At 48.4% G+C, this 72,089-nt stretch overlaps 1 protein-coding gene and 1 pseudogene across 1 annotated transcript; both read right to left on the bottom strand.

The window, feature by feature from the left end:
• Window positions 1-28,885: 28,885 nt before the first annotated feature.
• Window positions 28,886-30,575, bottom strand: LOC123099610 (putative cyclin-dependent kinase F-2; annotated as a pseudogene).
• A 2,214-nt stretch (window positions 30,576-32,789) lies between these two features.
• On the bottom strand, window positions 32,790-36,827 carry LOC123096189 (probably inactive leucine-rich repeat receptor-like protein kinase At5g48380). Its single transcript, XM_044517836.1, has 3 exons — window positions 36,524-36,827; window positions 34,468-35,341; window positions 32,790-34,081 (listed from the first exon to the last, which is right to left on the bottom strand). Exons 2-3 carry the CDS (start codon window positions 35,284-35,286, stop codon window positions 33,080-33,082), a joined length of 1,821 nt encoding a protein of 606 aa, XP_044373771.1. The 5' UTR covers window positions 35,287-35,341; window positions 36,524-36,827; the 3' UTR covers window positions 32,790-33,079.
• Between the last annotated feature and the right edge of the window lie 35,262 nt (window positions 36,828-72,089).

Genomic DNA, 72,089 nt, shown 5'->3' with positions numbered 1-72,089 from the left:
TTTCCTTAAGAAGGCTAGCACAAACTGGGATACAGATCGAACGAGGCGCAGGCCTCCTGCCTGGGATCCTCCTAACTACTCCTGGTCGTCGTCAGCGGCCTGCACGTAGTAGTAGGCACCTCCAGTGTCGTAGGTGTCGTCGTCGACGGTGGCGTCTGGCTCCTGGACTCCAGCATCTGGTTGCGACAACCATGTAGAAAGGAAAGGGGGAAAAGACGGAGAGAAGCAACCGTGAGTACTCATCCAAAGTACTCGCAAGCAAGGAGCTACACTACATATGCATGGGTATATGTGTAAAGGGCCATATCAGTGGTCTGAACTGCAGAATGCCAGAATAAGAGGGGGATAGCTAATCCTGTCGAAGACTACGCTTCTGGCCATCTCCATCTTGCAGCATGTAGAAGAGAGTAGATTGAAGTCCTCCAAGTAGCATCGCATAGCATAATCCTACCCGGCGATCCCCTCCTCGTCGCCCTGTTAGAGAGCGATCACCGGGTTGTATCTGGCACTTGGAAGGGTGTATTTTATTCAGTATCCGGTTCTAGTTGTCATAAGGTCAAGGTACAACTCCGGGTCGTCCTTTTACCGAGGGACACGGCTATTCGAATAGATAAACTTCCCTGCAGGGGTGCACCACATAACCCAACACGCTCGATCCCATTTGGCCGGACACACTTTTCTGGGTCATGCCCGGCCTCGGAAGATCAACACGTCGCAGCCCCACCTAAGCACAACAGAGAGGTCAGCACGCCGGTCTAAATCCTATGCGCGCAGGGGTCTGGGCCCATCGCCCATTGCACACCTGCACGTTGCGTACGCGGCCGGAAGCAGACCTAGCCTAGTGGCGTTCCAGTCCAATCCGGCGCGCGCCACTCAGTCGCTGACGTCACGAAGGCTTCGGCTGATACCACGACGCCGGGATACCCATAACTACTCCCGCGTAGATGGTTAGTGCGTATAGACCAAATGGCCAGACTCAGATCAAATACCAAGAACTCGTTAAGCGTGTTATGTCGAAGTAACCGCGGACGCCGTCCAGGGCCAGGCCCACCTCTCACCTAGGCGGTCTCACCTGCCCTGTCGCTCCGCCACAAAGATCCACTTGCGGGTACTCCTACGAGCCGACCCGACTTTAGTCACCACATGTGTCATGTATAGAGTATATAAGTATATACCCGTGATCACCGCCCAGGTGATCACGGCCCGATAGTATAGCACAGCAGACGGACAAGAATGTAGGGCCACTGATGGAAAACTAGCATCCTATACTAAGCATGTAGGATTGCAGGTAAAGGTAACAACAGTAGAAGCAAGGACAGGCTATGCATCAGGATAGGATTAACGGAAAGCAGTAACATGCTACACTACTCTAATGCAAGCAGTATAGAGAAGAATAGGCGATATCTGGTGATCAAGGGGGGGGCTTGCCTGGTTGCTCTGGCAAGTAGGAGGGGTCGTCGACTCCGTAGTCGAACTGGGCAGCAGCAGCGTCGGTCTCGTAGTCTACCGGAGAGAAGAGGGGGGGAAGAAACAGTAAATACAATGCAAACAAAACATGACGATGCGTGACATGACAATGAGCGGTGCTAGGTGTGCCCTAACGCGGCAGTAGGTGGTACCGGCGAAGGGGGGAACATCCGGGAAAGTATTCCCGATGTTTCGCGTTTTCGGACAGACGGACCGGAGGGGAAAAGTTCCATGTTTGCTATGCTAGAAACGTGTGGCTGACAAACGGGCTACGTATTCGGATTCGTCTCGTCGTTCTGAGCAACTTTCATGTACAAAGTTTTTCCATCCGACCTACGGTTTATTTTATATGATTTTTTAAAGATTTAATCATTTCCTGGAATTACTTAATTTAACAGAAAAGGAATATGACGTCAGCATGACATGATGATGACCTCAGCAGTCAACAGAGCGGTTGACCAGGTCAAACTGACCAGTGGGTCCTACCTGTCATAGATAGTGGACTAACAGAAGTTTAAACTAACTAAATTTAGATTAGTTAACTACTAGACCCCACCTGTCATTGTCTAATCAACTAAACTAATTAGTTTTAATTATTAAAATGTTTTAATTATAGGATTAAGCGGTGGGGCCCGCACGTCAGTGGCTGGGGTCTGCCCAGTCAGCAGTTGGCTGGGTCAACCCAGTCAACTGGGACCCACGGGGCCCACTGGCAGTGGCTCTGGGGTGGCCCCAGGCCAGCCACGTCGGCGGCCGGCGCCGGAGTTGGCTCCGGCGAGCCAAAACGCGGCGGAGGGTGCGGCCGTGCGTCGGGATTCGCCGGTCGGCGGCCAAAATGGGCGCGGGCGGGCGTGTTCGAACGAGGAGAGCCCGTCGCGTCGCGTGGTGAGGCCAGCCGGAGCTGGAGCTGCTGGAAACGGCGCCGGCGAGGAGCTAAGGCGGCGACGAGCTACGGGCCTCATCAGGGACGGCGCTACGGAGGAAGGTAGGACACGTGGGGGGCGTTCGGTCGAGAGCGAGGAGCTGCATCGAACCGTGGCGATGGCCGGGCTGGGGGTGGCCGTAGACGGCGCCGGCGTTGAGGTTGGCGGACGCCGGAGTTGGACGCGATGGGGAACGACTATGCTGGCCACGGTAGGACCAACAGATGGTTGCTCCGGGTTCCTACGGCGATGCTGAGCACGATGATGTGCTCAAGCGTGGGCTGTGGTAGCTGTGTGCGCGGCAGTGACATGGACGGCGGTGACGAGATACGGCGACGACGGTGAGGCGAGCTAGAGTTCGAGATCGAGCTCAGAGGAGAGGGGAAGGAAGCGCAGGCTCACAGTGCTCCTGCAGATGTGCTCAAGCGTGCTCGAGGAGGGCTCGGTGCGGCGGAATCGGCGGCGAAGCTCGTCGGAGCAGAGGAGGAAGACGGTGACGACGTGGGCGCTGCGGTGGCTCCGGGCTCCCACGCGTTGCGCCAGTCGAAGTAGCGGAGGGCGGTGATCCTCAGGGACACAGTGGGACTGCGGGAGGGGCACGGTGGCCGTGGCTAGGTCGCAGTCATGGCGATGGTGGCGTTCGGGCGAGGTGGGGAAGGGGATCGGAGAGGGAGGAGAAGTGGAACTGGGAGGGGGGCGTCGAGGGGGAGTGGAGCCAGGGGGGCCAGGGGATGCAGGGCGTTGCCCTTATCCCTTCCCCGACGGGGACGGCGAGAGGGTTCGGCGGCGACCGGCGAGCGCGGTCTGTGGGTCGGGTGAACAGGGAGGAGGGAGGCGACCGGGGGAGGTGGGCTACTGGTTTGGGCCGCCCAGATGACTAAGGCCCAGGGAGGTCAGGGGGGGTTCCTTTTCTTCCTCTTTTTGCATTTCTATTTCTTTTATTTATTTATTTTCCTTTCTGTTTTAACTCAACTTAAGTATCTAGACATTTTCTAAAAATGTTTTTACTTCACCATAATTAACTATGCCTTATTTGGCACCCACCGAACATTTTTGTTTTGACTTTTGAAAACTTTGGGTGTTTGCCACTATTTAGAATTTAAATTTTGGAACGGTTTCGAATCATTGTGAGGTTAGCAACAGTAACAGAGGTGACGTGGCCTGATTAGCGTGGGATTACTGTAGCATGATTATCCGGGTGTTACAAATCTCCTCCACTACAAGAAATCTCGTCCCGAGATTTAGGAGGTAGTTGGAAACAGTGCGGGGTATTCATCACGCAGGCGATCCTCGCGTTCCCAAGTGGCCTCATCTTTAGAATGGTGCGACCACTGGACTTTGAGAAACTTGATCGCCTTCTGACGTGTGCGGCGTTCAGCTTGGTCGAGAATGCAGACCGGATGCTCCTTATAGGAGAGGTCCTGCTGCAATTCGGGCACTTCATGATCCACAGCTCGGATTGGGTCCTTGAAGCAACGGCGGAGCTGTGACACATGGAACACATCGTGAACCTGAGAAAGGTTCGGCGGTAGCTCCAGTTGGTATGCCACTTTTCCACGCCTTTCCAGAATAGTGAATGGTCCAATATATCGAGGAGCTAGTTTGCCCTTGATTCCAAAGCGGTGAGCACCCTTCATTGGTGTGACTCGAAGATAAGCCTTTTCGCCAGGTTGATAGACCATGTCTTTATGATGACGGTCATACTGACTCTTCTGACGTGATTGAGCAGTCTTGAGATTCTCACGAATAATGCGGACTTGTTCTTCGGCATGTTGGATAATATCCGGACCGAAGAGTGGACGTTCCCCCGTTTCTGACCAGTTCAGAGGGGTTCGGCACTTTCGTCCATATAACACTTCGAAGGGGGGCATCTTTAGACTAGCTTGATAGCTATTATTATAAGAGAACTCAGCATACGGGAGAGATTCCTCCCATTTCTTGCCGAAGGAAATAACACAAGCTCGAAGCATGTCTTCGAGAACTTGGTTGACGCGTTCAACTTGCCCTTGTGACTGAGGATGAAATGCAGTACTGAATGACAGATGAGTTCCCATAGCTTCTTGGAAACTTGCCCAGAATCTTGAAGTGAATAAGCTGCCACGGTCTGAGCTGATAACCAATGGAATACCGTGGAGTGAAACAATCCTGGACATATAGAGCGTTGCCAACTGACTAGCAGTGATCGTTTCTTTGACCGCCAGGAAATGTGCAACTTTGGAAAGCCGGTCAATGACGACAAGAATAGCATCATTACCTTTCTGTGATTTGGGAAATCCAGTGACGAAGTCCATCTCAACATGGTCCCATTTCCATTCAGGAATAGAGATAGGTTGCAGAGTTCCAGCAGGCCTTTGATGTTCTGCTTTGATACGACGGCAAACGTCACACTCAGCAACATAACGAGCAATGTCTTGCTTCATATTAGACCACCAGAATCTCTGACGGATGTCTTGGTACATCTTTGTACTACCAGGATGGATACATAGAGGCGTATCATGAGCTTCTTTCATAACTTCCTGTGTCATATCCAGGTTTTTCTCTGCACATGGCACCACTAGGCGGCCCTTGAAGTACAAAGTGCCATCTTCAGCAATAGTGAAGAATGAGGGCTTTCCTTCTGCGAGGTAGCGCTTAATCTTGTGGGCTTCAGAGTCATATCCTGTATTCTCTTGATGGAGTCCAAGAGATCTGGTTCGACGGCCAGGGTATTGAGGGAACCCTGGGAACAACACGGAGGTTCATCTTGCGAAACTCCTTAGGAGGGGGAGCGAGTGCACCCGGAGGAACAATATGGAGGTTCAGCTTCCTAAATTCTTCAACAAGCGAGGGCTGAACTTTGTGAACCTGGAGGTGGTTGCAGTAAGACTTGCGGCTCAAGGCATCAGCCATTACATTAGCCTTGCCTGGCGTATAGGAAATACCCAAGTCAAAGTCTGCAACAAGCTCCATCCATCTCTGCTGACGGAGGTTCAGGTCTGGCTGAGTAAACAGATACTTCAGACTTTGGTGGTCAGTGAAGATCTCGCAACGATTACCAAGAAGGTAATGTCGCCACTGTTTCAGCGCATGAATGACAGCAGCAAGTTCGAGGTCGTGAACTGGGTAGTTCTCTTCGTGAGGGCGCAATTGCCGAGAGGCATAAGCAATCACTTTGCGGTCTTGCATTAGGACACAGCCTAATCCTTGACGGGAAGCGTCGCAGTAAATGACGAAGTCCTTCTTAGTATCAGGTGGAGCTAGAACTGGGGCAGAAGTCAACTTGTCTTTGAGTGCCTGGAAACTTTCCTGACATTTGTCTGTCCATTGGAACTTGACGCCCTTATGCAACAGGTTAGTCAGAGGCCTGGCGATCTTGGAGAAGTTCTCGACGAATCGACGGCAATAGCTGGCGAGACCGAGAAAACTTCTGACTTGCTTAACGTTCTTGGGAGGAGTCCAATCAAGGATAGCCTGGACTCGTTCAGGGTTGACGGCAATACCATCCTTAGAGATGACATGCCCAAGATAGGTTACTTCCGGTAGCCAGAATTCACATTTGGAGAACTTGGCATATAGTTGATGCTCTCGTAGCTTTTCCAGCACAAGTCGAAGATGTTCAGCATGTTCTTCTTCGTTCTTGGAAAATACCAGGATATCATCCAGATAAACCACGACGAACTTGTCGAGGTAATCCATGAATATATAGTTCATCAGACGAGAGAAGGTGGCTGGAGCATTGGTTAAACCGAAAGACATGACGGTGTACTCGTATGAACCATATCGAGTCACGAAGGCGGTCTTTGGGATATCCTCTTCGCGAACACGGATCTGGTGGTAACCCAACCTCAAGTCGAGCTTAGAGAACACTGATGAACCCGCCAGTTGATCATACAGATCATTGATCCGAGGAAGAGGGTATTTATTCTGAATGGTAGCTTGGTTTATAGGACGGTAGTCTTGAACTAATCGGTTTGTCCCATCCTTCTTCTTGACAAAGAGAGAAGGTGCTCCCCAAGGAGAGCAACTTGGGCGAATGAATCCTTTGCGAAGAGATTTGTCGATTTCCTCCTTAAGCTCAAGGAGTTCATGCGGCGGCATCTTGTAGGGTCGCTTGGCTATAGGAGTGGTGCCTGGTTTCAAGTCGATGATGAATTCGACAGCTCTAGCAGGGGGAATCCCTGGAAGTTCTTCAGGGAAGACGTCGAGGAATTCACGCACGACGGGAATGTTTTCAATGCCCTCGAGTGGTGCGGCGTTCAAGGCATTCAATGCATAGAGCCTGGCCTCGGCATTTTGCACCAGATGAGCTTGGTAAGCAACTATTTCATCTGAAGGGTGAAGTAGATGGAACGGTCTTAGTGGCGCAAACTATAGAAGCAGTATGCGCTTTCAGCCAATCCATCCCCAAAATGAGGTCGATGTTAGACGACTTCAGGATAATGGGAGAGGCATAGAATTCCAGCCCTTCGATTTCCACGGGGACATCGATGCCAACCAGGGAGGTTTGACACTGTCCCACGGGGGTTTTGACCAATACCGAGGTGTTCATCTCCTCACATTTAACGTCGTGCTTGTATGCAAAATCTTCGGACATGAATGAATGCGATGCACCTGTATCAAATAAAACGGATGCTGGTACTGAATTTACGAGGAGTGTACCCATCACAGTAGTAGGCTGGTCTTGAGCTTCGTTGAGATCAACGTGGTTGGCATGAACACGACCATAAGACTTGGCCTTGTTGCTGCGAGGCTGGTTGCTTCCATGGCCAGTTGCTGGAAGGGCCAGTTGATTCTGGTTCTGGTTGCATTCTCTAGCACGGTGTCCTGGTTGACCACACCTGAAGCACAAGCCATTATTGGGAGTGGGAACAGGAGCTTGGGGCGGTGGAGCTAGAAGTCTTGACTGCCTAGATGGTGGTGGAGGCAGACGAGGTGCAGCATAGGTCTGCCTTGGGGCAGATGCATTTGGACGGTACATGCTGTTCGGGATCCATATCTTACGCTTCTATGAGGGCGGGCCCGAAGATGAGCCCGTGTCACGGTTGCGCCTGTGAGAGCTCTGGTATTCCTGCAGACCAGTTTCGACATTGATGGCCTTGTTCACCAAGGTGGCGAAATCAGCAAAGTCATGCACTAGAAGTGCGAGCTTGTTGTCAGCTTGAAGGCCATCACGGAACTTCTCCTGTCTGCGTGCATCAGTTGCAATGTCCTCTTCAGCATAGCGAGACAAGTCCAGAAACTCCCGCTGATAAGCTTCAACAGTTTTGTTGCCTTGGGTGAGGTTGCGGAACTCACGCTTCTTCCGGTCCATGACTCCCTGAGGAATGAAGCGGGCACGGAAAGCAGCTTGGAAGTCTGGCCAGGTGATGATTGTTCCAGCTGGCAGAGTACGCCTGTGGCTGTCCCACCATTGAGCTGCGGGTCCCTTCAGAAAGAAGGAAGCAAAGTTGACATAGCTGGCAGGGGCTACATTGGCAGACTCCATCTCATAGGTGATGTCACGGAGCCAGTCATCAGCATCCAGAGGCTGAGTTGAGCTGCGGTACACAGTTGGATTGAGGCGCATGAATTCCTGCAGAGTTACTGGGGTTGGTTGCTGGTCCATATTGGGGCGAGGAAACTGAGCCATCATATTTTCCATGAATTGGCGGTTCAGTTCAAACTGTTGGATCATACCAGCCATGTACTCAGGTGGTGGTGGGGCATTGCCACCACTACCACGACCACCTGGTCTAACCATCCTGCTAATATATAACAGGGGTAGTTCAGCATTGAGAAATTTGCAAAGACAAGAATCATTCATGATGAAACATGCATAATGAAAGGAGCACGATAGCTACTACATAGTAGTCGGCATAACTTACAAAAGGGGTCATGCATAGAGTTCAGTACACGGAGTTCAGTACATAGACTAAAACAACATAGGCGGCACACAGGCTCGCGGCGAATGCATCTAACACTAATAAGCAAGCCTACATCAGTCCCAAGAGGTACTGTGGAGGTAGGTGTAGCCTGAAAGCTGGTAGTGTCGCATCGGGAACTCCACATCAGCAACCTGGGGTCCGCGAATACTCTGGTGCAGAACCTGACGCTCAGGTGGCAGAAGAGGTCCAAGTGCGGGAGAGTGGCCTCCCACATCTGGCCAGCCGACACCCTGGGGCATCACAGTCCTGGCTGGGTAGATCGCAGAACGGGGCAGCTCCCTAGATCGGACAAAGGGGTGCAGCAGCGTCAGAGCACGGTAAAGGTGCTGACGGGTGGTGTACAACTCGTGGCGAAGAGCTCGGTTAGCTCGATCCAGCCCATCAGCATGCAGAACCAGGTTCTGATGGTAGAAGGGCTCTCGGGTGACAGTGGAGTAGGCAGCAGTATAGTATCCCTCCGCACCAACATCAGATGCGATAGCAATGTGCCTGAAAGGGGAGGTGTCCAACTCCCGATACTCTCCACGAAGACGTGTCAGAGCAGCATAGGCAGCATCGTGGACAACCATATCGATGGTCACTCCAACACCATGAGCGGTGTGCAGCACAGTAGTGGAGTCATACTCCCGCGAGTAGAGGTGGACGATGGCACGGTACTGCTCCTGGTTAAAGTCCTGGTACTCCTCGTAGACGGTGTACTCAGGGTGCCAGCGATAACCCAGATAGGTCATCATCTCAGCTAGCACAGCAGGTGATCCCGAGGCACCAATGGCCGTCGTGTGGCGCACGACCTGCCTCGTGGGTTCCATCTGAAAGCAAAGACGTTTCAAAGGAGTCAAATGACAGTGTGTGAATTGTTCAAAATACTATTCTAAGAAACAACTATGGCTTATCCAACTTTGGGGTGAATGCGGTCACGGGATCCTAGTGTTAGAGTTAGTAAATTCGTTTAACCCGAGTAGAAGAGAGTTCAGAGTCCCAGAGTAAAGGTCGAGGAGTAAAAGATCCTAGTACCACCCAATGGCGACGTGGGCCCGTAAGACACACAGCCATGTTAGTAAAAGTTTTGTAATGTCTAGACTCGACTTCGGCCAAGGAGTGTGGAAAGGGGGATTCCTACAGGCAGTCGGCTCTGATACCAACTTGTGACGCCCCCGATTTGACCGTACACTAATCATGCACGCAAATGTGTACGATCAAGATCAGGGACTCACGGGAAGATATCACAACACAACTCTAAAACATAAATAAGTCATACAAGCATCATAATACAAGCCAGGGGCCTCGAGGGCTCGAATACAAGTGCTCGATCACAGACGAGTCAGCGGAAGCAACAATATCTGAGTACAGACATAAGTTAAACAAGTTTGCCTTAAGAAGGCTAGCACAAACTGGGATACAGATCGAACGAGGCGCAGGCCTCCTGCCTGGGATCCTCCTAACTACTCCTGGTCGTCGTCAGCGGCCTGCACGTAGTAGTAGGCACCTCCAGTGTCGTAGGAGTCGTCGTCGACGGTGGCGTCTGGCTCCTGGACTCCAGCATCTGGTTGCGACAACCATGTAGAAAGGAAAGGGGGAAAAGACGGAGAGAAGCAACCGTGAGTACTCATCCAAAGTACTCGCAAGCAAGGAGCTACACTACATATGCATGGGTATATGTGTAAAGGGCCATATCAGTGGTCTGAACTGCAGAATGCCAGAATAAGAGGGGGATAGCTAATCCTGTCGAAGACTACGCTTCTGGCCATCTCCATCTTGCAGCATGTAGAAGAGAGTAGATTGAAGTCCTCCAAGTAGCATCGCATAGCATAATCCTACCCGGCAATCCCCTCCTCGTCGCCCTGTTAGAGAGCGATCACCGGGTTGTATCTGGCACTTGGAAGGGTGTATTTTATTCAGTATCCGGTTCTAGTTGTCATAAGGTCAAGGTACAACTCCGGGTCGTCCTTTTACCGAGGGACACGGCTATTCGAATAGATAAACTTCCCTGCAGGGGCGCACCACATAACCCAACACGCTCGATCCCATTTGGCCGGACACACTTTTCTGGGTCATGCCCGGCCTCGGAAGATCAACACGTCGCAGCCCCACCTAAGCACAACAGAGAGGTCAGCACGCCGGTCTAAATCCTATGCGCGCAGGGGTCTGGGCCCATCGCCCTATGCACACCTGCACGTTGCGTACGCGGCCGGAAGCAGACCTAGCCTAGTGGCATTCCAGTCCAATCCGGCGCGCGCCACTCAGTCGCTCGCTGACGTCACGAAGGCTTCGGCTGATACCACGACGCCGGGATACCCATAACTACTCCCGCGTAGATGGTTAGTGCGTATAGACCAAATGGCCAGACTCAGATCAAATACCAAGAACTCGTTAAGCGTGTTATGTCGAAGTAACCGCGGACGCCGTCCAGGGCCAGGCCCACCTCTCACCTAGGCGGTCTCCACCTGCCCTGTCGCTCCGCCACAAAGATCCAATTGCGGGTACTCCTACGAGCCGACCCGACTTTAGTCACCACCTGTGTCATGTATAGAGTATATAAGTATATACCCGTGATCACCGCCCAGGTGATCACGGCCCGATAGTATAGCACAGCAGACGGACAAGAATGTAGGGCCACTGATGGAAAACTAGCACCCTATACTAAGCATGTAGGATTGCAGGTAAAGGTAACAATAGTAGAAGCAAGGGCAGGCTATGCATCAGTATAGGATTAACGGAAAGCAGTAACATGCTACACTACTCTAATGCAAGCAGTATAGAGAAGAATAGGCGATATCTGGTGATCAAGGGGGGGCTTGCCTGGTTGCTCTGGCAAGTAGGAGGGGTCGTCAACTCCGTAGTCGAACTGGGCAGCAGCAGCGTCGGTCTCGTAGTCTACCGGAGAGAAGAAGGGGGAAGAAACAGTAAATACAATGCAAACATAAGCATGACGATGCGTGACATGACAATGAGCGGTGCTAGGTGTGCCCTAACGCGGCAGTAGGTGGTACCGACGAAGGGGGAACATCCGGGAAAGTATTCCCGATGTTTCGTGTTTTCAGACAGACGGACCGGAGGGGAAAAGTTCCATGTTCGCTATGCTAGGAACGTGTGGCTGACAAACGGGCTACGTATTCGGATTCGTCTCGTCGTTCTGAGCAACTTTCATGTACAAAGTTTTTCCATCCGAGCTACGGTTTATTTTATATGATTTTTTAAAGATTTAATCATTTCCTGGAATTACTTAATTTAACAGAAAAGGAATATGACGTCAGCATGACGTGATGATGACCTCAGCAGTCAACAGAGCGGTTGACCAGGTCAAACTGACCAGTGGGTCCTACCTGTCATAGATAGTGGACTAACAGAAGTTTAAACTAACTAAATTTAGATTAGTTAACTACTGGACCCCACCTGTCATTGTCTAATCAACTAAACTAATTAGTTTTAATTATTAAAATGTTTTAATTATAGGATTAAGCGGTAGGGCCCGCACGTCAGTGGCTGGGGTCTGCCCAGTCAGCAGTTGACTCAACCCAGTCAACTGGGACCCACGGGGCCCACTGGCAGTGGCTCTGGGGTGGCCCCAGGCCAGCCACGTCGGCGACCGGCGCCGGAGTTGGCTCCGGCGAGCCAAAACGCGGCGGAGGGTGCGTCGGGATTCGCCGTTCGGCGGCCAAAATGGGCGCGAGCGGGCGTGTTCGAACGAGGAGAGCCCGTCGCGTCGCGTGGTGAGGCCAGCCGGAGCTGGAGCTGCTGGAAACAGCGCCGGCGAGGAGCTAAGGCGGCGACGAGCTACGGGCCTCGTCGGGGACGGCGCTACGGAGCAAGGTAGGACACATGGGGGGGCGTTCGGTCGAGAGCGAGGAGCTGCATCGAACCGTGGCGATGGCCGGGCCGGGGTGGCCATAGACGGCGCCGGCGTCGAGGTTGGCGGACGCCGGAGTCGGACGCGATGGGGAACGACTATGCTGGCCACGGTAGGACCAACAGATGGTTGCTCCGGGTTCCTACGGCGATGCTGAGCACGATGATGTGCTCAAGCGTGGGCTGCGGTAGCTGTGTGCGCGGCGGTGACATGGACGGCGGTGACGAGATACGACGACGACGGTGAGGCGAGCTAGAGCTCGAGATCGAGCTCAGAGGAGAGGGGAAGGAAGCGCAGGCTCACAGTGCTCCTGCAGATGTGCTCAAGCGTGCTCGAGGAGGGCTCGGTGCGGCGGAATCGGCAGCGAAGCTCGTCGGAGCAGAGGAGGAAGACGGTGACGACGTGGGCGCTGCGGTGGCTCCGGGCTCCCACGCGTTGCGCCAGTCGAAGTAGCGGAGGGCGGTGATCCTCGGGGACACAGTGGGACTGCGGGAGGGGCACGGTGGCCGTGGCTAGGTCGCAGTCATGGCGATGGTGGCGTTCGGGCGAGGTGGGGAAGGGGATCGGAGAGGGAGGAGAAGTGGAACTGGGAGGGGGGCGTCGAGGGGGAGTGGAGCCAGGGGGGCCAGGGGATGCAGGGCGTCGCCCTTATCCCTTCCCCGACGGGGACGGCGAGAGGGTTCGGCAGCGATCGGCGAGCGCGGTCGCTGGGTCGGGTGAACAGGGAGGAGGGAGGCGACCGGGGGAGGTGGGCTACTGGTTTGGGCCGCCCAGATGACTAAGGCCCAGGGAGGTCGGGGGGTTCCTTTTCTTCCTCCTTTTGCATTTCTATTTCTTTATTATTTATTTTCCTTTCTGTTTTAACTCAACTTAAGTATCTAGACATTTTCTAAAAATGTTTTTACTTCACCATAATTAACTATGCCTTATTTGGCCCCCACCGTACATTTTTGTTTTGACTTTTAAAAACTTTGGGTGTTTGCCACTATTTAGAATTTAAATTTTGCAGCGGTTTCGAATCATTGTGAGGTTAGCAACAGTAACAGAGGTGACGTGGCCTGATTAGCGTGGGATTACTGTAGCATGATTATCCGGGCGTTACAAGCATACATGATTATTCGTCAAGATACGAGCTCACATTCAACAAACAACAATCAATCAACAAACAACAATCAATCGTGCCACAACAGTGTAAAACAGAAGTTATACAACCAATCATTCAACAAAGCATACAAGCCACACCATCAAGCAAATGCAATATTCACAGAGTCACACACACAGTCAAGCCAGACATATTCACCATCAAGCCACAGTCACACACACAGAGAATGGAGCACTTGCACACAAGAAACAGACATAGATAGGGGCACAACAGAGAAAGCTATACAGAAATTCCAGAACTTGAATGAGTAAACTGATGTCTCTAGAGCTGTGAGGGTGATTCAGATAAAGCTATAAAGAAATTCAAGCACTGTGAAGTAGCAGCAACACGAGAAATTATATGGTTTTGCACTCTAGTAAAACTTTCTGCCTAAGCCCCTGAATACACATAACAATATATGCGAACATAAGCAAAGCATGACAAGAATTAAGCAATTGAGAAGAACATAAGCAGTAACACCCTGAACATCCAACAAGTAGAATAAGAATCGACATAGGGCCAACAATCCAATTTCAATCAGAATAAGCGATCTGGACAACGCAGCGTTTGAGATCTGAACATCCATCAAGTAGTATCAAAGGGCGGATGCGTTTGAGATATGAAAGAAAGTAACCGACGAACAGCGCAGGTGATGAAACAGAGGAACCGATCTGAACGAGCGTGATAAACCGTAATCCAATTTCAAAAGCAAACGCGAACATCTGCCCGACGCGAACAAGAAACGCAGGAACGTGAGTGCCTCTCAGATAACAGAAGCGCACGCAGAAGTTTCTCAAACAAACTTGCTAGTTCGCAAACCAGACGACCCAAACCGACCGCTCGCTCGCTCGCTTCCTCCATGGATACCCCGACGAGACGTCACGAAGAACACGCGAGAGCATCGGTGTAACGAACCCAGCAGCAACACAGGGGATCGAGCAGAATCAAATCAGACACGATTGCAAACGGACTACAGCGAGAACGAGCTAGCAGAATCAGAGGCGATTCTATCTAAGCTGACGACGGCGAGGACAAGCAGAATCAAATGAACCGGACGCGATTTCTAATCTAAACGAACTACAGCGAGGACGAGCAGAATCGAATGAACCGGACGCGATTTCTAATCTAAACGAACTACAGCGAGGACGAGCAGAATCGAATGAACCGGACGCGATTTCTAAACGAACGAGAGCGAGGCCGAGCAGAATCGAAAGAACCAGACGCGATTTCTGAACGAACGACGGCGAGGACGAGCAGAATCGAAAGAACCAGACGCGATTTCTGAACGAACGACAGCGAGGACGAGCAGAACCAAATAAATCAAGAACCCCGCGGATGAGCAAAACCAAATCTGATTCTTCTAATCCGAACGGACGAATCGAGCGAGGATGAGCGAGATAGAACCAGGCGCGAGAGGAGGCGAGGCACCAGTCGAGGACGAATCGAGGCGAGAGGCATGGCGCGGACAAAGAGAGAGGGAGTGGCCCGGACGAAGAGAGGAGGAGCTGGCCGGCCAAAGGGCGCGCCTTTATAGCCGGGGCAGAGGCGGTTGTGGCAGCCGGCGCCTTGTTCTTGCCGGACACGGCTTCGGCGAGGTGGCGTGCGTGGCGTGGCGGCGGATATAGAAGGAAAGTGGAGCTGGTGGGTAGCCGTTGGGGCTGGATCCGGAGCGGGTGGGCAGGACGAGGTCGGCGGCGGCGCTTCCGTCTCCGTCCCAAATTGGGGACGGACAGGGAAATTGGTACTCGGGACAGGGAAACTTCCAAATTTGTTCTTTTTTACTGCTAAAAAAAATGTGTTCGGGTTAGAAAAATGCTACTACTACTGCCAAAAAAGAAAAGGAATAAAAACGCCACGTTCATAGGTGCTACAGGGAACGAAAACATTCACAATGTACTGCTCATTTCGTTAGCACCAACTTAAGTGTCAATTTTATTTTATTTTTGCCCGGCTAGAATAGCTAAGGCACGTATTCGAGTTGATCGAAAACCCGTCTCACCCGATAGTGTGCGCAGGGTGTGAACCCTAACTTCCACCGCTTCCCTCCCCCTCCTCGCCTCTCCTCCCCTTCGCCGCCGTCGGGCAAAGCCCAGTCGTTGTAGGCGGCAGCGGGGACGGAGGGCTAGGTCGTGGCAGCCTACACCGACTAGGCTTTGGTTGCTCCTCGAGGTCGTCCGTGGATCTGGCTGGCCTTGGTTGCTCCTTGCGGCTCCGGTGGGTGGAGGGCTAGGTCGTGGCAGGGGTCTCCCCTTGCCTCGGTCTGGTTCGCCCGTCGCAGGGTGGCTACATCGGTCGGCGGGTCAGCCGCTACGGCTTGCACGGCGGCGGTTGGCAGCAGGTTGCGGGTGCCGGTGGTGCCTTTCTTCTTCCGCCGGCGGTGTAGGATGCTCATGCGGCGGAGATGGCCAGGACTGGGAGCTCGTGCTAGGGCGGATCAGTTTTGGGTCCAGGACGGGTCGGATCTCTGCTCCAGATAGATGATGGTGGGCCCAATCCGGGTGGTGCCCGCGACCGAAGAGGTCCCTCTGCTCGTGGGTACGGTGGTTGATGGTGGTGGTCGGGACATCGCGAGTCCATCGGGCAGATCGGTGTTGAAGACCACAGACATGGCATCGTGCGAGCATGCTCGACGGCGACCATCGGCAGTGACGGAACTCCTCAGCTTCAAATAGTGCAAAGGAAATCCCAAATATTTCAAGGGAAAAGTCCCAATTTTAACACAGAAAAATTGTGAAAGCAACTTGGAAGAAGCATCATCAAGATTAACACTCAACAAATCACACTTATCGTAATTAATCTTCATACTAGTTATTTCGTCAAAACAAGAAAGCAACCACTTTAAATTTTTAGCGCATTCAGGATTAGGATCAAAGAAAAGCACCGTATCAGCAGCATATTGAAGACTGACTAAGCTATCAGGTACTATATAAGGAACAATCCCAGAAATAACATTAGTTCTGACAGCTTTCGCTAACATCCTAGAGAACTCATTAGCCACAAGGTTGAACAACATGGGGGAGAATGGGTCCCCTTGTTTCAAGCCTTTCCCACCAACACAATAAGGTCCATTGGTGTCATTAATACAGACACTAAAGGAGCTATTTTGGATGATGGACAAGACCCACCTAATCCACTTATTGCCAAACCCTCTAGAGGTCAGCATCTCCACCAAGAAATCCCAGTTAAACCTATTTTAAGCTTTCTCGTAATATAATTTGAGGATAACCCCAGGCTTGCCAGAGTTATGTAGTTCATAGATGGCCTTGGGCTGTGACCACACTTTTTAGAATGAATCTTCCTCGGACAAACGCAGACTGACACGGAGAAAGTAATCTTTGTCCCACAGGTGACACTCTATTAGCCATAGCTTTGCTAAAGATTTTTATAGAGCAATTACTAAGGTATATTGGCCTGAATTTCTTCATATCCTTAGCATCGGGTTCCTTAGGGATCAATGTGACAATAGCATAGTTGAGCCTCTGGATATCTAGAGAGCCATCCTCAAAATCCCGAACCAAGGCCATGAAATCCTTTTTGATTAAATCCTAGAAAGTTTGGTAAAACAGGAAAGAGAGGCCATCAGGGCCAGGGGCTCCATTAGCATACGGGCCCATAATGGCCTCTTTGATTTCCTCCTGAGAAAAGGGGTTTTCTAAACTAACATTTTCTTCTTGGAATACCATTTCATCCTCAAACCAAAAATGGTCACTTAAATGAATATTCGGCTTAGGTTCGTATCCAAATAAGTTTTTATAAAAATTAGTGGCAACCTCCAACATATCTTTAGTACAATTGACATGGCCATCTAGGTTGTTCAAAACCGAAAGGTGATTTTTTTTCTCCGACGTTGATTTGCCACAGCATGAAAATAAGCCGTATTCGTATCCCCTTCTAGAATTTTTTTAATCTCTAGACCTCTGCCACATCGCAGTTTTTTTTTTTTTCCAGATATCACTCAGCTCCTCTTTGTTCTCTTTCATTCTGAGGATATCCTCAGGAGAAGATCTGTTTTGCTCAGAGAAAACATCCAAAATATCAAGTTCTTGGATTAGTTCTCTTTTCTTCCTCTTCATAGCTTTCTCCATATTTATACTCCACCCTCACCTTTTGTCTGGACAACTTAGTTTTAAATTGCCATGTGTCAATAGCTGAATCAAAAGGATAGGGGGTATTCCAGATTTTATGCACCGGAGTAATAAACTCAGGGTGACTAAACCACAATTTTTCAAATCTAAACAATCTAGAAGTAGGAGTGTTGTTTTCTCCGGTATCGAAAAGAAGGGGAGAGTGGTCACTGCATACTCTAGGTAAAGCACATAGGGTGGTAAGAGGGAAATGGGCATCCCAATTAGTGGAAGAAAAAAATCCTATCAATGGTAGCAAAGAGAGTGTTGTCCTGATTATTACTCCAGATAAAAACCTTGTTAACCAGTTTTGTTTTCATAAGGCCCCATTTGTTGATCCAATCATTGAACATGGGTCCAGAGAAGAACTCCATCACATACAATGCTTTCTTGCTGTCTTATTGCATGTCCATGGTGTACATTTTGCACAAACCACCAAAGGCAAGTCACCAACTCTTTAAATTGTGTGCTTAACGTATGACTTGAATATCCCATACACTTGCTCTGATAACACTGATATGGCTTAACTGAATTTTATTATCAATAACAGAATTATAGATCTAAATGCTAGTATCTAGAAGTTAGAATGCTATGCGTTCTGAGTAGAACCTATGCCAGATTTTTTTAGTGTATCTCAGATGAATATGCCTAACCAACCATAACTTTGTACACTTTTGTACTAACTTCAGTTGTACTCCTACCTTTCAACACTAAGAAACAATATTTGTACTGGATAATATTGATGGGTCTCTCCCCTCCTATTATCCTATCTCCATCCAGCATTTTGACAAGTTCATCGAGGAGCACTTCACTTGCCGCGTCCGTGCATCCTGGAAGCCTGCGAAGTGTACCTCCGCGGTCATGCCCACGACAGCATGTACATATCAGAACCCTGACATACATGAAGAACGGCCAAGAGGGACCATTCTTCGTTTCACTTTATTAATCATGAACCCTAACATACATTTAGCTGAAACCAATCTTACCAGATTGGACGCACAAACTAGAGGCAAAGATACATGTCCATCAACACATTTATTTGTTTGAATATCACCGAGCTAACTTACAATAACGAACATGAACGCAATTATTCATGCACTCATGTGCATGCTTGTAATTCAATCGCCAAGCCAGGTGGGCAATTCGGAGTGCATGTTGGGCAATTTTCTTGGCATCCCTTAAGGTTGCGCCAACAAGGCGCTTAATTTGCCCGGACGTGAGACAGCAGTAGTAGCACCCTTTGGAATCGGTTTCTCTACTGGGATCGTCGCAGTTCCTTGGGATGCACATTTTCACGTTGATTTTGCCTTCATGTAACGGTGAATCATGATATTGGTAGCCTATCAAATAGACAATAGATGCAGTGTTCCTTAGTGCACAGTGTGGCAATTGTTTTCTTCAGACAATGAACAGAACAGTAAGAATGCAGTATATGTATTTTAGTTTTTTTTGGAAAAGGAGGCTTACCCCGGCCTCTGCATATGAGGGATGCACGCGGACATATTATTAAAAAATGAGGTTTGAAACAAACAAGGTCTTATCTCCATTACAGCTCGCAAGAGGAGCGAAAATAAAAAAGAGCACTCAAAGCCACAACCGGCATGGACAAAAGAATAGAACACTAAACACCTATTCTATTAAGAGACCGCCACCCAAACCGGTTGAATATATCCCGTGCTACCATCTCCCATTGGATGCACCCAGTAACCAAAGGCTCCCTGGACTCCATATGAGTGAGTAAGGACCACATACCGATCCAAGCAGTAGCTCTGAAGATGACCTGCAAGAATGTTAGAGAATGTTGTCTGTTAAAGATCATATCATTTCTGCAGTTCCATATAGCCCAAAGAAGCGCACATATTCCAATCCGAATACGAGACGCAGTAAGTAGATCGATTCCAGCTAGCCAGGTCCCAAATAAACCTTCAATGCTAGTTGGTGGATTAATGTTAAAGGCTATATGTATCGTTCGCCAAAGTAATCTCGCGAGGGGACATTTTATGAATAAGTGTTGTATTGTTTCATCATGAACACAAAAACACCGCGAACTACCAACCCACCGTCGCTTTATCAAATTATTCTTGGTGAGGATCACTTGCTTGTGGTCAAACCACATAAAAAATTTAATACGCAAGGGAACCTTCACTTTCCAAATATGTAGGGATCTTGGGATTGGGCCAGAATTAATGAGATCCATATACAAAGATTTTACCGTAAACACACCGTTTCTGGTTAGTTTCTAGTTGAAAGGAATCAGGTTGATCGGATAGTTTTTTTTTTGAGGAACTGACAGACTGTACTGCCGATATATTAAGGAGGAGTGAAAAAGTGCTACAAATGTAAGGTTACAGACCAGGTTTTTAGTGCCCTCCACCAGGTTCGGAAAAGAGAAAATCAATCAGGTTCGGGTTCTGGGCTGTTTTCCACATCTGATCGGATAGTTGAACTTCCATTAACCGCCTAATCATATGAGTTTATGTATGTTGATGTACCGAAGGAGTTCGGAGTCCCGGATGAGATCGGGGACATGACGAGGAGTCTCGAAATGGTCGAGACGTAAAGATCGATATATTGGACGACTATATTCGGACTTCGGAAAGGTTCCGAGTGATTCGGGTATTTTTCGGAGTACCGGAGAGTTACGGGAATACGTATTGGGCCTTATTGGGCCATACGGGAAAGAAGAAAAAGGGCCTCAAGGGTGGCCGCACCCCTCCCCTTGGTCTGGTCCGAATTGGACTAGGGAAGGGGGGCGCCCCCTTCCTTCCTTCTCTTTTTCCCTTCCTCTTTTCCTATTCCATATGGGAGGTGGAATCCTACTAGGACTAGGGAGTCCTAGTAGGACTCCACACTTGGTGCGCCCCCTCCTAGGGCCGGCCTCCTCCTCCCTTGCTCCTTTATATACGGGGGCAGGGGGGCACCCCAGAGACACAACAATTGATCCTTAAGATCTTTTAGCCGTGTGCGGTGCCCCCTCCACCAAATTACACCTCGATAATATCATTGCGGAGCTTAGGCGAAGCCCTGCGTCGGTAGAACATCATCACCGTCACCACGCCGTCGTGCTGACAAAACTCTCCCTCAACACTCGGCTGGATCGGAGTTCGAGGGACGTCATCGAGCTGAACGTGTGTAGAACTCGGAGGTGCCGTGCGTTCGGTACTTGATCGGTCGGATCGTGAAGACGTACGATTACATCAACCGCGTTGTGATAACGCTTCCGCTGTCGGTCTACGAGGGTACGTGGACAACACTCTCCCCTCTCGTTGCTATGCATCACCATGATTTTGCGTCTGCGTAGGAAATTTTTTGAAATTACTACGTTCCCCTACAGTGGTATCAGAGCCTGGTTTTATGCGTTGATGCTATGCACGAGTAGAACACAAGTGAGTTGTGGGCGATATAAGTCATACTGCTTACCAGCATGTCATACTTTGGTTCAGTGGTATTGTGAGATGAAGCGGCCCAGACCGACATTACGCGTACGCTTACGCGAGACTGGTTTCACCGTTCGGAGCACTCGTTGCTTAAAGGTGACTGGCGGGTGTCTGTCTCTCTCACTTTAGTTGAATCGAGTGTGGCTACGCCCGGTCCTTGCGAAGGTTAAAACAGCACCAACTTGAAAAACTATCGTTGTGGTTTTGATGCGTAGGTAAGAACGGTTCTTGCTAAGCCCGTAGCAGCCACGTAAAACTTGCAACAACAAAGTAGAGGACGTCTAACTTGTTTTTGCAGGGCATGTTGTGATGTGATATGGTCAAGACATGATGTGATATAATGTGTTGTATGAGATGATCATGTTTTGTAACCGAGTTATCGGCAACTGGCAGGAGCCATATGGTTGTCGCTTTATTGTATGAGATGCAATCGCCATGTAATAGTTTTACTTTATCACTAAGCGGTAGCAATAGTCGTAAAACCAATAAGTTGGCGAGACGACAACGATGCTACGATGGAGATCAAGGTGTCGCGCCGGTGACGATGGTGATCATGACGGTGCTTCGGAGATGGAGATCACAAGCACAAGATGATGATGGCCATATCATATCACTTATATTGATTGCATGTGATGTTAATCCTTTATGCATCTTATCTTGCTTTGATTGACGGTAGCATTATAAGATGATCTCTCACTAAAATTTCAAGATAAAAGTGTTCTCCCTGAGTATGCACCGTTGCAAAAGTTCTTCGTGCTGAGACACCACGTGTTAATCGGGTGTGATAGGCTCTACGTTCAAATACAACGGGTGCAAAACAGTTGCACACGCGGAATACTCAGGTTAAACTTGACGAGCCTAGCATATACAGATATGGCATCGGAACACAGAGACCGAAAGGTCGAGCGTGAATCATATAGTAGATATGATCAACATAGTGATGTTCACCATTGAAACTACTCCATCTCACGTGTTAATCGGACATGGTTTAGTTGCTTTGGATCACGTAATCACTTAGATGATTAGAGAGATGTCTATCTAAGTGGGAGTTCTTAAGTAATATGATTAATTGAACTTAAATTTATCATGAACTTAGTCCTGATAGTATTTTGCAAATTATGTTGTAGATCAATAGCTCGCGTTGTTGCTTCCCTATGTTTATTTTTTGTTCCTAGAGAAAAATTATGTTGAAAGATGTTAGTAGCAAAGATGCGGATTGGATCCGTGATCTGAGGATTATCCTCATTGCTGCACAGAAAAATTATGTCCTTGATGCACCGCTAGGTGACAGACCTATTGCAGGAGCAGATGCAGACGTTATGAACGTTTGGCTAGCTCAATATGTTGACTACTTGATAGTTTAGTGCACCATGCTTAACAGCTTAGAATCGGGACTTCAAAGACGTTTTGAACGTCATGGACCATATGAGATGTTCCAGGAGTTGAAGTTAATATTTCAAGCAAATACCCGAGTTGAGAGATATGAAATCTCCAACAAGTTCTATAGCAAAAAGATGGAGGAGAATCGCTCAACTAGTGAGCATGTGCTCAGATTGTCTGGGTACTACAATCGCTTGAATCAAGTGGGAGTTTATCTTCCAGATAAAATAGTGATTGACAGAATTCTCTAGTCTCCATCACCAAGTTAGTAGAACATCGTGATGAACTATGGTATGCAAGGGATGACGAAAGTAATTCCCGAGCTCTTCGTGATGCTGAAATCGACGAAGGTAGAAATCAAGAAAAACATCAAGTGTTGATGGTTGACGAGACCACTTCAAGTGTTGATGGTTGACGAGACCGCTAGTTTCAAGAAAAGGGCAAAGGGAAAAGGGGAACTTCAAAAGAACGGCAAGCAAGTTGCTGCTCAAGTGAAGAAGCCTAAGTCTGGTCCTAAGCCTGAGACTAAGTGCTTCTACTGCAAAGGGACTGGTCACTGGAAGCGGAACTACCCCAACTATTTGGTGGATAAGAAGGATGGCAAAGTGAACAAAGGTATATTTGATATACAGATTATTGATGTGTACTTTACTAGTGTTTATAGCAATCCCTCGGTAATTGATACTAGTTCAGTTGCTAAGAGTAGTAACTCGAAACGGGAGTTGCAGAATAAACAGAGACTAGTAAAAGTGAACAAAGGTATATTTGATACACAGATTATTGATGTGTACTTTACTAGTGTTTATAGCAACCCCTCGGTAATTGATACTGGTTCAGTTGCTAAAGAGTAGTAACTCGAAAACGGGAGTTGCAGAATAAACAGAGACTAGTAAAAGGCGAGGTGACGATGTGTGTTGGAAGTAGTTCCAAGATTGATATGATCATCATCGCACACTCCCTGTACTTTCGGGATTAGTGTTGAAACTAAATAAGTGTTATTTGGTGTTTGCGTTGAGCATGAATATGATCTGATCATGTTTATTGCAATACGGTTATTCATTTAAGTTAGAGAACAATTGTTATTCTGTTTACATGAATAGAACCTTTATGGTCATACACACCAACGAAAATGGTTCGTTGGATCTCGATTGTAGTGATACACATATTCATAATATTGAAGCCAAAAGATGCAAAGTTAATAATGATAGTGCAACTTATTTGTGGTACTGCCGTTTAGGTCATATTGGTGTAAAGCGCATGAAGAAACTCCATACTGATGGGATTTTGGAATCACTTGATGCTTGCGAACCGTGCCTCATGGGCAAGATGACTAAAACGCCGTTCTCCGAAACTATGGAGAGAGCAACAGATTTGTTGGAAATCATACATACAGATGTATGTGGTCCGATGAATATTGAGGCTCGTAGCAGGTATCATTATTTTCTGACCTTCACAGATGATTTGAGCAGATATGGGTATATCTACTTGATGAAACACAAAGTCTGAAACATTTGAAAAGTTCAAAGAATTTCAGAGTGAAGTGGAGAATCATCGTAACAAGAAAATAAAAGTTTCTACGATATGATCGCAGAGGTAAAATATTTGAGTTACGAGTTTGGCCTTCAGTTAAAACAATGTGAAATAGTTTCACTACTCACGCCACCTGGAACACCACAGTGTAATGGTGTGTCCGAACGTCATAACCGTACTTTATTGGATATAGTGCAATCTATGATGTCTCTTACCAATTTACCACTATCGTTTTGGGTTATGCATTAGAGACAGCTACATTCACGTTAAATAGGGCACCATCAAAATCCGTTGAGACGACGCCTTATGAACTGTGGTTTGGCAAGAAACCAAAGTTGTCGTTTCTTAAAATTTTGGGGTTGCGATGCTTATGTGAAAAAATTTCATCCTGATAAGCTCAAACCCAAATCGGAGAAATGTGTCTTCATAGGATACCCAAAGGAGACAGTTGGGTACACCTTCTATCACAGATCCGAAGGCAAGACATTCGTTGCTAAGTATGGATCCTTTCTAGAGAAGGAGTTTCTCTCGAAAGATGTGAGTGGGAGGAAAGTAGAACTTGATGAGGTAACTGTACCTGCTCCCTTATTGGATCACAGAAATCTGTTCCTGTGACTTCTACACCAATTAGTGAGGAAGTTAATGATGATGATCATGTAACTTCAGATCAAGTTACTACCAAACCTCGTAGGTAAACCAGAGTAAGATCCGCACCAGAGTGGTACGGTAATCCTGTTCTGGAGGTTATGTTACTAGACCATGACGAACCTACGAACTATGAAGAAGCGATGGTGAGCCCAGATTCCGCAAAATGGCTTGAGGCCATGAAATCTGAGATGAGATCCATGTATGAGAACAAAGTGTGGACTTTGGTTGACTTGCCCGATGATCGGCAAGCAATTGAGAATAAATGGATTGTCAAGAGGAAGACGGACGCTGATAGTAGTATCACTATCTACAAAGCTAGAATTGTCGCAAAAAGGTTTTCGACAAGTTCAAGATGTTGACTACGATGAGAGTTTCTCACTCGTATCTATGCTTAAGTCTGTCCGAATCATGTTAGCAATTGCCGCATTTTATGAAATCTGGCAAAGGGATAAACAAAACTGCATTCCTTGATGGATTTATTAAAGAAGAGTTGTATATGATACAACCAGAAGGTTTTGTCAATCCTAAAGGTGCTAACAAAATATGCAAGCTCCAGCGATCCATCAATGGACTGGTGCAAGCATCTCGGAGTTGGAATATACGCTTTGATAAGTTGATCAAAGCATATAGTTGTATACAGACTTGCGGTGAAGCCTGTATTTACAAGAAAGTGAGTGGGAGCACTACAGCATTTCTGATAAGTATATGTGAATGACATATTGTTGATCGGAAATAATGTAGAATTATTCTGCAAAGCATAAAGGAGTGTTTGAAAGGAGTTTTTCAAAGATAGACCTCGGTGAAGCTGCTTACATATTGAGCATCAAGATCTATAGAGATAGATGAAGACGCTTGATAAGTTTTTCAATGAGTACATACCTTAACAAGATTTTGAAGTAGTTCAAAATAGAACAGTCAAAGAAAAGAGTTCTTGCCTGTGTTACAAGGTGTGAAATTGAGTAAAGACTCAAAGCCCGACCACGGCAAAAGATAGAAAGAGAATGAAAGTCATTCCCTATGCCTTGGCCATAGGTTCTATAAAGTATGCCATGCTGTGTACCAGATCTATTGTATACCCTACACTGATTTTGGCAAGGGAGTACAATAGTGATCTAGGAGTAGATCACTGGACAGCGGTCAAAATTATCCTTACTGGAATAAGGATATGTTTCTCGATTATGGAAGTGACAAAAGGCTCGTCGTAAAAGGTTACGTCGATGCAAGTTTTGACACTAATCTAGATGACTCTAAGTCTCGGTCTAGATACATATTGAAAGTGGGAGCAATTAGCTAGAGTAGCTCCATGCAGAGCATTGTAGACATAGAAATTTGCAAAATACTTACGGATCTGAATGTGACAGACCCGTTGACTAAAATTATCTCACAAGCAAAACATGATCACACCTTAGTACTCTTTGGGTGTTAATCACATAGCGATGTGAACTAGATTACTGACTCTAGTAAACCCTTTGGGTGATGGTCACATGACGATGTGAACCATGGGTGTTAATCACATGGTGATGTGAACTATTCATGTTAAATCACATGGCGATGTGAACTAGATTATTGACTCTAGTGCAAGTGGGAGACTGAAGGAAATATGCCCTAGAGGCAATAATAAAGTTATTATTTATTTCCTTATATCATGATAAATGTTTATTATTCATGCTAGAATTGTATTAACCGGAAACATAATACATGTGTGAATACATAGACAAACAGAGTGTCACTAGTATGCCTCTACTTGACTAGCTCGTTAATCAAAGATGGTTATGTTTCCTAGCCATAGACATAAGTTGTCATTTGATTAACGAGATCACCTCATTAGGAGAATGACGTGATTGACTTGACCCATTCCGTTAGCTTAGCACCCGATCGTTTAGTATGTTGCTATTGCTTTCTTCATGACTTATACATGTTCCTCTGACTATGAGATTATGCAACTCCCGTTTACCGGAGGAACACTTTGTGTGCTACCAAACGTCACAACGTAAATGGGTGATTATAAAGGTGCTCTACAGGTGTCTCCAAAGGTACTTGTTGGGTTGGCGTATTTCGAGATTAGGATTTGTCACTCCGATTGTCGGAGAGGTATCTCTGGGCCCACTCGGTAATGCACATCACTATAAGCCTTGCAAGCATTGTGACTAATAAGTTAGTTGCGGGATGATGTGTTACGGAACGAGTAAAGAGACTTGCCGGTAACGAGATTGAACTAGGTATCGAGATACCGACGATCGAATCTCGGGCAAGTAACATACTGATGACAAAGGGAACAACGTATGTTGTTATGCGGTCTGACCGATAAAGATCTTCGTAGAATATGTGGGAGCCAATATGGGCATCCAGGTCCCGCTATTGGTTATTGACCGGAGACGTGTCTCGGTCATGTCTACATAGTTCTCGAACCCGTAGGGTCCGCACGCTTAAAGTTACGATGACAGTTTTATTATGAGTTTATGTATGTTGATGTACCGAAGGAGTTCGGAGTCCCGGATGAGATCGGGGACATGACGAGGAGTCTCGAAATGGTCGAGACGTAAAGATCGATATATTGGACGACTATATTCGGACTTCGGAAAGGTTCCGAGTGATTCGGGTATTTTTCGGAGTACCGGAGAGTTACGGGAATACGTATTGGGCCTTATTGGGCCATACGGGAAAGAAGAAAAAGGGCCTCAAGGGTGGCCGCACCCCTCCCCTTGGTCTGGTCCGAATTGGACTAGGGAAGGGGGGCGCCCCCTTCCTTCCTTCTCTTTTTCCCTTCCTCTTTTCCTATTCCATATGGGAGGTGGAATCCTACTAGGACTAGGGAGTCCTAGTAGGACTCCACACTTGGTGCGCCCCCTCCTAGGGCCGGCCTCCTCCTCCCTTGCTCCTTTATATACGGGGGCAGGGGGCACCCCAGAGACACAACAATTAATCCTTGAGATCTTTTAGCCGTGTGCGGTGCCCCCTTCACCAAATTACACCTCGATAATATCATTGCGGAGCTTAGGCGAAGCCCTGCGTCGGTAGAACATCATCACCGTCACCACGCCGTCGTGCTGAGGAAACTCTCCCTCAACATTCGGCTGGATCGGAGTTCGAGGGACGTCATCGAGCTGAACGTGTGTAGAACTCGGAGGTGCCGTGCGTTCGGTACTTGATCGGTCGGATCGTGAAGACGTACGATTACATCAACCGCGTTGTGATAACGCTTCCGCTGTCGGTCTACGAGGGTACGTGGACAACACTCTCCCCTCTCGTTGCTATGCATCACCATGATCTTGCGTGTGCGTAGGAATTTTTTTTGAAATTACTACGTTCCCCTACACCACACCCAAGCTGCCAGTTGCCATGCGTTTTGCAGTGTACATGGCAACTGCCCTAGTGTGCTTGTAAGTAGGTGGCAACTCTTTTTTTTACCCGAACATGTCAGTTGCCATATGTTTTGCAGGGTACACGGCAACTGCCCTAGTGTGCTTGTAAGCAGATGGCAACTCTCTTTTTATCCGAACATGTTGTTTTGCCATGTCTCTTTGTAGCGATACACGGCAACTGCCTAGTGTTAGTAGGTGGCAACTCCTAAGGTTTTCAAATCATGGCAACTGTAGTAAACCAGACCATACATGGCAACTGCTTAGTGTTACTAGGTGGCAACCTCTAAAGTCTTCAAATTATGGCAACTATAGTAAATCAGACCATACATGGCAATAGCTGCAGTTGTCCAAAATGGCATCTGGCACTTGACCTGAGATGGCAACTGCAGTTGAGCAACCATGGCAACTGTAGTTCAGCGACATGGCAACTGCAGGTAAACGGACGTTGAAGAGGGTCCGAACCATGGGAACTGCGGGGACGCGTGGTGACTGTCACGCTGGGAGCGCGGGACCGTGAGGTAGGTGGCTGAGAAAGGTCGTGTGGGCGTTATGCATTTTGCCCACACGTAGGCGTGTGAGAGGGACCGCAAGGGAAAAAAGAGACGTGTGGACGCTAGTTGTTTTGCCTAGATGTGGGCTGGTCCTCTTAGACACCACACAAAACATGTGGGCAGACTTCTTAACGCCCACACGTGTGGCCGTTATCGTTGTCCTTTTCAAAGGCCTATATTGGTCTTTATACGTTTTTTTTTGGAGGGGAGGGGGGGGGGGGGGGGGTGGTGGTACTGAATTGAGAAATGAACCATGGCTCAGAATTGTAACGGAAGTCCTCGTTTATTACAAGCTTGCGGCAAACGTCTATAGAGAAATGTCCTAGAACCATTGTGGCCTTGTGGGCCTATCAAGGAAGGATGCAAAATCATTGGTTCAAACATACACAAGTAACACCTTCCTAGTTATTTCCAAACGGAGGTAATATTTGACAGTAATGAAATTTGCATATGAAAAAGATGGTGGAAACACATAGTCACATACACTGAACTACACGAACAAGTCCAATTGCTGTACTAGACTACTAGTACCATTATCAAATCTATAAGTTCTCATGAAATCTGCACCAGCATGACATTTTTAACCATCAATTCATCCATCTCCCCAGATTTCTGTTGCTTAGAACATTGTACTCTACATACATTTATCATCGGTTCAGGATTTTGGAAAAACAACACAAATTATGCACTATAGCTCAATAACAACAGGGCATCTGTAAACAACATGTCATCAGCAGTCTAATGGATCTCTCAACACTACGTCACAATTACACATCTCTGATACTCTGAACGTGTGCACAATGACACATGGAATTCAGAGAAGCAGGCCAACACTAATGGGCGATCCGGCGATCATGGCGCCAAGGATCAACTACTGCTTGATGGTCATCGAAGCAATTTACATAGATGGCTCATCCATTCACACTTAATTACATCTGGAGAGTTCAATTACACTTGTTGTGCTGCGTTCCACACGGCGAGGGGAATTTTGAGTAGATTCTTCTGTGGCATGGCCGGCGGGATGAACCTGATCCTTGGTGCCTTCTTTACCGGAAACGACAAAGCGCTGACCTTTGCCGCCGCGGCGGCGGCGGCGGGACGAGGAGCAGCAAACCATCGGTGCTTGAGCGCGGCGGCCGCCGTCAGACGCTTGTCGGGGTTGCATGTGAGGAGGCCTTGCAACACCTGGAATCCTTCCTCTGACAGCTTCTCTCGAGGAAACAGATCCCGCAGCTGGTTCTGCTTGTGCCCCGACCGTAGGAGTTGTAGCGCCTTGGCGGTGTGCGGCGAAGATGTGAACTCCGGCCACGTCCTCTCGTCCGGCGTCCCGAGCAAGCGGAAGATGCTCCAGAGCTGGATGATCTCATTGTTCGCGTCGTCGTCATCGTCGTCATCATCATCATCATCGTCGCCGAGGAACAGTGTCTTGCCGGTGAGCCGCTCGGCCATGACGCAGCCGAGAGACCACGTGTCGACGAGCGCGTCGTAGTCTTCCTTCCCGAGGAGCATCTCGGGCGCCAAGTAGAACGCCGTGCCAGCCTGGGTGTACGGCGGCAGCTCGGACAAGGAGATGGCCAGCCCAAAGTCGGAGATTTTGACGAGTTCCCCGTCTTGGCCGATGAGGATGTTGGCCGGCTTGATGTCGCGGTGGACGACGTGGCGGTCGTGCATCTTCTTGGCACCGGCGAAGAGCTTCCACATGATGGCGCGCACCGTGGACTCCGGGAGCGGCGGGCCGCGGCGCCTGTCCCACAGGAACTTGTGGAGGGTCGGCGCGGCGACGTGCTCCATGACGAGGCCGTAGGCGCCGTTGTCAGGGTCGCGCACCAGGCCCTCGAAGCCGACGACGTACGGGCTCCCGCCGCAGGCCTCGAGGAATCCGGCCTCCCGCAGAAGCTCGGCGGGGTCGGGGGGCTCCGCGGACCCGTCCGCCCAGTTGAGGTACTTGATGGCGACGATCTTGCCGGTGGCGCGGTGGCGCGCCAGGAGGACGCAGCCGAAGCTGCCCTCGCCGAGGCATGTCTCCTCCTCGTACTCCGCGGTGCTCCTGATGTTGTTGGTGCGGCTCCTCTTGCAGCGCGTCGGCGATCCATGTGTCGCGGTGGCGTGGCCAGCGCCGGGGACGGCAGCAGCAGATCGCTTGCGCGCGGCCATCGCCGTCGCGCTAGCTCGACGGACGAACAGCTGCTGTTGCTGGAGAGCGGACGCGCGCGCGATGGAGGCGAGGAAGATGGAAGCGGTGGATCGACGGGGGAGGGGAGGTGGGTGATGAGCTGATGGATCCATCCACGCGATTCGTCGTGGAAATATGCGCAGGAGCGACCCGGATTGGAGTCGGATTCAAATTCAATTCGAAGCTACGCCCTAGGCCTAGGCCCGGATTGGTTGGCTTGCCGCCCGCGTTTTCAAAACGCCGACGGTGTTTGGGGTTTGACACGGCCTCTTTTCTTTCTTTCCTCGCGGTTGCGTTTTCGCTTGGAATCTTCACTTCCATCGGACGGGGAAAGTCCCCAACTGCTCACGAGTTCAAATGAACTTGCATGAACAATAAATTCGAAAAGGAAAAACGTTCAAAAAAATTTGAATTTTTTGTGTGGTAAACTTTAACAAATGTTTCAAGAGCCTGCAAATGTTCGCTTTGAAATGATATTCGTGGAAGTCGCAGCAAAAGAAAACAAAATCAGTACTCCAAAATGCTTTTGACAATAGCATTTTTGGACCATGGATTTTGGATTTTTTTTTGCCACCACTTCCACAACTGTAATTTCAAGATGAAATTTTGCATGCACATAGAACTTTTGTCAATGTTTCGCACAAAAAAATGTTCAGATTTTCTTTTGTTTTTCATTTACTTTTTACGATTTTACTGTTTATACGGGCTCATTTGAGCTCGAGTTGAGAATCGGCCTGACCTTGTTTGTTCAGGTGGACGGGAAGTCATCAAGAAAAACGCCCCTGAAGGACTAGCGCCTTGAGGAAGAAAATGTTGGATATGTCGAAGATGTCAAAGCCAAAGACGTTGAACCGGGGCCCCTTGCGCTATGCCGCAAAACCACCTCCTAAATAGGCAGCAGCCGCTCACGACACCAGATGCCGGTCCGCCGTTCTACCTGCCCCACGAGCTTCATGGCAAAGCCATAGCCAACCTCGATGCGACGAAGATGGAGCTAAGGAGCAAAATCTCCACATCGTAATTGTCGCCTCCGCCATGACGTCCATGCCTGGAGCACAAAAGCTTGTCGGATTCGTAGATCCACAAGCACCAACCACCAGAAGCTTATCGGGCGCGCCACAAGTGGCCTCGCCGAGGTGGGGGAGAAGCTTAAAGACATTTATTCCCCTATGTCGCCATCACTGCCACCATGACCGCGCCGCTGAGAACCCTAACCTACTATCCACACGCCTAGGGCGCAGATCCGAGGTCTCTCCACTCTCCCACCTTCGGAGAGGGAAGAGACTGCAGATTCTATCGTCGAGGGAGCGGGGGGACCGAGCTCTCTCCTTGTTCGCCGCTCTCGAACACAGTTCACGGGAGGGGAAAGGATAACTGCATATACTTCTACCCCCAATCGGATGAACGAACCTGTTGTCGTGTTTGTCTGGCCGGCACTGTTGGGGAACATAGTATTTTAAAAAAATTCCTACGATCACGCAAGATCTATCTAGGAGAAGCATAGCAACGAGCGGGGAGAGTGTGTCCACGTACCCTCGTAGACCGAAAGCGGAAGCGTTTAGTAACGCGGTTGATGTAGTCGAACGTCTTCGCGATCCAACCGATCAAGTACCGAACGCACGACACCTCCGCGATCTCCACACGTTCAGCTCGGTGACGTACCTCGAACTCTAGATCCAGCTGAGGCCGAGGGAGAGTTTCGTCAGCACGACGGCGTGGTGACATGATGATGTAGTTACCGACGCAGGGCTTCGCCTAAGCACTACGACAATATGACCGAGGCGGAAAACTATGGAGGGGGGCACCGCACACATGGTTGTTCTAATTTGCTACTTACTGCGTTCACCGATATAAGATGTTTTGGATATTACAATATAGACTACGTACGGACTGAAATGGCTGAACAAACACACTAGAAGATGTATATACACATCTGATTCAGAAAAAAAGAAGTTAGTGAACGGAGGGAGTAACTTTCAAGTCTATAGACCTAGGGAAGTTCAGCGATAGGCACCATCACCATTGTACTCCCTCTGTAAAAAGTAGTGATTTAAAAATCTTAGTATTAGTTTAGAGAGGTAGTTATTGTTTCAAGCTGCATGTGTCATCCTCAAAAATGAAATCACCATTGTACTCCCTCTGTAAAAAGTAGTGATCTAAAATTTTTTATAGAGGTAGTAATTGTTTCAAGCTGCATGTGTCTTCCTCAAAAATGAAGAAAATGTGTGTCTGATCATGCTATCCAAGGGCCTTTCGTAAGCAAAGCAACAATAAGGAAATAAATGCTAAAGAGCACATCAAACTGAGGACTGCAAACTACGTACTTCTACAAAAAAACGTGAGAGGTTTGTCCGTCTCACACACCAGTTACATAATCCCAAAGATGCACTACAGACTGAGCAAGTACAGAACGTGAACATCACAAGTCATACACATCTTACAACAACACGCTATTTCCAGGACCATGAGCATTGATCGAGCTTCCGACAGTTTCGCTAGCGACGGGTCCAGATAGTACATTACTACCATATATCAACCTGATCATTCACAAGATACAACAAACACCCAGCATCAATGTACCACACAGGCCCGTCTATTTCGCTACAATAAGCTCATCCAGCTTCTTAGAGTCGGCATCCTGCGGTCGGAGCGCCAGTTCATCATCAGCAGCGCTAAAATGGTATTTCTCCCCAACAGCTCTCAGAAGCTGGTACACTTCAAACATTGTAGGTCTTTCCTTTGGAGCAGAAAGCACGCAGGAACAGGCGACCTTCAGAACTTGAAGCAGCTCAGCGTCACTGTTCTTTCCGATCAGGGACTTGTCCACCGCATCTTGAAGTATAGAGTTGTTTGATAGGTATGTTATCCAATCTACCAAACTCCCTTTGAAATTTTCTGGGGCCTTTGATACGCGCGTGGGCTCTTCGCCGGTGACCAGTTCAAGCAAGACTACACCAAAACTATAGACATCCCCTTTTGGCGTGGCAACAAGGGTGTGCGTGTACTCAGGAGCTACATAACCCAAGTCGCCAAACTCGCCATTGACGAATGTGCTCAGGTGGGTGTCGATTGCATTCATAAGCCTTGCCAACCCAAAATCTGAAATCTTAGGCTCGTAGTCATCATCAAGTAGTATGCACTTGGAGCTAATATTGCGGTGAAGAATGCGGGGGTTGCAACTGTGATGAAGCCACGCCAACCCTCTACCAGCCCCAATGGCAATTTTTAGCCTCATTGGCCATTCCAGAGCCTCTCTATCACTGCCTTCATGGTGTAGTTGATCATAGAGTGAACCCTTGGGCATGTACTTGTACACCAAGAGCCTCTCTTTCTTAGCAATGCAGTAACCTAATAGTGGAACTAAGTTGCGTTGCCTAGCGCTTCCCAATGTTGACATCTCGGATGTGAATTGGCTCTCTGAATGCTGAGTATCTTGCAACCTCTTGATAGCAAGGAATGAACCGTCAGGAAGTGTAGCTTTGTACATAGTTCCGGAATGAACAGTTCCAATAATGTTTTCCTTGGTAAAATCACATGTTGCCTTCATCAGATCATTCAGTTTCATCTTTGAAACTGATTTCTCAAACATTGATACCTGTAATGAGAATTTACAGAAACACATGTGACAACGTAGCCAACCAAAAGTTTGTATGCCTAAGCTGATAAGTCATGTTTTCGATACGTCTGGTGCTTAAAATAAATGGCTGACAGCTATACTTCTAGTTAAATACTATGATACAGGTTATTCTTCAAGGCAAAAGATATATGTATAAGAATATTCTGCTTCTGTATTTTGCAAAAACGTTAATCTGATTAGAATAGATGAAACTTCACAAAGATGAAACATCTTTTTGTGGGGCAAAACGCGACAGATTTTGTCAGTTAGAAACAAAGGACGGCTAACATTTATTTTAAAATATATAAATACAAAACTAAAATACCATCTCAAGATCCTGGGGGAGGGGGGGGGGGGGGGCATACCTTCACTCCTTTTGCTCCCTTGATAGACTTCGCCCACTTATTTTCTTCCAGGTCCTTTTCCTTCTTTTTGGCAGGCATTTTCCGCAAGAAAATGAATAAAATCACACCAACAATGATTAAAGTGATGACCGCACCAGCAACAGCAGAACCAGCAATCACACCTGTACGACTGCTTGAAGAGGCAGTGCAATCACCGCTCAGAGGTTTCCCACAGAGGTCTTGATTTGCGAAATTGGATGATGAGAATTTGCTCAAAGATGGTGGGATCTGGCCTGATAATTTATTGTTAGCAACATTAAACTCGGTTAAGCGAGAAAGACCAGCAAACTGCCCTGGGATTGCACCAGTCAACTTGTTATTTTGTAAACTGACAACATTGAGATAAGTGCAGTTAGCTAGCGATTCTGGAATCTCCCCTGAGAAGCTATTATACGAGAGATCAAGGTTTGTGATGTATGGAAGCCGTTTTGAGATGTCAACCGGGATTGGCCCGGAAAGGCTGTTGCTCGATAGATCCAGCGATGTCATGCTACTACAATTCTCGAGCCCATCAGGGAATTGGCCCTTCAGATCCATGCTGCTAAGCCGAAGAGAAAGAATCCGGTTTTCATTAGGATGCCAACACTCCACGCCGTTAAAAGTGCATATGGATCCTTCTTTGTTGTCATCAAATGTCCAATGCAACTTGTTGTTTGGATCAACGGATGCCTTCAACCTCTTCAGACATTGGATGTCAGTTACTGTGCTATAGCATGGCTGACAGAGCATAAGGCAGAGAAGGATTTGGACCAGAGTAGCATAGAAACACCGAATGGCCATCCTAGCGTGTTCTCTACTTCAACTTCGAGAGTTTACCATGAAGCTTGCTCAGTGCCTAAAAGGAAACATGCGACAATGAAAATCTTGGCAGGACATATGTAAACGAAACATGTAAATGCCAACAGAGCATACTGACTTAAGCAATGCACAAGCATTAAACTATAACCAAAAAAGATAACCAATGAGCCCTAGCACTAAGGCTAGCCATAGTGGGGGTAACTTAGCTTAACACATCCCAAGACAATTTTGCTTATGTGGCAAGTATTTAATGAGGAAAGAGGTGCTTGTGGTAACATAATATGTTACTGTAACATAGCGCTTCCCGAGGCAAAATGAGTCTATGAGCTAATAAATGAAGCCATCTATGACACTACTACTATGTTACTTTGCACTACGGAGGTAGTAACTTAGACCAGCCTAAGTGGGAGGTAATAAATTTGAACTAAAACCACGACGAGTAATTTGGAACGGAGGGAGTAACATGCATGCCACATAGGCAAAAAATATGATGTGGCAAGTAATTAATGAGGAGAGATGCAAATGGAGTACTACCTCCGTCCTGGTTGTCTAGCCCCCCTCGTATTATGGGTCATATTTTGACCATGATTTTAACTAATCAAATGTAAGTTAAATGTAACAAAAATGATATTATTGAAACTATATTCATATACGAATCCAACAACATAAATTTAGGTTACATAGCGGTTCCCCATGTAAAATGAGTCTCAAAAGTAATAAATGAAGCTCTCTATGTTACCACATCTATGACACTACCCACTATGGAGGTAGTAACATAGACCAGTAACATATGCATGAATCCGAATGAGCACATCATAATTACTTGCCCTACTTAACTAAGATGCACACTGCATGGAGATTGAATTATTGCATGAAGCAAGTCAAACACGAAAATGCTGGAAGCAAAGTTCTTGAGGGCTAAAGGACTGTTTAGTTTCTGTCAGTGGCTGTAGCTAGGGAAGGCACGACTCGGTAAAAGGAATCTGGATCAGAGCAAAGCGTTGGCAAACCAAATTTGCCGCCCACGGATCCATCTAACGGACAGAAGCCGAGGGCTGCAGCGAGACTTGGATTTGGCTGCCCGCGGCACAGAACATGGAAACAAATCAGGGGAAAGTGAAATCGGTGCGGGGGCGTTTGGCCGGTGGCAGCAAAACGGAGGGTGGATGCTGAGTTGCTGGCAGTGGCCGGGAACGGTGAGAGCGCGGATGAAGGGTACCTCAGCGTGCCGCCGTCGTTAGCGTCGCGGCCGCCAACCGATCCCGTGTCGCGAGCTCGTCGTCGCGACCAGCCGAGCCGAGCCGATCGTCGATCTCGCTGCAGCCTCGCCCTCGTTGCCAGCCAGCCAGCCGGCCGTCACGCTGAGCGGTCAAGCAGGGGGCGGTGGAGCTCCCCGTGGATCCCGGCGCCTCCCGGTCGCGGTCGGCGAGCGTGTTTGGGGGTCGGAGTCGGAGTGGGGCGGTGGCGTGGTTCGAGGTTTCGGGGCTGGAGCCGGAGCGTGGACTGGACTATGGTGACGGGAGCGTTTTTTTTTTCTTGTTTTCTTGAGGGAGCGTGAGACTGGGGCCCACTGGTCGGTCGCTGGATTTGGACCACCTATGCTAGTCAACTAAACAGTGAGCGGAAGGAGAACGAGGAAATTTCACAGCTTACAACATCTTCAGCCGATATGTCAAATATGGCCCTCAAACGGTCGCGTCCTAGCCCGAACGCGTCCGCGGTAGTCACCGTGCACATCTTAAATTTCGTTTATTGCATCTGAACATCTTATACTAGATTTTTTAATTCATACAAAGATATCCAAACGAAATAAACTTGCGTACAACGTCGATCACCTAGCTACTCATCGTTGGAGATGTCGATGATCTCCGTGCCTGGCTCCAGCAGCATTGGCGACAGCTGCAGCTCTGGCTCCTCCGGCTGCTCCGCTCCGGCCTCCTCCGCCTCTATATCCGCGTCGAGTTCGGCGAATAGCGCGTCGGACGCTGCCTGCTCCTACCGGAGGAACGCTCGGTTGGCCTATACATAGGCCTCATCCTGGATGAACTCCAGTATGCCTGCTGCTCCGCCATCTCGTCGGACTGGCGACGGCGAACTCCGCCTCCGCCTGCTCCATGTTGAAGCCCGACAGCTGCTGCTCCGGTTGCTCCGCCTCCTCCGACTTCATCGGAGCCAGCTCCTCCTCCTCTTCCTCCTCTTCACCCGACTGTTCCTCCTCCTCCTCCGACTCCGGCGAGTTCGGAGGCAGCCCGGCAGGGATGCTGGCTGCGCGCGCGGCTTGTCTCGCCAGGATCTCCTGCTGGATCTTGATACGTCCATTTTGCATCATGCTTTTATGTTGATATTTATTGCATTATGGACTGTTATTTCACATTATGGTACAATACTTATGCCTTTTCTCTTTTATTTTACAAGATTTACATGAAGAGGGAGAATGCTGGCAGCTGGAATTCTGGACCGGAAGGAACAAATCTGAGATACCTATTTTGCACAAATCCAAATGTCCTAACACTTTACAAAGAATTGTTTTGGAATACATAAAAAATATTGGGCGAAGAAACAACAGAAGGGGACCCACCAGGTGGCCACAAGCCTGGGGGCGCGCCCTACCCCCAGGGCTTGTGGGCCCCTGGCCATCGTCTGGTGCCCATCTTCCGCTATATGGAGGGTTTTGACCCAGAGAAATTCAGAAGGAAGCTTTCGGGACGAAGCGCCGCTGTCTCAAGGCGGAACCTGGGCAGAAGCAATCTAGGGCTCCGGCTGAGCGATTCTGCCGGGGAAACTTCCCTCCGGGAGGGGGAAATCGAAGCCATCGTCATCACTAACGATCCTCTCACCGAGGGAGGGTCAATATCGATCAACATCTTCACCAGCACCATCTCCTCTCAAACCCTAATTCAGCTCTTGTATTCAATCTTTGTCTCAAAACCTCAGATTGGTACCTGTGGGTTGCTAGTAGTGTTGATTACTCCTTGTAGTTGGTGATAGTTGGTTTATTTGGTGAAAGATCATATGTTCAGATCCTTAATGATATTTATTACCCCTCTGATCTTGAACATGAACATACTTTGTGAGTAGTTACATTTGTTCCTGAGGACATGGGAGAAGTCTTGTTATAAGTAATCATGTGAATTTGGTATTCGGTCGATATTTTGATGAGATGTATGTTGTCTTTCCTCTAGTGGTGTTATATGAACATCGACTACATGACACTTGACCATGATTTGGGCATAGGGGAAGGCATTGGGAAGTAATACATAGATGATGGGTTGCTTGAGTGACAGAATTTTAAACCCTAGTTTATGCGTTGCTTCATAAGGGGTTGATTTGGATCCACATGTTTCATGCTATGGTTAGATTCATCTTAATTCTTCTTTCGTAGTTGTCGATGCTTGCGAGAGGGGTTAATCATAAGTGGGAGGCTTGTCAGAGTAAGGACAGCAGCCAAGCACTGGTCCACCCACATATCAAATTATCAAAGTAACGAACGTGAATCATATGAGCATGATGAAAACTAACTTGACGATAATTCCCATGTGTCCTCGGGAGCGCTTTGCTTTATACAAGATTTCATCTAGGCTTATCCTTTGCTATAAAAAGGATTGGGAGACCTTGATTCACCTTTGTTACACTTGTTACTTGTTACCTGTTATGAATTATCTTATCACCAACCTATCTGTTACCGATAATTTCAGTGCTTGCAGAAAATACCTTGCTGAAAACCTCTTGTCATTTCCTTCTGCTCCTCATTGGGTTCGACACTCTTACTTATCGAAAGGACTACGATTGATCCTCTATACTTGTGGGTCATCAAGACTCTTTTCTGACGCCGTTGCCGGGGAGTGAAGCGCCTTTGGTGAGTGGAGTTTGGTAAAGAAACATTTATATTACGTGTTGAAATTTACTGCCACTTATCACTATGGAAAATCATCCTTTGAGGGGTTTGTTGGGGTATCTTTGAAGGAAATATGACCTAGAGGCAATAATAAAGTTGTTATTTTATATTTCCTTATATCATGATAAATGTTTATTATTCATGCTAGAATTGTATTAACCGGAAACTTGATACATATGTGGATACATAGACAAAACACCGTGTCCCTAGTAAGCCTCTACTAGACTAGCTCGTTAATCAAAGATGGTTGAGTTTCCTAACCATGGACATGAGTTGTCATTTGATAACAGGATCACATCATTAGGAGAATGATGTGATGGACAAGACCCATCCGTTAGCTTAGCATATTGATCATTCAGTTTTATTGCTATGGCTTTCTTCATGTCATATACATATTCCTTTGACTATGAGATTATGCAACTCCCGGATACCAGAGGAATGCCTTGTGTGCTATCAAATGTCGCAATGTAACTGGGTGATTATAAAGATGCTCTACAGGTATCTCCGAAGGTGTTTGTTAGGTTGGCATAGATCGAGATTAGGATTTGTCACTCCGAGTATCAGAGAGGTATCTCTGGGCCCTCTCGGTAATGCACATCATAATAAGCCTTGCAAGCAATGTGACTAATGAGTTAGTTGCGGGATGATGTATTACGAAATGAGTAAAGAGACTTGCCGGTAACGAGATTGAACTAGGTATGTAGATACTGACGATCGAATCTCGGGCAAGTAACATACCGATGACAAAGGTAATACCGTATGTTGTCATTACGGTACGACCGATAAAGATCTTCGTAGAATATGTAGGAACCAATATGAGCATCCAGGTGCGCTATTGGTTATTGACCGGAGAGGTGTCTCGGTCATGTCTACATAGTTCTCGAACTCGTAGGGTCCGCACGCTTAACGTTCGATGACGATTTTGTATTATATGAGTTATGTGATTTGGTGACCGAATGTTGTTTGGTGTCCCGGATGAGATCACAGACATGACGAGGAGTCTCGAAATGGTCGAGAGGTAAAGATTCATATATAGGACGATGATATTCGGACACCGGAAGTGTTTCGGGGGTACCGGGTACATATCGGGTCACCCGAAGGGGTTCCGGGCATCCCCCCAGCAACTACATGGGCCTAATGGGCCAAGAAGGGGACAGACCAGCCCCTAGGGGGCTGGTGCGCCCCATGTAGGCCGAAATAGGCGGGGAAGTAAAGTGGAGAAGAGAGAAAGGAAGGGGAGGGATTCGGCCTCCCCCTTCCTTCTCTCCTCCCTCCTCCTTCCTTCCCCCTCCGGTGGATATGGTAAGGGGGAGGCCGAATTGGGAGGCGCCCAAGTAGGACTCCTCCTACTTGGGGCGCCCCTTTGGCTGCCTCTCCTCCCCTCCAACCTATATATATGTGGGGGGCACCGCTAGAACACACAACATCATCTGTTAGCCGTGTGCGGCGCCTCCCTCCACAGTTTACACCTCTGGTCATATTGTCGTAGTGCTTAGGCGAAGCCCTGCGCGGATCACTTCACCATCACCGTCACCACGCCGTCGTGCTGACGAAACTCTCCCTCGACACTTTGCTCGATCAAGAGTTCGAGGGACGTCATCGAGCTGAACGTGTGCGGAACTCGGAGGTGTCGTACGTTCGGTGCTTGATCGGTCGGAACGAGAAGAAGTTCGACTACATCAACCATGTTGTCAAATGCTTCCGCTTTTGGTCTATGAGGGTACGTGGACACACTCTTCCCCTCTCGTCGCTATGCATCTCCTAGATAGATCTTGCGTGAGCGTAGGAATATTTTTGAAATTGCATGCTACGTTCCCCAACAGTGGTATCAGAGCCATGTCTATGCGTAGATGATATCACTACAAAAAAAGACACATCCGTGACATTTTGGGCCGAACGAAATTTTTTTCTGTCATACATATGACACTTCTATGACGATAATTGTGACAAAACACGGTATCATCATAGATGTGGTGGGCTCCTACTTCTATGACAAAAAATCATGACAGAAAATGGGCTTTTCGTCCTGGGCGGGCCGGAGACGCAGCTGCATGACATTCTTTGGGCCGTCCATGACGGAAAAAACTGTGGTAGAAGCGAGGGGGAGGAAAATTTTGGGGAGTTCCCGGTTACGGTGGGAGGTCGGGGGCCGAGCGATGCGCGTTTCTCTCGTACATGTACGCGCATGTGTGCGAGGCGTTGGGTCTAACTGAACCCGAGCGAGGCGTTGGGCTCTAACTGAACCCGAGCGATTGCACTGCAGGCTACGCGTTACTGAACCCGAGCGATCGATCGATGGCTGATAACCGAACCCGATCGAGCAATTCCTTCGCTACTGCTGCTAACTAAAGCCGATCGATGCTGCCTCTGGGATGAACAGTGAGTGTTGCGGGGGGTTTGGATGAACAGTGAGCGGTGGCGTTGCCTCTGGATGAACAGGACCCCGTGGTGTGGTGGAGGGCTGGATGAACAGTAGACGATGGAGGGGTGCCCGTGGAGGGGTGGTTGAATAGGACCCCGTGGTGTGGAGGGCTGGACGAACAGTAGACGGTGGAGGGGTGCCCGTGGAGGGGTGGTTGAACAGGACCCCGTGGTGTGGAGGGCTGGATGAACAGTAGACGGTGGAGGGGTGCCCGTGGAGAGGTGGTTGAACAGTAGCCGGTGGAGTAGCGCGCGGTGGAGGCTGGATGAACAGGAGCCCGTGGAGGCTGGAGGAGGTCGACGGTAGCCCGTGGAGGCTGGAGGAGGTCGACGGTGGAGATGAACAGTATCCCGTGGAGTCCCGTTTTGCGGTACGCCACACCCCTCCCGATGAACAGGACCCCCGTTTCGACCGTAGGAGGTCCGTTTCGTCCGTTTTGCGGTACGCCACACCCCTCCCGATCAACAGGACCCCTGTTTCGACCGTAGGAGGTCCGTTTCCTCCGTTTTGCGGTACGCCACACCCCTCCCGATCAACAGGACCCCCGTTTCGACCATAGGAGGTCCGTTTCCTCCGTTTTGCGGTACGCCACACCCCTCCCGATCAACAGGACCCCCGTTTCGACCGTAGGAGGTCCGTTTCGTCCGTTTTGCGGTACGCCACACTCCTCCCAATCAACAGGACCCCTGTTTCGAGCGTAGGAGGTCCGTTTCCTCCGTTTTACGGTACGCCACACCCCTCCCCATGAACACGATGCATTCCGTTGCCTCCCCATGAACACGATGCATTCCGTTGCCTCCCCATGAACACGACGCATTCCGTTGCCTCCCCATGAACACGACGACGACGTTGTTTCTCCGTTCCGACCCAGCCATGTACACGAGCCCTGGCCGTACGTATGCACGAGTAGGCGTTCGAGACCCCGCCCGTATGTACACATACGTGGCCGTATTTTCTTTCTTGCACCCTGGCCGATGTACGTATGTGTACATGCTACGTGCGTGCCTCTACTACGACACGTACACGCCTCTACTATGACACGTGTGCGCCTCTACATCCACCAGTATATATGTACGTACACGTTCGCGACCAGAATGACAACGCTATGTACGCTTCGACCAGGTGGGTCCCGACTGTCAGGCACTTCCTTGCCTGCGAAGATGTAGCTGGTGGGTCCCAGCAGTCAGGGGGCGAATCTTTTTTTGCCCAGACGCACTTCCTTGCGTGCGAAGATGTAGCTGGTGGGTCCCAGCAGTCAGGGGGAAACGTTTTTTTCGCGAAATACAGTGGCTCGTCCGGTGGGTCCCAGCTGTCAGGTGGAGGAATAATTATTTTCCGCGTAATAAGGAGGCACTTCCTTGCTGCGGCCGTGGACCCAGCTGTCAGCCTCTCCACGTACAGTCCACGTCCGATGGAAGTCGTTCCTTGACTACGTTGACCACGCCGCGCCGAGAGCACCAGGGTGGTGGACGACGGCAAGGCCTAGGAAGGGGACGACGGGGAGCCGGGGAAGACGCGGCAGTGGAAGCCCGCGCGGAGAGGAGTACGAGGGTTCACTGGTTCGGCTGCGGTGTGAAGCTGCCGTCGCCGCAGGGCCTGGCCAGCGGTGGGAATAGTAGGGGGCAGTGAGGCCTCTGCGGCAGCATAGCCGGCCACGGGAGGCAGGAGCATGCGGCACGACCGGCTCTGCTTTGGGCGGCTGGAGCAAGAAGACCAGAGGTTGAAGAAGCACTACGGCCGTTGGATGGACATCGTACGGTCACTGGAGCTAGAATCGTGCATATTGACTAAGTTGACAAAGCCCTCCATCCCCGTCAACTTATTAGGCCCACAAGTCAGCCTGCCACTATACTGGGTCCCAGCAAACAGGGGGAGTATTCATTTTTTTTTGCGTAATAAGGAGGCACTTCCTTGCGTGCGAAGATATAGCTGGTGGGTCCGAGCTGTCAGCGGCGGTAACGTTTTTTCATGAAATACAGAGGCCCTTTCGGTGGGTCCCTGATGTCAGGTGGAGGAATCATTATTTTGCGCGTAATAAGGAGCAATTTCCTTGCGTGCGGCCGTGGACCCAGCTGTCGGCCTCTCCACGTACAGTCCACTTCAGATGCATGTCGGTCGTTGACCACGTTGACCAGGCCGCGTCGAGAGCACCAGGGCAGTGGACGACGGCGAGGCCTAGGAAGGGAACGACACGGAGGCAGGGAAGACTCGACAGTTGTTTCCCACGCGGAGGGGAGTACGACTGTACGAGGGTTTACTGGTTCGTCTGCCGTCGCCGGAGAATAACAACATGTGTGGGTGAGTAGAGGGATGGCTAGGCCAGCGATGGGAGTACGGTGGGGCGGTGAGGCCTGCGCGGCAGCAGAGCCGGCCGCGGGGAGGAGGGAGCAGGCAGTCCCGCCGGCGCTTATTTGAGCGGCTGGAGCAGGAAGAGAAGAGATTGAAGAAGCACGAGGGCCGTTGGATGGCCATCCAACAGCCACTGCTTGTGCGTCAACCTTTTTTTAGGAAAGCCTCAAATCTGTGGAAAACAGCATACATCCCATCTGCCATTATTTCTAATAATTTACAGCCCATTTGCTAATTATTAAGGTTTTTTTGGAGCCCATATTCTTTTTGTTAGCATTACAGCCCATATTGTGGCCACGGTTAAAAAATTATACGAAATTTTGCATATTTCGGTGCGGTCCGAACTGTTTTTAATCCCGAAATTTTGACTCACATTCAAACTGATTTTATAAATAAATGTATATCAATATAAAATCCAACAAATTCTCCACGCATAAAAAATAATGTAATTTAAAATCTCGAAATGAAAAAAAAGATATTTGAAACTAATTGCCGGTTTGATGTGTTTTTAAAATGTACAGCCCATTTCTCATTACTGATGGGCCATTTTCTCGGCCAGCCGAATGAAAGCTCTCCTCGTCTTGAAAAATTTGCAGCCCAACAGGCCTGACAAAGCGACTTACTTGGCAAATCACAAAAAAAACTGGGCTGTGGCCATGGACCCAGCTGTCAGCCTCTCCACATACAGTACTCTTCCGATGGAAGTCGTTCCTTGACCACGTTGACCACGCCGCGCGGAGAGCACCACGGCGGTGGACGACGGCGAGGCCTAGGAAGGGGACGACGCGGAGCCAGGGAAGACGCGGCAGTGGAAGCCCGCGCGGAGAGGAGTACGAGGGTTCACTGGTTCGGCTGTGGTGTGAGGCTGCCGTCGCCGCAGGGCCTGGCCAGCGGTGGGAATAGTAGGGGGCGGTGAGGCCTCCGCGGCAGCACAGCCGGCCACGGGAGGCAGGAGCATGCGGCACGACCGGCGCTGCTTTGGGCGGCTGGAGCAAGAAGACCAGAGGTTGAAGAAGCACTACGGCCGTTGGATGGATATCGTACGGTCACTGGAGCTAGAATCGTGCATATTGACTAAGTTGACAAAGCCCTCCGTCCCCGTCAACTTATTAGGCCCACAAGTCAGCCTGCCACTATACTGGGTCCCAGCTAACAGGGGGAGTATTCATTTTTTTTGTGCGTAATAAGGAGGCACTTCCTTCCGTGCGAAGATATAGCTGGTGGGTCCGAGCTGTCAGCGGCGGTAACGTTTTTTCACGAAATACAGAGGCCCTTTCGGTGGGTCCCTGATGTCAGGTGGAGGAATCATTATTTTGCGCGTAATAAGGAGCAATTTCCTTGCGTGCGGCCGTGGACCCAGCTGTCGGCCTCTCCACGTACAGTCCACTTCAGATGCATGTCGGTCGTTGACCACGTTGACCAGGCCGCGCCGAGAGCACCAGGGCGGTGGACGACGGCGAGGCCTAGGAAGGGAACGACACGGAGGCAGGGAAGACTCGGCAGTTGTTTCCCACACGGAGGGGAGTACGACTGTACGAGGGTTTACTGGTTCGTCTGCCGTCGCCGGAGAATAACAGCAGGTGTGGGTGAGTAGAGGGATGGCTAGGCCAGCGATGGGAGTACGGTGGGGCGGTGAGGCCTGCGCGGCAGCAGAGCCGGCTGCGGGGAGGAGGGAGCAGGCAGTCCCGCCGGCGCTTGTTTGAGCGGCTGGAGCAGGAAGAGCAGAGATTGAAGAAGCACGACGGCCGTTGGATGGCCATCCAACAGTCACTGCTTGTGCGTCAACCTTTTTTTAGGAAAGCCTCAAATCTGTGGAAAACAGCATACAACCCATCTGCCATTATTTCTAATAATTTACAGCCCATTTGCTAATTATTAAGGTTTTTTTGGAGCCCATATTCTTTTTGTTAGCATTACAGCCCATATTGTGGCCACGGTTAAAAAATTATACGAAATTTTGCATATTTCGGTGCGGTCCGAACTGTTTTTAATCCCGAAATTTCGACTCACATTCAAACTGATTTTAAAAATAAATGTATATCAATATAAAATCCAACAAATTCTCCACGCATAAAAATTAATGTAATTTAAAATCTCGAAATGAAAAAAAAGATATTTGAAACTAATTGCCGGTTTGATGTGTTTTAAAAATGTACAGCCCATTTCTCATTACTGATGGGCCATTTTCTCGGCCAGCCGAATGAAAGCTCTCCTCGTCTTGAAAGATTTGCAGCCCAACAGGCCTGACAAAGCGACTTACTTGGCAAATCACAAAAAAACTGGGCTGTGGCCGTGGACCCAGCTGTCAGCCTCTCCACGTACAGTACTCTTCCGATGGAAGTCGTTCCTTGACCACGTTGACCACGCCGCGCGGAGAGCACCACGGCGGTGGACGACGGCGAGGCCTAGGAAGGGGACGACGCGGAGCCGGGGAAGACGCGGCAGTGGAAGCCCGCGCGGAGAGGAGTACGAGGGTTCACTGGTTCGGCTGCGGTGTGAGGCTGCCGTCGCCGCAGGGCCTGGCCAGCGGTGGGAATAGTAGGGGGCGGTGAGGCCTCCGCGGCAGCACAGCCGGCCACGGGAGGCAGGAGCATGCGGCACGACCGGCGCTGCTTTGGGCGGCTGGAGCAAGAAGACCAGAGGTTGAAGAAGCACTACGGCCGTTGGATGGACATCGTACGGTCACTGGAGCTAGAATCGTTCATATTGACTAAGTTGACAAAGCCCTTCGTCCCCGTCAACTTAGTAGGCCCACAAGTCAGCCTCCCACCAAGGTGGGTCCCAGCTAGCCGGGGGAGTATTCATTTTTTGTGCGTAATAAGGAGGCACTTCCGGTGGGTCCGAGCTGACAGCGGGGGGAACGTTTTTTTCGCGAAATACGGTGGCCCGTCAGGTGGGTCCCAGCAGTCAGGGGGCAAACGTTTTTTTCGCAAAATACGGTGGCCCGTCCAGTGGGTCCCTGCTGTCAGTTGGAGGAATCATTATTTTCCGCGTAATAAGGAGGCACTTACTTGCTGCGGCCGTGGACCCAGCTGAGACTCTCCACGTACAGTATACTTCCGATGGAAGTCGTTCCTTGACCACGTTGACCTCGCCGCGTTCCGTTGCATGCATGCGTCCATGGGCGTGGTGCGTCCCCACTGTCAGCCTCTCACGTACAGTCATCTTCCGATGACTCTCGGTTGTTGACCACGTTGACCACACCGTGCCGAGCGCACCCAGACTGGAACGACCCGGAGATGGGGAAGACGGGGCAGTGGAGTCGCAGATGGAGAGGAGTGGGAAACTTCACTGGTTCGGGTGCGCGGCAGCACAGCCGCGGTGCCGCCCACGGGAGACAGGAGCAAGAACAGAGGTTGAAGAAGGAGCACGGCTGTTGGATTAACATCCAACGGTCCAGCTGCTAGAATCATTTGTTGATTAAGTTGACAAAGCCGTGCGTACACGTCCGCTTAGTAGGCCCACAAGTCAGTCACCAAATCTGACGGGTCCCAGCTGTCAACGGGATGAATAATTTTTTTCGCAAAACAAGGAGGCACTTCCTTCCGTGCGAAGATACAGCCGGTGGGTCCCAGCTGTCAGGTGGAGAAATAATTTTTTTCGCAAAACAAGGAGGTCCCTCCTGTAGCTGGTTCGAATCCAAACCTAGACTATGACTATATATGGTGCTATGCTACTCTGCAAGTAATGAAACTGACATATCCAACGTTCGCTTCTCCTCTTCTCTACTTACTCTGCCTAGCATCAGAAGCTCTGGCCGCAGCAACCATGTCCGCTGGCTGCTCGTCCACCTGCTCTTCAGCAGGCAACAACCAGATATGCGCCAAGTCGCCACCCGTACCATCGCCTGTGGGTCTCATCACACCCCCGCCGGCACGCGCACCGCAGCCGATTGCTCATCGCAACCCGCTGCCGTTGGTGTGGTGCCACTGCTGCAAATCACGCAGAGTCATCCGTCGCGTCTCAACCACAATCCGCAACCCTGGCCGAGTCTTCTACAAATGCCCGAATCATGGGGTAATAATATGTTTAAGTGTTGTTCTGCTGCTTTCAGTTGCTGATTTTTTTAATAGTTTGGTTGATGATCTTCCAATTTGATTCGTGCAGAAAAGGGAAGATTCGTGTGATTTGTATTTCTGGGAAGTTGCTGATGTGGGGGAATGCAACTACGCTGATTATTTGGTTAGCCGAGGAATCCCAATACCAGCAGGTTGGGGTGTTGGACAAGTAACTGAAGGAACGGCAGAAGAGGAAGATGCAGAGCAGAAGGTTAAAGATGCAGTTCCTCTGATCATGGCCAAGCAACAGCTGCTGAACGGCCTTGACAGCAATGAGGAGATGAAAGAGCTTGTGAAGATAATGGGCAAAATCGATGTGCTCTGTAGGATGATTGTCTCTTTATTTGCAGTGTATGTAGCACTCGTGATGTATTCAGTGGCTACGACATGAGCACTTTGCTGAAACTAGTAATGAATGAAACCTGTGTAGCAGGCTGGGCGTAGTGTTGTGAACATCTAATGATTTCTATTAACGGAAATCAGGGGGTATCCCCTTTTGCTCATATAAATAAATAAATAGCAGAGGCCCTGTCGGGTCAGCTTTGTTCTCATTCGAAGACGTCGAGCAAATTGCAGTCCAACAGCAAACTATGTCATCAAATTCAAGTTTCACAGCCAAATATGAGTACAACTAAACAACAATGTCATCATGTTTTAGTTGTCATACAATCACCAAACACAAATCAGCATACATAACAAGTGATGTTCTCACAGCAAAATACTAAACAACATGTTCATCAGGTTTCAGTTGTCATAGCAAACACAATTTCACATAGTAGATAAAAAACGTCTTCTGACAGGCAAATACGACAAAAGCAATGTAATCATCATCCGCAGCAGCAGCGTCAACATCTTCGCCATGTGTATCAGTCTGAATCGTAATTCCCCACGGTGTCATCTTCTTCTTCGTCCTCAACGTCCTCGAACGTTGGCTTCTTCTTGATCAACTCTTGTATGTCCACAGCACGACAGGCAATCTTTTCGCCGGCGTCATTGACGTGATGGTTCTCAAAGATATTAGGAACATCTGTGTTATCTTGTACATCAGGAGCAGTGTAAGCATCATCTTGTTGTGCAACTTCATTAAACGAATTCCTCTGCTCAAACCTTTGCAATACTCTCCAGTCATCGCTACGTGCAAATGTGTCTTCCAAGAAAAATATCTGTGTTGCTTGATTTGCCAAAATAAAAGGCTCGTTGGTCTGGTACGCCGCCTTGACATTGATGGATTTGAAATAATCATCAGCTCTGGGTTTTGCGATCCTGGAAAACAGGTTATACCAACGACAGCACAACAGAACCACACACCGATGATCCTCGAAACTGGAGATATACTGCAACTGAACAATGTCTGTTATGTTAGCATACATTTCAGTTGTCTCTTTGTCATACGTATCCGTGCTCATGATGGCACTGTTTTGTGTCTTCCTGCCTTCGTCTCGTGCAAGGGTGTTGTAGCGCACATCTCCAACAACGCAAGATTCATAATGTCTTACCCGAGTATCAGGACCCATTGCTAGTGAGTAAAGGGCATCATCAACTGCCTGCCCATCCTCCCGCATCTTCTTAACCTATGGTTAGAAAATAGACAAGCTGATCATCTTATGTACTCAATATATTAAAAAAACTGACAGTGCACTTCAAAAGCTTACATGGTTCTTGAACCATTTCGCAAATCCTGCCATAACCAGTTTGTCAATGTTTCTTGGATTTTGCGGCAGTAACTCCTCTTTGTAGATGCTGCACAACATAGTGATCGCGTCAAACATCTAAATATATAAGAATGTGCTGCAAGTTTAGTAGATTACGATGTATAAGCTGCAGTACTGCACTTACTTGATATAAGGTAGTATCTCAGGACAGTTATTCAACACATACCAAACCATTTTGTCCAAATCTTTAGGTTTGTCCTCTTGTCGACTCTTCCCTGTAACTCGAACAGAATAATCGAAAACATTGAGCCCGGGATTGTCTTCACCCACCTCTTTGCTAAGCTGATCAGCTGTTTCAATGTATTTTGAGCAGAATGTCAACGCTTCTGTAGCAATGTAGGCCTCTGCAATGGAACCCTCGGGTCTAGCTCTGTTCCTAACATAGCCCTTGAAAGTGCCTAGCCGCCTTTCAATAGGGTACATCCAGCCATACTGTACTGGACCTCTAAGTAGTGCCTCATCAGGTAGATGAACAGCCAAATGCACCATCACATCAAAGAAGGCTGGAGGATATATCTTCTCAAGGTCGCATAGGATAGTTGGTATCTTGTCTCTAAGACGCTCCAAAGCATCTATCCTGATATTCCTACTGCAGAGTTCCCTGAAGAATTGTCCCAACTCTGCAACTGCTCTGTATAAGTCAGGGCGGCCCAATCCTCTAAGGATAACAGGTAAAACCCTTTGAAGTAGGACGTGGCAGTCATGAGTTTTCAACCCTTGTACCTTGTTTCCATCTGCACTGACTCTCCTTTCAGGGTTGGAAGCAAATCCATGTGGGAATCTCACACGTGACAGGACCTCGCAGAATTCTTTTCTTTTTACCTTGTCCAAGACGTACACAGCTGGTGCCATATCCCGTGGTTTACCTTCATCTTGCACCTGCAAATCCTTTCTGATACCCAGGTGTGTCAAATCAATCCTAGATTTTAAGGTATCTTTCGTCTTGCCTTCAATATTAAGAAGTGTGCCGATAATGCTGTCACATATATTTTTCTCGATGTGCATCACATCAAGATTATGCCGCAGATCCAAATCTTTCCAATACTCCAAGTCCCACAAAGTGGACCTGCGGGTAAACAATAATCTCTCTTCTACCCTGCCACGCTTCCTTTTCCCGCTACCATTACCAGGATGGTTTCCTGGTGTAATATGCCTGACCTTCTCTAATTCCACTTGCAACTCATCGGCGGTGAGCCTCTTTGGCGCATCACGGTTTTCATGCTTTGCATTGAACACATGTCTTCGGTATTTTCTAGGATGCGGCTTGTCCTTGGCAAGGAAACGGCGGTGTCCAATGTAACAGATCTTGCTAAGTATTGCGTATGACAGCGGATTCCTGTCACAGCGAACACATGCATTGTAACCATGTGTCGTTCGCCCTGACATAGTGCCCAAAGCCGGATAATCATGGATGCACCAAATTATAACAGCACGCAGAAAGAAATCAGCTGGTGGGCTGCTATATAGGTCTCGAGTGAGAACACCCTTCCATAGCTGTTGAAGTTCCTCCACAAGAGGCTCCATGAACAAATCAAAATCCTTTCCAGGACTTTTTGGACCTGGGATGAGCAAGGCCATCATGTAGTTTGATTCTTTGGTGCAGACATTTGGAGGCATGTTGTAAGGGATAACAAGCACTGGCCACATGCTATATGTGGCGCTCTGGTGGCCAAATGGGTTAAATCCATCTGAAGCTAAGCCAAGTCTAATGTGTCTCGGGTCAGCAGCAAACTCTTTGTGTTTATCATTGAAGCTTTTCCACTCACTACCATGAGATGGATGGCTCATTACATTCTGATCTCTGTACTCCTGGTTCCTAGAATGCCACAGTACATCCTCTCTTGTTTCAGCATCATGAAACAACCTCTGCAATCTTGGTATAATTGGAAAATGTCTCAGAACATTATGAGGAATCCTCTTCACAGCATCGCCATCTTTCCATCTTGATGATTTGCATTTCGGGCATTCACTTAAGTTGGCATAATCCTTCCGGAACAGAACACAATTATTCTTACAAACATGGATCATATCATATCCAATTCCAACTGCACGAAGGAAATTCTTCATTTTACTGTAGGTGTGTGGCAGCTCAGACGCATCTGGGAAAGATTCGCGGAAAGCAGCCAACATCGCATCGAATGATTTGTTGGTCATCCGCTCAGATGTCTTCACCTGAAGAAAGGTGACCATAGCTGAGAATACTGACAGCTTATTTCCTGGGGTGACAGCAACGTTGCATTGTTCCAACATGCGGGCCCACCGTTTTTCTTCTGCAGGTGAAAGTTCACGGAATGCACGAGCATTTCGTAGCATTGTTTCAATGTTGGTCAAACTCACTGGCTCCGCCACCACCACCTCCTCCTCCTCTTCCACCTGAGCATCAGGCAGATCAAGATGGTGATCTGCTGCTTCCACGTAGTCAATAACATTGACGTTCACAGCTTCACCATGATGAACCCACCTAGTATATGTGACCGACATCCCATACAAGTGTAGATGATTTTGCACAGTTGACTGGGGTCTTGTAACTGAATTCATACAACTGCTACACGGGCAGAGCACATCTGATTTCGGACCACCGTACTCAGCTCTGATAAAGTTCATGAAGTTTTCAACCCCCTCGACATATGCAGCGGAGAATCTTCGAGCAGAAGTTATCCAAGTCCTGTCCATCTGTTAGACATACAAATTAGTTCTTCTACTAGATATTACAGGAAAAACATATATGCTTTTTTATGAAGTCCAGAAAAAAATACCTAGGTCGATGTCTAAAGCTATGGCAAGATATTTGGACGAGCAGATCTAAGTAACGAAATATATGTAAAGCTAATTCAGCAAACAGATTTGAGTGCCAAATTATGGCAGGCTGTTTCAGCAGTCAATGAGGCCGAGCACACAGCCATCGAACTATCGAAGGCCATCGCAGCAACAAAGATCGAGTATAAAACGGTGTAGAGCTATTTCACCTAACAGATTGGCTACTAGACCATGGCAATCTACGTCACAATAAATATATGGCAGGATATTTTAGCAACTAATCGGCCTTGGCATGCCATCTCAGCTAAGCAGATTGAGTGCAGAACAGGGCAAGGAAGCTTCTTAAGCAGAGCATATTGACAGTAAACTACTTCGGCAAACAGTGAGATTAACAGCGTCTATCAGCTAACATTCAGCGCTACACCGACATGAACGGGGCCTCAGTCTAGAATGCGCGTACCGTGGGAGAAGCTGACCGCCGTGCGTCTCCACACGAACGTCGCCAGCGGTGGCGGCGCTGACCGCCGTGCGCCTCCACAAGAACGTAGCCAGAGGTGGCGGCGCGGCTAGAGGACGGCAGTCTACGAGAGCGTACTGTGGGAGCGAGAGGATCGCCGAACCGCGGCGCCGACGTATCGGCGCGGCGGGGAGGGCGGCTTTGGCGGAGCGAATGGAGTGGAGGGGGACAGGGGGGAGGGGGTTTGGGGAATATTATTGGCTAGTTGGCCGAAGGGCGGTTGAATCGGATTTGGGGGGAATTTTTGGGTGTGGGGGGGGGGAGGATTTTCGCGCGGTGGGCGGGGGGAGTTTGGCGCATGGTCGGTTTCTCCAAGTGCAGTCCCACGTGTCAGTGAAGAGGCAAGCCGAAGCGCGTTCCGTTTGCGTGAGCCGTGTGCAGGACCGAACGTGTGTGGGGTGCAATGCGACCGCGACAGGAGTGCTGTGAGTGTACCGCCTTTTTTCCTTTTAAACTAGGTGCTTCGCCCCCTCAAAAAAAATTTGTTGCTTCGCGCGATCCATCGATACTACTACTAGTAATCCGGTAATCCCGACTAAAACGGCGCGGCCGGGTCTTTTCCCGCGCGATATGCTGGGAGGTTGGCTTAGTTGGGTTTTTTAGGACGAGTAATGCTACACCTACGTAATCCCAGTTACGTAATTAACGTAATGTGAAACGTGTGAGCTGTTGATTGTAGATTGGGGGGAGGGAGGGGCCCACCACCATGTATATTATTGTGAAAGTTCATATACACCGGCCGAGATTAATGCAAACACGGCAGATTTTCATTACATTTCGAACTTTTATAGGACAGAAAAATAAAAGAAACCCGACCCTAAACCTATTCTACGGCGGCGACCGACGTCCTCCATCTGCGATCTCTATGTACGGGGGCGGGGTTCAAGACCCGTGAAGTGAAGGTGCGGTCTCCGGCGAGGAAGAGTAGAACACGGGATACGGACCGGCCAGTTGGCACACCATGCCCTGCCGCCTCCCATGCCCTACTCATCCTCGGAGGAGTCCCCGACCTCGGCGGTGCCGGACGTTGGACGGCGGCAAGTAGGACGCGTGGCTGACGGTGCTCCCGTCGTCGGCCGCCAGCGTGGCCACCGCTTGTGCGGTCGCGTCCGCGTCCGGCTACGCCGCTATTGCGTCGCGAGAGGCGACTTGAGCGAGGGCGGCGACCTCGAGCTTCATCCCCGAAGACAAGCTCTCCCGCAGAGCGTTCGCACTTGCGGTCATGGCGGATGTGGTGCCAGGTAGGAGGACGATGCGCTATGGTGTGGAGGTTAGCTGGGCGTTGCCGCTTTAAGTAGCGCATTCCGGTGAGGCCAAGCGTCCGGGTGCGTCATTAAGAGCATGGTTAATAGTATAGCCAGCTGCTGGCTATAAGCCAGTGCCATGTCATCTACAACCCATCTTATAGCCAACATGTATAATAGTAGATCAAAAGAGTGTACTACTTTTTTATTATGTTTCCCACCTTTCATTCTCACAAAGTGCCTAGGAGCACGTGCTAGAGCTGGCTCTTCACGAAGAGCCCGCTTACCTTCTCTCTCCTCTTCTCTTTGCTCCAACTAAGCATAAATATACTAGTTTATTCCTTATAGCCCGCTGACTCAGCTCTACTATACTTGCTCTAAGTCGCCGGAGTTGGTTCCTCGGGCACCGAGCCTCTTAACGACGACATACGAACGGACGGCATGAATGCGGGCAGCTGGCGCCGGCTGGGAACGCACCGCGCGACGGCGCGAGGGACGAGGGTTTTGGTATGCCAGGGTAGTCAGCTGCGGTCGTGGCAACGTTGGAGATGCCCTTTGCTCACATGCGATCCCCGCATGTCATTGAAAAAGCAAGACGACCCGGCATGGTCTCAGGTCCAGAGGATGCAGTTGGCCGCGCTACACCACTCCGCGGACGCGTCGCGGCGCCCCGTGCATCCTCGACGAGCCGGGTGTTGGGGTGTGTTTGGATTGTGGCCAAAGTGCACCTTACCAAAATTTTGGTCATGACCCAAAGATTGGTCTTTGTTTGGATGGTTGCCATTTTTTTGGCATGCCAATGAACTCTAGCCAACTCTAGTTCATTTTTCTTGCCAATGTCGGCCAAATCATGGGCAACCAATACCTCAACCAAAATTTTGGTCATGACCCAAAGATTGGTCTTTGTTTGGATGGTTGCCATTTCTTTGGCATGCCAATGAACTCTAGCCAACTCTAGTTCATTTTTCTTGCCAATGTCGGCCAAATCATGGGCAACCAATACCTCAACCAAAATTTTGGCTACCCAATGCTTTGATGGGGCAACCTTGGGCACAAACCAAACATACCGTTGGTCGTGCCACAGCACTAACGCCACCCTCGGCACACTGAAACCGACCGTGTCTAGCGACGATATGAGCGTGTCGCTCACCGCGGTCGCCGTGTCCAGAGGCGGTGCTGGAGCTGCGCCCCGTTGTTGGCCCCAACGACCCACATGAACGGTTGTCGGTGGCGAGGAGGTCGTGGGCCAGCTCCTCCATTGGACTAGTCTGCGCTACGTCGTCCCGACGGGTGTGCCCCACATGTCGGTTTCCCTGTTTTCCCGGCCATATTCGAGCGTCAGTGCTCCGCGTTGCGCATTAGGCCTTTCACTATGTAGGCCAAGCGAGACAACTTATTGTTTATTTGAGCCGTTCAAGTATAATCATGTGGCGTTTGCTTATTTCTCATTCCTCTCCAACCCTCTTCTCCATCGATCATGTCGCCCTCCAGTCGAGTCCATCCTCCCGCATGCCTCATTTGAACATTCCGCCGAGTATCATTCGCATGTACCCACCCTAGTCCTCTTTCAATAGATCTCCGGACCCCGAGATGAAATCGAGAGGGAACGAGTGGGGGCACGTGATACCTAAGGCGGATTCAAAATTTTGAACCGGTGATCATAGCATCCGCAAATCATATATAAAGGGTATTCAATGTTCGTTTCGTTTTTGAACGTACAATATACTCCCCCTATCCTTTCTAGTTTACATATAAGTTTTATGTGTAGTCAAAGTATCTCTACTTTGATCAAAAAGGTATCAACATTCAACAACGCCCAATCAATATTGTTAGATTCGTACGTACTCCTAGATTTGTACTCGAGATGGTTTCCAATTTGACTATTGACAAGATTAATAGTACATGAGATGTATAATGTGAAAATTATATCATTGGAAACTCCTTTCACATACGAATTTGACCGTATGCTTTGTGTAAGTTGCATGTCATATATTATTACTCTAACATTTGGTCAAAGTTAGCCTCGAAAAACGCATTAGACCCTGTATGCTTTGTGTAAGTTGCATGTCATATATTATTACTCTAACATTTGTGTAAGTTGCATGTCATATATTATTACTCTAACATTTGGTCAAAGTAGTATAGTGGAAGTGGATCCTCTGACGTAGGTATCCCTGCCTTACCCTCCCTTTCGGTCACTTACTGGCGGACCCCATGCTTGCTAGGCCCCGCATGTCAGTTACTCAATGGGTTCGGCCACGTCAGGGGATCCTCATCCGTAGTATACTCCCTCTGTTTTTATTTACTCCGCATAAAACGGAGGGAGTGGTGGTATAATAAATGACGCGGGCGGGGGAGGGGGAGGGACGTCGGTTTGCTCTCAACTGCGGTCCCACAAGCGAGCGAAAACGCAAGACGAAGCGCGTTCCATTCGGTGAGCGACGTGGAGGGTCCAGCGTGCCGGGCTGCAACGCGAACGCGACAAGAGCGATGTACAGTCAAAACCGATTGACCGGTCGTCACCGGAACCACTATTCACACCAGAACCTTCGCTGCTCGGCCTACGCCAGCCACTGCCCTAAAACCACACCAAATCTCCAGCCCATTCCCCCACCTTTCGATCCCCTAGCCCGCATCAAGCGTCCCCTAGTTCGCCGGAAAGCCATGGTGCGCCGCAAGATCACTTACTACAAGATGCTGACGCCGGAGCGCCGCGCAGAAATCGCGGCGGCGGTCGGCGCCACAGACCTCCGTTCCCAAGCTCGCTTTGCGGCGGGCCAATCCCCGAGTTCTCTGGAGCCAAGCTACGAGGAGGAGGAAGCCGATCCAATGTTCATGGCGGAGGTCGCGGCGCAGAAGGCCCCCGATGGGTATGAGACGATGGACGTCGACTTCGTGCCGGCGTCCGAGTCCCCCATGGTGCAGGCGGACCAGCGGTTCAACATGGCGATACTAAAGGAGGACCGGGAGGCAGAGGCTCAACTCGACGCGGAGCGCGCGCATGCCGCTGCCATCGAGGCTCTCCTGCAGGCGGAACCGGATGTCGTGGATGTGAACCGGGCGGCGGAGGCTCAACTTGAGGCGGAGCGCGCGGATGCCGCTGCCATCGAGGCCCTCCTGCAGGCGGAACCGGACGTCCTGGACTTGAACCGGGCGGCAGAGGCTCGACTCGACGCAGAGCGCGCGGATGCCGCTCTCATCGACGCCCTCCTGCAGGCGGAACCGGACGTCCTGGACTTGAACCGGGCGGCGGAGGCTCGACTCGACGCGGAGCGCGCGGATGCCGCTGCCATCGAGGCCCTCCTGCAGGCGGAACCGGACGTCCTCGACTTGAACCGGGCTGTGCTCTCGTCCGTGCAGAGCGCCCGCACGCTCCGCTTGAACGAGTAGCTGGAGGCCGAGGACAACCACGGTGCGGAGACACACGTCGGCAGCGACGGCTGGTTCGCGCCGGCAGCCAAAGACGACGAGGCCGTCTCTTTCCGCGAGCAGTGATAGTTTTTCTTTATGTTGTTGTTTTTATGGATCTTTTGCTGTGTAAAAACATATATTTGTTATGCAAGTCGCCTGACTTGGGTCAGTCTACCATTTCAGGCGGTTGGATGAATATCCTACGTCTCCTAACCCTTCTTTCCTTCTTCCTCACCTCTTCTTCTTCCCCAACAGACCACCGCACGGGCCGTACGGATACTCCCCAACATGCGGTTGGATAAACATACTCTATGAACGAAAATTATGTGTCAGCGATAGGATGGCTGAGTTTGGTTTGTTCACATGCGACAGCACGTGTCAGTGAGGGTGCGTTCCCTTGGTTGGGTTTGCGGCGTGCAGGAGCGACTGTGTGAGGGTGCGGTGCGACCGCGGCGTGCAGGAGCGACCGTGTGAGGGTGCGGTGCGACCGCGACAGCCGTGCGCAAGTGTACCTCCTTCTCATTTTGAAAACTTTAGGCAAGCTTGGCAAAAATGTGTGGCGAAGTTTGGCAATGCAAGGCCTAGACCCAAACAGGATAAGTACGTACGTACTAGGAGTACTAGTGTTAAAAAAGAAAGGCGGGGTTTTCCTTCGCGGGATTTAATCGATACAAATCCTCGTTTCACGTGTCAATTAATGCGTATTTTTTCTCCAAAGACCAAAGAGCTAACCATCTCACTCCTCATCGCTTGATTAATGCAGCGCCATGCAAACCAACCTTCTCACTTCCCCATGCATGCAGGGGATATTAATGTCCTTGGTTGCTAACCCCATCAATTTTGCCTCGATTAGTGTTAGTGGCCCTTTGCAAATTGTAATTTTGATATACTGGCCTTGTGTACAAAAAAATGGAGGTAGTAACTATATTTGACTTCCTTCCCCATTGCGGTGACGTCGACGATATCTTTTTTTGGTGGTTTGGCGAAGTGCGTTCGACGGAGAACACCATTGAGGGAGACCACGGTAAGTCGTTCGCAAGTGCCGCCTGCAAGCCGAGACAACCGCCTTATTTGCATCCAGGAAGTCCTTTACTAGTACTACTAGGAGTACTAGTGCGGTGAGATGGTTTCTCGAAGAAGACGATGGAGAAGCGGAGTCAGCGAAGAGTGAAATGATGGTTGCTTCGTCCGTGCTTTTGTGATTTGACGCCTCACTGCTTTGTGATTTGTGATAGAAGGGACAGGGGAGTAGACTCTGTGCTCTATACTGTACTACATGCGTCCAAGCATGGGAGAAAGAGGAGAGACGTTGCATTTTTCTATTCCTTCAATCAATCAATCAGGGAGCTTCGGTTCCATCTTTTTGGCTTTGGCAACACCGTCCACAATGGTTCCCACGATGCCAAAAGCTATTTTCACATTTGGCTACACATTGTGGATGCCCTTAACCGTACCACTTGGTTTTGCTCCTGTGTGCTATCTATACAAATCTCAATTATATTGATCTAAAAAATTATAGAATCAAGATTAGTAAAAAGGAGGTGATTTTGCCGCGCGGATGGCGGGGGAGGTTTCTTATTTGAGCAATGCTACATCCACGTAATGGTTTACGTAAAGTTACGAACTGATGTGATGTGGGACTATTTGATTGGATTAAAGGAGAGGATTAGGCCCACCCCACCTGAAAATCAGGGGGGCATATATAGATTAGATGGAAAGTATACGTAGCAGCTACGTAGCCCTTTGTAAGTCTAGGATTAGGCTTCTTATTTTCGGAGGACGTTGTCCTGGCGGTTTGCTAACATGCGGTCCCACGTGTCAGTGCTTTACCAAGCCGATCCGCGTCCCACATGAGGCAGAACAACGGCAGAAGCAACACGTGGTTAAGTTGAAGAAGATGAGGCAGAAGCGGATTCAGCAACGAGTGAAATGATGGTTGCTTCGTCCCTCCAACTTAACTGCGGGAAAGGTGCAGCTTGTGATTTGACGCCTCATTGCTCATTACTACGCCGGCGCCATGACTGGGGTGCTTCACCCCGGCTGCTCTGCACTGTATTCCGGTATGGCACGTGGACCCGGTAGCTTGATGTCCCACATGTCGGCGAAAGGGACTAGAAGATTTATGAAAGCGAGCGCTCCACTCTTACGACGGAGGAGTAGACGACACGACGGCCCAGTGAACTGTCACTTGTAGTACTGTATAGTACTATAGTTTTGCTGTTTCGCACGATCCATCGATACAAACCCGATTAAACAGGAAAGGGCGGGATTTTTCCCGCGCGGTAGATGATACTGGCCATACATTTCAAAGGCAATTTTAATGTATGCAAACTGAATAATTATAAGTAACAATATGATATCTAGTAAAACTAAAAACACATATGATTTATTGTGTTAGAGTGTAGTAGTAGTGCTGTATTGCATAGTTGTTAGATGTAACATGCGAGAACGTGTAGAGATGTAGTTTTGGAGGGCCTACAGAGAGAAAAGCGTAATACGGTCACCGAACTTCAGAATAAGCTGATTACGGTCACTATATACGTTTTGCGGTGATTATACGGTCACTTGCTCACAGTTCAGCATCGGATTGCACTCTGTTGACCGGCCAAATAGTCTGCGTGGCGCCATGTTGACTAGTTAAATTGACCACGTTCCTTGTGGGTCCCACCTGTCAGTTCGCATAGGCAAAAGGTCAGATAAACACAAATTTACGCAGGCGCGACAAGGCTCCAACCCGTGCGCGGGAATCACCTGGTTGTGTATGTGTCTGTCAGGGCCTGATGTGTGCGCATGCACGTGTAGGTTGAGCACTTGAGCGTGAGAGTGTGTGTTGGTCGTGTGGTGTACTGGTGTGTGCATGCATGCGTGCGTGTGTGCGTGTGAGTGTTGCGTGCGTGCGTGTGAGTGTTGCGTGCGTGCGTGGCTGCGTGTGTACGTGTGAGTGTTGCGTGCGTGCGTGGGTGCATGTGTTTGTGTGAGTGTTGCGTGGATGCAGTTCGTGTGCATGCGTGCGTGTGTGTATAATCACCACACCAGCTCCTGTGTGTTAAAACAGACGGCTCAGCATACCAATACAAGGCCACCTTGTCCGCTGTGCCCGCGGTCATGACTTCGAACCACCGTCCAAATATTTTTTTGTCGTTTGTTTTCATTCTTACTAGCAAGATGCCCGTGCGTTGCACGTAACATCAAGATGCATTTGTATGACTTGTTTATCTTGTGAGAGAAAAGGATGAACGAGGGAAGGCCTTATTTGCAAATGTGGAGAGGTGTGTGGGTACCTTTTTGCAAAATTGCCATAGTTTCTTTCCTATCCGTCAGATATAAATCGGACGGCCTATATTGCAGGATGGCAGGCACACCATCATCACCAACTCTGTTTTTTATAAGAGTGTATTTATGTATTTATAAGAGTGTAGATGTAGAGTAGATACAAGTCGACAGGTGGGCACGATGGTAGTGAGATAATGTGATGCAACACTAGAGGTGCCACGTGGAGCGTTTAACTGGTCAACTAGTCATGTCATGAGCAAATACAGAGTTGTACGGTGAGCCCGTGACTGTATAATAACCACTAAACGTAAATGGTGACCGTAATGAGTGGATTCTGAAGTCCAATGTATGTATCGTGCTTTCGCTTCAAATACAATGATCGTCATTGCATATATCGCGAGAGAAAGATGAAACATGCGTGAATTTTCTGGGGGCTTACTTTTAGAGGACCTGGAGATAGTTTTGTGTGCATACGTGAAAGGGGCGTACAGGGGGGTATGCGATGGAGAGAGAGATGCTCTTCGTTTCTCTTTATTATGACTAACTTTGTATATAGTATAAAAATATACAAATTCACAGTGCGGAATAAATATCATTGTGGGCACCATGCAATGCAAATTAGCGTTCGTACTCCTCCATATAACTTTGTAATGTTGTATATATGTAGAAACTCTAAAATAATTTTTTGGCCACACTTTATTCAAAAGGAATGTTGTATGCGAAATAAACGTGAAGAGAGGGCTTTTTAGATCAATGGGGTACGTGATGTAACATGTGTGAATGTGTAGTTGATGCATTTGGCGGGGCCTAGAGAGGTATGTGTGTGTATTACGTATTCGAGAGAGGCATGGATAGAGGGGCCGACGGGGGGGGGCGTGGGAGAGATAGCACGAGAAATGAGAGTGGTCTAGAGAGAGAGAGACGAATATGACGTCACGACAAGAGATTCCATTCCCTTGAGTGTGTATATGCAAGGGGGGAGGGAATAGAGGCACCAGGAGAAATTTTCTGTGTGTGTGGTGTTTGTGTTGGTATGTGTGGGTGTGAGAAGATAATGAGACGTGGGGGCAGAGGGTGTGTCACCGCGTGAGGTCCGGTGGGTCGAGGTGAGGCCCTTCGTTCGGTTCCGACCTGCGCCACATTGGTCGGCCCGTGACGCATTTAGGAAGACCCATGGATGACTAGTCGTACAAGACAAAGATAGCAGAATTGTGAAGGACTCTATGTCCACTGACAAAGCCGGCTAGGATTTGTAACCCTAGGTTCTCGGACTAAGGTAACCCCTTTATCTCTGATATTACTATTCATCCAACCTAACTTTAAGGGGCATCCTACAGAATGCTCTGCTAGAATCATACTCGTCGATTAGGAAGAGAGGTGTGAGACAATGCGTGAGAGACAGGCGTAAAGATAATGTGCGTACATGAGACACGTAGGCAGGTCCATGTATATAGAAAGGGTCGATGAGGATTGTGCGTGTGTATGTTTGCGAGAGGAAGAGTGCTTGTGATAAAGGTTAGTGAAAACAGTTGTAAATGGTTACGAGAGGGAGGGAGGGTTATATCTAGAGCATGTGTGCGAGAAAGACACCTCGGGAGAGAGTGTGTGAGCATGTGTGAGAGACCACCGATGGAGAGTGAAACTACACGTAAAAGACTGCTCTACACATTGATTAAAGATATAAATTGTATCCAAATATTAGGATGGGATCATGATATTTGCAATTCGCGTAAGGAGCGGTCATTGATCCATCAGACATCTAGATTCTATCGAATTTGAGCATGTCTATGTTATTATTCGACACAATTGATCCACATAGTTAGTATTTTGAACTCCAGACAATGCATCGCTTTAGCAATCGAATATAAACGTGAGTATAGTTCATGTTGTGTGTGTAAAGCACATTATACATACGAAAGTTACACAATGGACATTATAAATAGCTACCTATGAACTAGCATACATTTGAATTCAACTTAAGGTGGTTTAAAAAAATCGAATTCAACATGAAGTCCATTCAATTATTTGAATTTGATATCATGGCATTTGTAAACCATACCTAAATTATGGGGGCACCAATCTTTGCTCTGATTTTGTACATAATAGCATATGTAGTCGTGTACAAAATAGATTCAAATTTAGCTCCTCCATTCCAAAATAATCGTAGTTATAGGATTTTCAAGTGTCAAAATTTCAAAAAGAAGCGGATAATTTAATGAGGTTTTCAAACATACAAGGTCAAATATAACGTTGTCTATTTAGGTCAATCCTCATAGTTCAAGAGTACTCTAAACGTGAATGCTTGTGTTTCAAAATTTCGAACGAAGCGCCAAAAGAGCCTCTACTCGCCCGAAACCGCGTGAGACCAATGTTTGGTAGTACAAGGAAATTACTTTTCTAATAACTCCGACCCGTGAAACCTACCGGCCCGACGTCCAAAGGTCTAAACCGGGGTAGGTTTGTAGCTTCATCTAGACGCCACGCAACCGCATCCGAAAAACATTCATACACAATGGCCGCCTAAGCACACATGCGCGCGGCCGAAATCGCTCCCGCCCACTATTTGGGACACCTGGGATTACCATCCTACCCCCGACCCGCAGTAGGTCCGAAATTTAAGAGGGGGGCAAAGTTTGTACTTTCCCCAAATTTCAAACAAGCGCGTCCCATCTTCTGTTCAAAAAAGCCAAAAACAAGCGCGTCCCAGACCGAAACATGGTTCCCCCCACCCGTCCGATTCCCCATTCGTACTCCGTGGGCGCCAAAACTACCTCTCCACCAGCCGCGAAACCCCGGCGTCCTCCGTCCGCCACCCCATCCCACCCATCAACCGCCGCCCTCCTCCATCACGCCGGAGCCGATACCCCGACGTCGTCGTCCACCGCAACCTCAACCGCAACGCCCTCCACGGCTAGTAGTTGAAGCCGAGGCCGAGCCGTCCGTACCCGAGCCAGTTCAACCACGCCGTCCTGCGCCTCACCGCTGCCGCTCCAACTTCGCCACCCTCCACCGCACCGGAGCTGTTCCTGCTACGCCGTCCTTCGCCGCCTCGGATCTGCTTCCCCTCCGCCGACATACGGCCACGGCAACACAGTCAACAATTTGGCCATGGGTTCGTCCAAGCCTGCACCCTCCAGAACATCGGTTTCCCCGGTAAAAAGAAGAAGATCGGCGCGACATGTGGAGGTGACCACACCGGCAACCGAAAAAGGTACTCCTCTTCCCTTATTCGTGCAAATCTTACGTCTCTGCTTGCACGGTATTCATCCCACAGAAGACACTAGTTGACCGCTTCTTCTTGATACTAGATGTTCCTAGTAACTCGCGATGCACAAGGTTTCTCCTCATATACTATTTCACCTTAGCTAGAGGTCCGTCGCCCCCCTGAATTTCAATTTCTGGCCAGTTGATTCCCAATTAACGGAAGCATTCCCCGGCGTAACAGGCGCTAGTATGCCTATTACGCCGGGGAAGCAGCGCCTTGGTGTTTATCTTAGGGGCGTGTGCGGCCTAGAGCTACTGGCGCCCGATCTGGAGGTCGGCCGGGATTAAAGGGATGGCCTGGGGGCGCTGCCAAGCACGGCGGTGGTGTGAGGTCGATGGGAGGGCGGGGCGGCGGAGGCAGGGGTCTGGGCCGGTGGTCGCTGGCGGTTCGAGAAAGATCGTCAACAGTGACTGGCGGGAGGTAGACGAAGGCCATCTGCCCGTTCCTTATAGATCGGACGGTTCATTAAAAAATCGACTGACCTATTTATTTTCAGTCGACTGTTATCTTAGATATGACCACATGTGGTGGTGTGCTGGAGGAGTACCTGCATTTCCTGTGCTCATATATTACAAAATCATACGGAGTAGAATCTAATTTTGTTTGCCATGCAATGTTGTAGAGCTATCATATGTCTCCTGTCATTTATTTTTCAGCCACCTGCTATCTGCTACTTTTACAGTGCACTAGTTCTGCACACACTTCACCCTTACTCTCACTATTGTGTTTTTATGCAAGGGTATTTCAGACTCTGCTGCCAGGAGAGAAGCCAAAAAGAAAAGAGAGAAGTCGCTCCAGCTTCGTGTGCGGGTAGGCAAGACACGTTACAGCGCTATAAAGGGTGCAGTGTCAGCAGATGGAGACGGTAAACGTAGCTCTGGAGTTGATGACCTCGCTCGCAATGAACCACCATCCCAGGTGCTTGCTTTAACTTCGCGGTGTCATATGTGGTTGCATGTTCCATATGGTGTCTAGCTTGTATTCGAAAGGCCGAAGTCGGTAAGATAAGGAAAGATATTTTTTTACATGAACCACCATCCCGTGAGCACCAGAAGACAAATAGCTAGTCAGGGCACTGGCCGAGCCAGTGACAAGCCCAGCAAAGATAGGCATCACCTGGAAGCCAACTAAAAAGCTGCGATGGTGGCGAAGCAGCCCGCCTCCCACCAGGCTCTCAGGTCCTAGATGATCATGCTCACCACTCCAGCCGGATGTCTAGCTTGTATTGCTTCCAATTTGGTTAAATTGCATCTGCTTAGCTTACACATTATACCTTTGAATATGACATGCCTTTCTGTTTTTGGTACATACTAGTACATCTGTGTATTAACCATGTTCTTACATCAAACTAATGTTCTTGTGTATCGCTCATCAATCACTTATGACGAGGCAGGCAGGCAAGGGGACTACTCCTCATTTAAAGAATGCAGCATCAGCCTCCCGACATGATTCTCAAGAAACAGAAATGCTAGATGAAGATAGTGAACGTAGCTCTATAGTTGATTACAGCATTTCCCCTACACTAGCATCGCAGGTGCTTGCTCTAACTTGGCAGCGTGATATGTGGTTGCATGTTGCATATGGTGTCTAGATTGTAATTCTTCCAATCTGGTTAAACTGCATGTGCTAGTCTGCTTAGCTTATATATTATACCTGTTAATGTGACATGCCTTCCTGTATTTAGTACATAGTGCATCTGTCTATTAAGCATGTCCTTACATAAAACTATTGTTTTTTTGTATCCCGCATCAATCAACATGACGAGACACCTTTAGTATATGCAGTGCGATATTAGTTGCATCTTTCATATGATTTATAGCATGCGCTGCTTCTAATTTGTTGAAATTCCATTTATGATGGGACGCTTTTAACTTGGCAGAGTCATATTGGTTGCATCTTTCATGTGGTGTCTAGCTTGCATTGCTTCTTATTTGCTGGAATGGTTTCTGCTTAGTTTACACAAATAGTTGTGAACATGCCATGCCGTCCTATTTTTCGTACATATTCCATCCTGGTATCATGTGTTTGCCTTACATCAAAGTAGTGATTGTCAGTATCATGCATGAATGAGTTCTGAAGAGAGAATTTTATTGCTTTTTCTTGTCGGTTTTACTTGTCAGTAATGGTTGCATGTTATGTGTGATGTCTAGCTTGTATTGCTTCTAATTTTGTTGAATTCCATCTGCTTACTTTACACATTATACTTGAATAAGACACGTGTTCCTGTTTCTAGAACATACAATATCTGTCTATCACACCATGTTCTTACATCAAATTACTACTGTTGTGTAACCTGCAACAATCACTTATCATAAGACACGTTTGACTTCGGAGTGTGATATAGGTTACATCTCACATTCTTTTCTAGCTTGTACTACTAATTTGTTGAAATGGCACTTATGACGAGACAATTTTAACTTGGTAGAGTGATATTCGTTGCATCTTTCATATGGTGTCTAGCTTTCATTGCTTCTAATTTGTTGAAATGCCTTCTCCTTAGTTTACACATCATAAGTTGTGAATATGCAATGCTGTGAATATGCAATGGCACTAATGACGAGAGACCTCTAACATGGTAGTGTGATGTTGTTTGCATCTTGCATATGATTTATTTCTTGTACTGCTTCACATTTGTTTAAATGCCATTTATGATGAGACACTGTTAACTTGGCAGAGCGATATTTGTAGCATCTTTCATATGGTGTCTACCTTCCATTGCATTGCTTCTAATTTGGTGAAATGTCTTCTTCTTAGTTTACACATCATAGTTCTGGTTATCTCTTCCGTCCTGTTTTTCATACATATTACATCCTCCTATCATGTGGTTGTCTAACATCAAAGTTCAGTTCGTCTGCATCACGCATCAATTTGTTCTGAAGAACTAAATTGTTATTCGTTTTTCTTGTCGGCTTGACTTAACATGGCACAGAGAAAGAGGAAGAAACACAGAATGGCAGGGAATGAGAAGCGGATGAATCCTGCAGGTTCTGCTGGTACTGATGGTGCGATAGAAGGTCAAAGTCCAGCAGAAAATTCTACAAACACGGCATCCCATGCTACACGAGTTGCAAAAAAGCCAAACAAAAACAAATAGCTGCCACCAAACAAGCAGAGACAGCCCTAGTTCTTGCAACACCTACCACAGTACTACCAGCTGCACGACTTACTCGTGCGTCAACTGAGCTAGCAGCACGTTCCCAAGCTCCCTTGCCACCTGACACTACTTCCCAAGCACTCTTGACACAAGACGAGTTGGCAATATCAGATGAACCTTGTGAGCTTCAACGGCAAGAAGGTAGTTGCTGGAGTCAAGTTACAGTTGCATGCTTCTTTATATGTAGTCTCACAGTTTGATGTACACTAACACTTCCTATGTTCGTTGTTGGACTAGCACCTAGGCGCAAGAGGAAACAAACATCAAGGATAATGCTCGATAGGTTAACTAAATCTAGAGGAGGAAGAATGGAGATCCGTTTTGAGGCAAGTTTAAAAAGGCCACGTGATGCTACAGAGTCAGCCAAGTTAGTATCAGAGGCAGCGGTTGCCGTTAGGTGTCATGTACGTATCCTCCCAACATGGATTCAGTACAGGAATGACAAAGACAAAACCCAGTTCAACACCTTCCTCGACCATTTATCTGTAAGTATGGTTATGTATGGAAACTAGTAATATCGTCTTGCTCTGTCCCATACTTTCTAGGTTGCTGATAATGAGACTCCCATAATTTTCAACAGATGAGGTTCAAGTTGGATAGCCAAGATGATGCAACCAGACAAGCTTGCACCCATGTTTTCAAGTCTGCTCTGCGACAGTATCGGTATAACTTGAGGAAAACTCACTTTGAAGGCAAGGCTAACAGTGAACTTTCCCAAACATCTCCAGTGGAAAATATATCGGATGAAGACTGGAGGGGCCTTGTTAAACACTGGTCTGATCCGAAGTATCAGGTACATTATATATATGTGATCAGATCACATGTTGAAGTCCTATTTACGCATGTGCCACACAAATCTATCTTCTTGTAGGTGAACTGTTCAAAGAACAAGGCCAACCGTACGAAAGTGAAATTCCAACAAACGACAGGATCTCGTAGCTATATTGCACACTGCGAGGCTCTTGTAATTAGCTGCTGTTTCACGCTTTTCGCTATACCATATTATCAGATCTATATTGACTTGTTCGAAATGCAGAGGAAAGCCCGCAAGGACCAAAAAGTACCTGAACCAAATGCTGTGGAAATCTTGAAGGACTGTCACACCAGCAAGAAGAAGGGCATGACTACACCAGTCAAAGCCGCTGTTGTAAGTCCTTAATCCTCATGCCTTTTAACTACTACTTACTCTGACTTGTGCCTTGAACTGCATGGTTTGCAGCCAATGTCTATTACTCTTTTCAATTTTATACACAATTGTCTTAGCGTATCATTGCACCTTACAAGGTTTAAAAGAGAGGAGTGATTTTTTTTTGATCTTGACCCGTAATCTAGTTCCATGCTGGACTTGCCCACACAACGTTACAATTGCCTGTTTGTCTGTTCTCAGTTGTTTTGTGATATGAATGATGTCATACTATGCTTACCGTATTATAAACTTCGTCTCTTTATCCTTAGCCCTCAATACAATGTGAAGAAATAGACAATACATTAGCGATGGTACATGGTCATATGTTTGGAACCTGGTTTTATTATGTACTTTGCAATAAAATACAACTAATATTTTACATGGGTTCACCAGAATAAGTTCTGTATATAGACCAAAGCTATTTTGTTTGGTTTTGCTGCCTCCTTAATATCTTCTGTTCTGGTACTACTAATGTAAAACCTCAACTTTTCAGCGAGCTATGGAAAAAATGGTGGAACCGCCACCTTCTGAAGGTGGCGAGGCAACTATAACCGCAATGTCAGCTCTTGCTGCAGTGGGTCAGTACCTGTCCACTAACAGTGCCAAAAGCACGTTCCTGCGTAATACTGGGTTGGTTGTTAAGGCAATATCGTCCAAACTGCCTCATGATCAAGATATGCAAGCTCAAAGCAATGTTGTATCTGCGCTCCAGACACAAGTCCATTCCCTAACAGAGACCCTTTGTGAAACAAGGAGAAACATTGCTCAATGTCGTCAAGATATGCATGGTTTTGAAACCAGACTATCAGACATTTGCTATGTTGTTCAGGAGCCTAGGGGAAATGAAGGCGAGGGTTATGGTGCTCCATCGGACAATACAGCATGAAAACGTAACAGTCAGGTCAAATGAACTGAGCTTCTGAACTTCTGGTGGTGCATTTATCTGCTAGACTGTTAAGTTTTATGCCAACCTTCCTTTTGTTATATAGTTGTAATTTGTTTTGGTGTGATACAAAATTTATTCTTAACGTGCAGCCATCGGCTGAAGAAAACAGCAAGCCATTTTTGTATAGTGTAGGGTGTTCCCTATATTTGCACTGGTGGCAATCTTTGATGCCGAGTGGATGTAATCTGTGCAATCGCCTTAATAGCCTAGCGTTAGTTTCGGCCTTATTTATTTCCTAGTCTTCTTTTTCCCTGGTTTGCTAGTGGCCGCAACTACCATGGGCCATATACGGGCCGTAGGATCCATGGGTCTCCTACGGGCCGTCGATAAATGGGCCTGTAACCGGTGGGCCTCGGGCCGTCGGATAAATGGGTCTACATGGGCCGTGATCGGGCGTAATTGGTGTCGGCCCAGCACGGTAACAGGCCGTAGGACAACAAAGGCTTAATTCTATCACAGGCATAACAGGTCATTAATGGGCCACAATATAGGACGGGCTGGAAATGGCGCAACGGGTTAACAGGCCAGAAACGGGCCGACTCTTGCCATGGGCCGAATTTGGCCCATTAGGGTAACAGGCCAGTAACGGGCCGACTCTTGCCATGGGCCGAATTTGGCCCATTAGGGGAACAGGCCAGTAACGGGCCGACTCTTGCCATGGGCCGAATTTGGCCCATTAGGGGAACAAGCCAGTAACGGGCCGGAAGTAATCGAGGGCCGAAAAGGAGCCCAAGAACGTATGGGCCGTCAATAGGCCAAAAGCTAACACGGGCTGGAAACGGCCCATGTAAATCACGGGCCGTTAACGGGTATAAAGAAAATTACTATTCATTATGGGCTAGAGTCACCGTGGGCCTGTAAAGGGCCGAAAGATACGAAGGCCTCATATGGGCCGAAAGACGTCGTGGGCCATACATGGGCCGAAAGTGAAATGGGCTGGTGTTATATTCGACGGCCCACATGACGTTGTTGGGCCGATTTCCTTTAGGGCCTAACGGGCCGTGAGTTAATGGGCCGTAAAATGGGCTATTTGCGAAGAGACCGTTAACAGGCTTTTCATGGGCCAGCCCGTTAACTTTTGACCAAGTCAAACGGGCCGGCTTTGTAAGCTAAATGGGCCAGTGGTGGGCCGTGGCACGTGTCGACATATCATAGGCGCCTATCTAACCCACTGACGAGCTGACACGTGTTTCGTCCGGCCAATAAGAATTTTACACGTGGAAATTTCCCATTGGTCAGGGCTGTTAACGGGTTATCGGATCCAAAACCCGACCCGATAGCTTAACGGCGTTCCGTTACGTTGGATGCCACGTGTCGGTCACCCTTTACGAAAGCACTTTTGTGACGCGCGATTTATCGTCATGGAAGTGGACACTTCCGTGATGATAATTTTGGTAATGTCATGGAACACTTCTACGACAGCACATGTATGACTATCTTGATTCTGTCATAAAATCGTCATGGATGTACATGCATGACAAAAAACACGACCTACTGTGACAAACACGTATCATCACGGAAGTGTATTTTTTTGTAGTGTATGCACGAGTAGAACACAAAGAGTTGTGGGCGGTGATCGTTATACTGCTTACCACCAATGTCTTATTTTGATTCAGCGGTATTATTGGATGAAGCAGCCCGGACCAACCTTACATGACCACGTTCATGAGACCGGTTCCACCGACAGACATGCAACTAGTTTTGCATAAAGGTGGCTGGCGGGTGTCTGTTTCTCCAACTTTAGTTGAATCAAATTTGACTGCGGCCGATCCTTATTGAAGGTTAAAACAGCAAACTTGATAAAATCATCATTGTGGTTTTGATGCGTAGGTAAGAACGGTTCTTGCTAGAAGCCCGTAGCAGCCACGTAAAACTTGCAACAACAAAGTAGAGGATGTCTAACTTGTTTTTGCAGGGCATGTTGTGATGTGATATGGTCAAGACATGATGTGATATACATTATTGTATGAGATGATCATGTTTTGTAAAAGTTATCGGCAACTGGCAGGAGCCTTATGGTTGTCGCTTTATTGTATGAAATGCAAACGCCATGTAATTGCTTTACTTTATCACTATGCATTAGCAATAGTTGTAGAAGCAATAGTTGGCGAGACGACCACGACGCTACGATGGAGATCAACGTGTCAAGACGGGGACGATGGAGATCATGACGGTGCTTTGGAGATGGAGATCAAAGGCACAAGATGATGATGGCCATATCATGTCACATATTTTGATTGCATGTGATGTTTATCTTTTATGCATTTTATTTTGCTTAGTACGGCGGTAGCATTATAAGATGATCCCTTACTAAAATTTCAAGGTATAAGTGTTCTCCCTGAGTATGTACCGTTGCACGTGATGATCGGGTGTGATAAGCTCTACGTTCACATACAACGGGTGCAAGATAGTTTTGCATGCAGAATACTCGGGTTAAACTTGACGAGCCTAGCATGTACAGAAATGGCCTCGGAACACTGGAGACCGAAAGGTCGAACATGAATCATATAGTAGATATGATCAACATAGAGATGTTCACCATTGAAAACTACTCCATCTCACGTGATGATCAGACATGGTTTCGTTGAGATGGATC

The sequence above is a fragment of the Triticum aestivum genome, chromosome 4D (genome assembly GCF_018294505.1).
Source record: "Triticum aestivum cultivar Chinese Spring chromosome 4D, IWGSC CS RefSeq v2.1, whole genome shotgun sequence".
NCBI classification, from domain to species: domain Eukaryota; kingdom Viridiplantae; phylum Streptophyta; class Magnoliopsida; order Poales; family Poaceae; genus Triticum; species Triticum aestivum.
This window is presented reverse-complemented; position numbering and strand designations above follow the sequence as displayed.

Excerpts from the sequence above, each read along its gene's own strand:
- LOC123096189 (XM_044517836.1), bottom strand. The coding sequence starts at position 35,286 with ATGGCCATTCGGTGTTTCTATGCTACTCTGGTCCAAATCCTTCTCTGC. Across the intron at positions 34,082-34,467 it reads AGGGAGCAAAAGGAGTGAAG|GTATCAATGTTTGAGAAATC; the intron begins GTATGCCCCCCC and ends TTCTCATTACAG.